Source organism: Elephas maximus, chromosome 5, assembly GCF_024166365.1.
Source record: "Elephas maximus indicus isolate mEleMax1 chromosome 5, mEleMax1 primary haplotype, whole genome shotgun sequence".
NCBI classification, from domain to species: domain Eukaryota; kingdom Metazoa; phylum Chordata; class Mammalia; order Proboscidea; family Elephantidae; genus Elephas; species Elephas maximus.
In genome coordinates, this window is record NC_064823.1 from 91936190 (window position 1) to 91993893 (window position 57704).

Here is a 57704-nt window from a genome sequence, read left to right on the forward strand (position 1 = left end):
GCAGCAGTACATCGACAGGGAACTGCCAGAAATTCAACCCAGATTCAGAAGAGGACATGAAATAAGGGATATATCATTGCTATGTCAGATGGATCTTGACTGAAAGCAGAGAATACCAGAAAGAGGTTTATATGCAAAGGCATTGCACTGTCTGGATCATAACAAATTATGGGTGACATTGGGAAGAATGAGAATTCCAGAACACGTAATTGTGCTCATGCAGAACCTGTACACAGACCAAGAGGCAGTCATTCAAATAGAACAGGGGGATACTGCATGCATTAAAATCAGGAAAGGTATTTGTCAGGGTTGTATCCTTTCACCATACTTATTTAGTCTGTATGCTCAGCAAATAATCAGAGAAACTGGACTATACGAAGAACACAAAATCAGGATTGGTGGAAGACTCATTAACAGCCTGTGATATGCAGATGACACGATCTTGCTTGCTGAAAGTGAAGAGGACTTGAAGCACTTACTGATGTAGATCAAATACTACAGCCTTCAGTATGAATTACACCTCAACATAAAGAAAAACTCTCAAAACTGGACCAGTTAGCAACATAATGATAAACAGAAAAAAGATTGAAGTTGTCAAGGATTTCATTTTACTCGGATCTACAATCAATGCCCATAGAAGTAGCAGTCAGGAAATCGAATGACCTATTGCATTGGGCAGATCTGCTGCACAAGACCTCATTAAAGTGTTGAAAAGCAAAGATGTCATTTTGAGGACTAAGGCACTCCTGACCCAAGCCATAAAATTTTCAGTCACTTCATATGCTTGCAAAAGCTGGACAATGAATAAGGAAGACGAGAGAATTATTGATGCCTTTGAATTATGGTGTTGGAAAATAATATCATGGACTGCCAGAAGAACAAACAAATTTGTCTTAGAAGAAGTACAGTCAGGGTGCTCCTTGGAAAAAAGGATGGCAAGACTTGGTCTCATATACTTTGGACATGTTATCAAGTGGGACCAGTCCCTGGAGAAGGACATCGTGATCGGCAAGTTAGAGCGTCAGCAAAAAAAGAGGAAGACCCTCAACAAGATGGATTGACACAGTGCCTGTAACAAGGGCTCAAACGTGGCAATGATTGTGAGGATGGTACAGGACCAAGCAGGGTTTTGTTCTGAGTTGGAACTGACTCAATGGCATCTAACAACAACATATGTGTATGTATATATGTGTGTGTGTGTATATATGTATTTATGAAAATTGCCCCTGAGATTTTGATTCAGATCTAGTTTGGGGCTTGACCAAAACAAACAGGAACCAAACTTGTTGCTGTCGAGTTGATTCCGACTCATAGCGACCCTATAGGACAGAGTAGAACTGCTGATAAGGTTTCCAAGGGGTGCCTGGCGGATTCAAACTGCTGACCTTTTGGTTAGCAGCTGTAGCTCCTAACCACTATGCAACCAGGGTTTCTGTTTGGGGCTGAGGAATCAGTATTTTAAAGGAGCTGTAGATTATTATAATCATGCTCAAACTGCTTTACTTGTGAAATGAGTGGTTATATTATGTAGACTTTTGTCATCCTTGTAGACTAATGTTTTTACAAAAGGCAGGTATGGATTGATTTTGAGCTAGCAAAATAACATCAGGGAAATACAAAGAAATTAAAGGTGTACAAAGTTTATTTCCAATAACAAAAATGTGGCATAGAGTATTTCTATTGGAAAAAGGCTTCTCCTTTTATATGTTTCTGACTTCTATCTAGAAAGTTAGAATGACTGTTCTTATCTAATCAATTGGTAAAGTCAGATCTGAACGAAATGTATTGAGGTTTTTTTTTTTTTTTGGAATTAGTAGAATTTTAGAGAACTAGAGTATCTTCTGTGGAATTTGTATAGAGAAAATGTATTTAATTGAAGCCCAGGAAATAAAAACTCCATTTATAAAGGACCATAGGTTTTCAACCTTATATCAGTGCACAAGAATATGTACATCTACCAGTTATCGTATTCTGTGGTTTTCCATTGAATTTTCATTCTGATAAGACCATGAAATTATATGATACAATGTTTAATTCTGGTGTCCAGGTGAGTGACTTGGAAATCAGGATCAGGAGAATACAAGTAATTTTCTTTAAAAAGTGATCTCTTCTTTTTGAAAATACAAATTACCAAGATACATAAAGGTAGTTCTTTCATTTCATGAACTATGCAGATTTTTCTTCAGCTTCTCTCTTCTTTCTTCTGTCTTGGGTTCTTGGCCTAGAAATTGTGGATGGGAAAACTTAATTAACTAAGAAACGAATATGAAGGAGCAAGGAAGTTCTTTATTTTCAACGTGAGTTGATTTTCCTGCTTGTGCCTGGAACACTGGAGATGTTTAATAAATGTAAACAGAATAATGAATATTCAGTTGCTTTTTATTTTATCTTGAACCTGTAACTCAATTCCTAATTTTCTGTAAAAAGTTTTTTTGCTGTTGTTTTCTCTTCCTGGCCTATCTTAATATCAGTTACCTTTTATCCTACCAATATCAGTTACCTATTCGATAGCAATGGATTTTTTTTATTATTATCCTACCGTATTTTGAAGTGACATAAATTCACTTCCCAAAGTTGAGAAAGATAAATTGAGGAAATAGCATTGACCATTCTGGTTCTGTCCCTTGACTTCTAGTGTTAGAGAGAAAGCTGAATGTTCACATGGGTTAACAACAATCAAAGATAATCTCATTTTTTTAAGAAAATATTTCATTGTAAATGTCTTTCTTCATTTCCTCAGATTTGAACCCTTAGGAGCTTTACTGTTCCCATTTCCCAGCACAAGGCAAATTAGAGCAAAAAGCTCCAACATTCCCAGGTATGCACAAGCCCAGCTTTAAATCCAAACTCCTGAAACAATTCTAAGGTTCCCCAAAGTTTCCTTAAAGCTTCAACAGTGTTTGTCAAGATGGGCTTTAAAATTTTCGTAACTTTTAAAGTCCTGTTTCCACTGTCATTTACTCTTCCAGTTTACTCATCCATCATCTGCCTGCTTTTGTAAGAAAAACACATAATTCTGCATAAGACAGTCTGTTTATTTGAATTCTCTCTCCACATGCCCCTTTATCTTTTCACATGTCATTCCCTAATCTTTATCTTATAACAAAGGGATCTGCAGAGAGGTTGAGTAATTTGTTCATGATCACAAAGCAAATTGAACCAGTTTGGTCACAGAGCAGTAGTAATCTGTTTCTGAAAGCATTGACATTTTGCATTAACGGCCCATTTTTGGGTTATTTCTGTAATTCTTTGTACTGTCTCTGCCCTTGAGGGTGACCCCAGGTCAAGGAGCTACACTTTGGCAGTGGCAGCATGAACACCTAAACCCCAAGAGAAAAACCCATCTTTCTGGCCAGAGGAACTAGGAAAAGGGGAGCCCTGTAGTCTGGAGAAAGTGAGAGGGAAAGGAAATCCTGGTATTTTTTGTTTTTTGTTTGTTTTCTCTTTTTCTCTCTTAACTTCTTTCCCCCAAGGGCAGCCCCAGCCTCACAGAACTGCGTGGCAGCACCAGTGGGTACAACTCTTCAGAAACTCATCTTTCTAGCTAAGAAACCAGGATCAAAGACTCTTAGGAAATTCTGGGAAAAGAGCATACCCTAATTCCAAGTGTGAAGCAACACAAGTTTTGGCTCATCACTGAGCTGTACATGCAAAGTACAGATGCAGAGCACATAGCAAAGACTTTGAAACTTGAACTAAGGTATAAACCACTGCCCAAGTCCCAGGCTAATCTCTGAGAGAGACACGCATGAGACAAACCCAAAGCGCACAACAAAGGCTTTAAAAACGACATTGGAGCCACTTCTCACAGAGAGTGGGATAGAACTTAGGATCTGAATCTAATCAGGATGATTTCTGGCTTAAAAAAAAAAATGTTCCAGAAGATTTTAGCAGGACCCAGAGGCTTATGACAAAATGTCCAGGACACAAAATTACTTAGCATACAAAGAACCAGGAAAATGTGACCAATTCTCAAGGGAAAAGACAATCAACAGATGCTAGCACTAAGATAACCAAGATCACGGGATTGTCAAAGATTTTAAAGCAGTTAAAACTACGATCCATGTGGTGATATATAGCCAATATTTTAACAGATAAAATAGAATACTAAAGAGTATTAAGATTGTCCAAAAAATAGGACAGGAAACAAAATAACAGATGACAACAGAAAACAAATACAAAATGTTAGATACAAACCCAACTGTAAAATAACAAAAACTAAACCTGTTGCCATCGAGTCAATTCTGACTCATAGCATCCCTTTAGGACAGAGTAGAACTATCGCATAGGGTTTTCAAGGCTGTAAGTCTTTACAGAAGCAGACTGCCACATCTTTCTCCTGTGGAGCGGCTGGTGAGTTTGAGCCACTGACCTTTCGATTAGCAGCTGAGTGCTTAACCACTGCACCACTAGGGCTCCTAACCCAATCAAAAAACATTAATTGTAAATAACCTAAACAATTAAATCATTTCAGGAAGTGAAATATGCTGCCTCAAATATCAGTGACCACCCCCACCCCCCTCAGAAATGTTCAAACAAGTTGAATGGACATCTCAGAGATGTTTTTTATACCGAATAGAGATGATTCACATACAAACATTGTATCAGTTAACTTTCTAAAGTTCCTCAGACTCTGAGAATCTTTTTTCCTTTTAGTTATTTGGCATCAAAAGAATCATAGCCATGTTTTAAAAAGAACTTGAACTTTTAAACTTTCAGTCCTTTTCATTGGTGAGATTTTCCAGATATGTCCCTGATACCAAAAAAATTAAACCCATTTCCGTCAAGTGGACTTTGACTCATAGCTAACCTACAGGACAGAGTAAAACTGCCCCATAGGGTTTCCAAGGAGCAGCTGGTGGGTTTGAACTGCTGACCTTTTGGTTCATCCATACTTCTTAACCATTGAGCCACCATGTCCCTATAAAGGTAGCAAATAAGGTTATTTCTCTCATAATCTGTAGGAACACAGACTTATTTGGGTAACTGTGAAGTACAAATAAATTGGAGATCTTTTATTAAATCTCCTGTTTACAGCTTGTCAAAGACCACATGCACCAGAGATTATTTTAAATGATGGAGAGAAGCTACCACATCCAGCCTGTCCTGCTGTGCCAAAGACTGGATGATAAACAACCAGATTCAAAGTTATGTGATCTGGCAGTTGCAAAGGACTCTGTGCTCAAATTAATATTTTGCTATCCCCATTTTGAAATTCCTAATAATTACGGGAAAAAAAGCCCACAAATTCTGTAGGTGCCCCTGACTAATATCTTCTATGTATCCTCACCACTCACCCCTTATTATTTTACAATCTGACTTCTGCCATTATACTGGAGTAAAACTTCTCTCTCTTAAGTAATCTGTTTAATAGCCGATTCCCATACTGTCTCCTTAATCTTCACCCATTTTAACCTGTCTGAAGCATTTGACATTGCTGACAGACCATTCCTTTAAATTCCCTATTTGGTTTCCATAACTCTATGTGAGTTTAGTTTTCTTACCTCTAAACTTGTTTGATAAAGGCAAGTAGAATGCTGGAATAAAATTTCTAATCACAATATGCCTCAGGGCTAGAATGGTTTTATACTCTATTAGTACTCCCTTATTTTTAGACAGTGACAAAATGATTTCCAAATGGATAAAGGCTAAACTACAGTTCCTATCTGGCTGGTATTACAAATAATATGCAGAGGTGTTTTTGGTTGTTGTTTTACTTAACACACCAATGAAATGAAGAACATACCAAGGTTTTCATCGGTTGAATATATAAATGGTCTTAAATTTCCTCTAGTCTCCTTCACAAAATAATCAATGACACTGAAAAGGCTTGGGAGTGTCACCTGTATAACAAAAAAAAGAAAGAAGATTCAGTGTCATCTATATAGAGAGTGAGAGAAGGCTCAACTGAAATTTAATGGTGACTACTGTGTATTTCCTGACCTCCAGATAAATGTGTCAGTACCTCACTTAAATGGATTACTGAATGGTTATGTGTTTTGAATTGTGTCCCCCCAAATGATATATTTAAGTCTTAACCCCTGTACCTATCAATATGATCCTGTTTAGAAATAGAGGCTTTCTTTTGTTATACTAATGAGGTCATACCAGAGTAAGGAGGGTCCTAAACCTAATCCCGTCTGAGTGATGTCTTATAAAGGGGACACAGACACAGGTCTTGAAGCACTTACTGATGAAGGTCAAAGACTACAGTTTTCAGTATAGATTGCACCTCAACATAAAGAGAAAAATCCTCACAACTGGACCAATAAGCAACATCAGGACAAACGGAGAAAATATTGAGGTGGTCAAGGATTTCATTTTACTTGGATCCACAATCAACATCCATGGTAGCAGCAGTAAGTAAATCAAATGACGTATTTCACTGGGAATATCTGCGGCAAAAAAACCTCTTTAAAATGTTAAAAAGCAAAGGTGTCACTTTGAGGTCTAAGGTGAGTCTGACCCAAGTCATGATATTTTCGATCACCTCATATGCATGCAAAAGCTGGACCAAAGGAGAAACAATGCATTTGAATTATGGTCCTGGTGAAGAATGTTGAACATACCACGGAATTCCAGAAGAACAAACATCTGTCTTGGGAGGACAGCCAGAATGGTCCTTAAAAGCAAGGATGGTGAGATTTAGTCTCACGTACTTTGGACATGTTATCAGGAGGGACCAGCCCCTGGAGAAGGACATTACGCTTGGTAAAATAGAGGGTCATGGAAAGAGAGGAAGACCCTCAAGGAGACAGACTGACACAGTGGCTGCAGCAACGGGCTCAAGCATAGCAACGATTATGAGGATGACTAAGGACTGGGCAGTGTTTCGTTCTGTTGTATACAGAGTCACTGTGACTTGGAACCAACTTGACGGCACCTAACAACAAAACAACACAGACACAGAAAGACACACAGAGGCAAGACAGGCACCATGTGACAATAGAAACAAAGAAGGACCTTCCCCTAGAGCCAACACCCTGAATTCAGACTTCTAGACTCCTAGAAAAATAAACTCTTGTTCTTTAAAGACACCCACTTGTAGTATTGTTTGTTATATCAGCAGTAGATAACTAAAACACCATGGTTTTACATACTTGTGATGGTTAATTTTATTTGTCAACTTGATTAGGCAATGACATCCAGTTGTCTGGTCAAACACTAGTCTAGATGTTGCTGTGAAGTTATTTTGTAGATGTGATTAACATTTACAATCAGTTGACTAAAGGAGATTACTCTCAATAATAGGGTGGGCCTCATCCAATTATTTAAAGGCCTTAGAGCAAAAATTGAAGATTTCCCAAGGGGGAAAGATTCTGCCTCAAGAGTGTAACCTAGCTATCTTGCTGGAGTTCCCAGGGCACCACTTGCCTACTGATTTTAGACACAGACTGCCAGAGTTTCCAGCCTGTCTCCTAAATTACAGATCTTGGACTTGCCATCTCTCACAATCATGTGAGCCAATCAATTCCTTTAAATAAATAAATCTTTCTGTCTACATAGAGAGAGAGAGCAAGAGCAAGAGAGAGACCTTTTGGTTAGCAGCCTAGCTCTTAATCACTGCTTCTCCAGGGCTCCATATGTATGTGTATATGTACATACACATACATATGGAGTATTTTATATATACATATACAGGAAACCTTAGTGGCATAGTGGTTAAGTGCTACAGCTGCTAACCAGAAGGCTGGCAGTTTGAGTCCACCAGGCGCTCCTTGGAAACTCTATGGTGCTGTTCTACTCTGTCCTATAGGGTCGCTATGAGTCGGAATTGACGGCACTGGGTTTGGTTTGGTTTTATATATATATATATATATATATATATATATATATATATATATATACACACACACACACAAGAACTGGTGATGCAATGGTTAAGCTCTCAGTTGCTAACAGAAAGGTCAGTGGTTCTAACCCACCACTCACTCTGTGAGAAAAAAGATCTGACGATCTGCTCCTGTAAGGATTACAGCCTAAGAAATCCTATGCGGCAGTTCTACTCTGTCACATGGGGTTGCTAAGAGTCATAATCAACTTGATGGCACACAACAATATATATATGTGTGTATTTTTTATATATATATGTATATATATTATTGTATGTTTTATTGGTTCTGTTTTTTCTGGAGAACCCCTAATACACTACACAAATGTTTAATTTCCCTTTCTACCCATATGCAATTTCCTGTTGAGGAATTACCCCCTTCCCATTGGATACAGCCTGATTAACAATAATTAGATACCTTGCTCTCTACTCAGCTAAGGAATTAGAATGTCACTCAAGCTAGGCCAGGAAATGCTCCCCTCCCGAAGTTTGAATCTTCGGTAGAGGAACAAGGAAAGACAGCAACTTCCTAATCAGATGGTTCTTAGTACAAGTAACTGCTTTCTAGACTCTGAAGGTTTTCTAGTCTTCCAATCATTTTGTGTGCTTTCTGTGTACTTATAATAAGTTCATTTTTGTTAGTTAGCCATACATAGCTGGTTTCTCCTTGACACCAAGGAACCCTTAAAGCCAGAGGATATAAGTATTTTGATATCTCATTTTACGAGAATACTTTGCTTGAATTGAGTAACTGAATGTGTCACCACCCCTAAACCAATATTTTTATACAAGTGAATTCAGGTTAAACCTGAATATGGAGAGTAACCTTGAAGAGAAAAAAGAATTCACAAAAAGACAACTTGTTTGTGACATAGGGTTGGGAGGATGAAAGGGGAAAGAATAATCCAGACTGTTAGCCTTCCTTACACTGTGGACTGTATGGGCTATAACAACAGATAAATGAGCCCCAATTTACCAGTTGCAGTGGCACCTTCTTCCCTAACAATTGCCCCTGGTTACTGATTATCTGGATTATCGTTTAGTAATAATTCCCTGCCTCCTCTATTCAAATTTTTGAAAAAGCCTAGTCAGGCATAGATATGACAAATAAGAAGCTCTGGAAGCCATTTATGACAAAAGTGTAAGTGCGGTACATGAATTAGCAGCTACCTTACTTTTGGCAGCGGTCACTACTGCACTCTGAGGGTTATGGTCGAAACATAAGTAATCTAATCACGCTGTCCTTTCTTTAATTTTATCAAAACAGTGGGTCTAGAAAGGCAGAGGAACCAGCAGCTCAATTTTACAGAAATATTATAATAACCTTCAAGCCTCATCAGTTTCATTTAAGTGGTATCAGAGACACTTTTCCTGGCCATATATCCCAACATCACAGTCTAGGATCGCAGAACTATATTACCCTTTTTTCAGCATCCTGCTCGTTGGCTGAGACCAGTGTAATACCAGTTTTCTCACCTAGATAATAGGCATAACAGTATCTACCTCAGGGTGATGATAAGGATTAAAATAGATGATACATGTAAAGTACTTAGCTCTGTGACAGACATTATCTAATGGTTATGTTATAGGCATACCTCGTTTTATTGCACTTCACATTATTGAGCTTTGCAGATATTTTGTTTTTTACAAATTGAAGGCTTATGGCCACCCTGTATCTAGCCAGTCTATTGGCACCGTTTTTCCAACAGCGTGCCCTCACTTAGTGTCTATGTGTCACATTTTGGTAATTCTTGCAATATTTCAAGCTTTTTCTTTATGATTTTATCTTTAATGGTGATCTGTAAATCAATGATCTTTGATGTCACTATTGTAATTGTTTTGGGGCACCATGAACTGCGCCCAGATAAGACAGTGAACTTAATTGATAAATTTTCTGACAGCTCCACCAACCAAGTGGTTACTCTGTCTCTCTCCCTCTCCTCAGGCCTCCTTAATACCTGAGACATGACAATATTGAAATTAGGCCAATTAATACCCCTACAATGACCTCTAAATATTTAAGGAAGAGCTGTACGTCTGTCACTTTAAATCAAAAGCTAGAAATCATTAAGCTTAGTGAGGAACACATATCAAAAACGGAGATAGGCCAAAAACTAGGCCTCTTGCGACAAACAGCCAAGTTGTGGATGCAAAGGAAAAGTTCTTGAAGGAAATTAAAAGTGCTAATCCAGTGAACACAGGAATGATAAGAAAGTGAAACAGCCTTATTGCTGATATGGAGAAAGTTTTAGTGGTCTGGATAGAAGATCAAACCAGCTATAACCTTCCCTTAAGCCAAACCTAATCCAAGGCTCTAACTCTTCAATTCTGTGACGGCTAAGAGAGGTGAAGAAGCTGCAAAGAAGAAAAGTCTGAAGCTAGCAGAGTTTGTTTCATGAGGTTTAAGGAAAGAAGCTACCTCCATATCATAAAAGTGCAAGGTGAAGCAGCAAGGTATCCAGAAGATCTAGCTAAGATTATTGATGAAAGTGGCTACACTAAACAACAGCTTCTCAGTGTAGACGAAACAGCTTTGTATTGGAAGAAGATGCCATCTAGGACTTTCATAGCTAGAAAGAAGTCAATGCCTGGCTTCAAAACTTCGAAGTTGAGGCTGACTCTTTTGTTAGGGGCTAATGCAGCTGGTGACTTTAAGTTGAAGCCAGTGCTCATTTACCATTCGGAAAATCCTAGGGCCCTTAAGAATTATGCTAAATCTGCTCTTCCTGTGTCTATAAATGGAACAACAAAGCCTGAATGACAGCACATCTATTTACAAGATGGTTTACTGAATATTTTAAGCCCACCGTTGAGACCTACTGCTCAGAAAAATATTCCTTTCAAAATATCACTGCCCATTGACAATGTACCTCGTCACCCAAGAGCTCGGATACAAACGTACAAGGAGATTAATGTTGTTTTCATGTCTGCTAAGACAACGTCCATTCTACAGTCCATGGATCAAGCAGTAATTTCAACTTTCAAGCCTTATTATTTAAGAAATACATTTCATAAGGCTATCGCTGCCGTAGTGATTCCTCTGATGAGTCTGAGCAAAGTAAATTGAAAACCTTCTGGAAAGGATTCACCATTCTAGATGCCATCAGGAACATTCGTGATTCATGGGAGGTCAAAATAAGAACTTTAAAAGGGGTTTGAAAGAAGTCGATTCTAATCATCATGGATGACTTTGAGGGGCTCAAGACTTTAGTGGAGGAAGTAACTGCAGAGGTGGTGGAAATAGCAAGAAAACTAGAGTTAGAAGTGGAGCCTGAAGTTGTGACTGAACTGCTGCAAATCTCATATTCAAACTTTAATGGTTGAGGAGTTGCTTCTTACGGATGAGCAAAGAAAGTGATTTCTTGAGATGGAAGCTACTTCTGGTGAAAATGTTGTGAATATTGAAACACAACAAAGGATTCCATAAACTTAGTTGATAAAGCAGCAGGAGAGTTTAAGAGGATTAACTCCAATTTTGGAAGAAGTCCACTGTGGGTAAAATGCTATCAAACATCATCGCATGCTACAGAGACATCCTTCATGAAAGGAAGAGTCAATCGATGCAGCAAATTTCGTTGTTGCCTTATTTTAAGAAATTGCCACAACCACCCCAACCTTCAGCAACCACTACCCTGATCAGTCAGCAGCCATCAACGTTTAGGCAAGACCCTCCACCAGCCAAAAGATTATGATTCACTGACGGCTCAGATGATGGTTAGCATTTTTTAGCAATAAAGTATCTTTAATTAAGGTATGCACATTGTTTTTTTAGACGTAATGCTATTGCACGCTGTCTTAGTTACATAGTGCTGCTATAACAGAAATACCACAAGTGGATGGCTTCAACAAACAGAAGTTTATTCTCTCACAATTTAGGAGGGTAGAAGCCCCAATTCAGGGCAGCTCCAGGGGAAGGCTTTTTCTCTCTGACAGCTCTGGGAGAAGTTCCTTGTCATCAACCTTCCCCTGGTCTTGGAGTTTCTCAGCACAGGGACCTGATTCCAAAGGATGTGCTCTGCTCCTAGCTCTTCTTGCTTGGTGGTAATGAAGACCCTCTCTTCTCTGTTTGATTCTTTCTTTTATATCTCAAAAGAGAGTGACTCAAGATACAACCTAATCCTGTAGATTGAGTTCTGCCTCATTAACATAATTGCCTCTAATCCTGGCTCATTAACACCATGGACATTAGGATTTACAACACATAGGATAATCACATCAGGTCACAAAAGGGTGGACGACCACACAATACTGGGAATCGTGGCCTAGCCAAGTTGACACACATTTTGGGGAGACACAATTCAATCCACAACACACACTTAATAGACTAAAGTATAGTGTCAACATAACTTTTATATGCACTGGGAAACCAAAAAATTTGTGTGACTTTTTTTGTTGCAATATTTGCTTCATTGCAGTGGTCTGGAACTGAACCCGAAATATCCCCAAGATACACCTATATATCATTAGCTCCATGATAAGTTAGCAAGTGTAGGAGAGAGTTTGCAGACAACCCCTCTTTCTTCACTGTTATGTTGCTATTAAGAGGAGATTTCTGAATTTTTTTATGTTGGGTGTTTGAGGGCTAGACATTCACAGAATTTTTCTCCATTAGAACTAAGCACATTTAAATACTTGTAACTGGAAGATGTAAAACATTTTTAACAAAAGTATTTTTCTCTCCCTGAAGCAATTATATTGATAAAGACTTGAAGAGAAAGAATGGTTGGCAGCAGATTATCTTTTATTCTGCTTAATCTGGCCATTCTTATATCTCACTTCTCACCCTGAATATCTCCTTAACATGGCTGTTTTTTACCAGCTCTAGGTTCCTAGGCAAGAAATCTGTTTCTCCACCTTTTCTTTGGCTTCTATGAGGCAGATTTGGCAGGAATCAGGAGAGAGTTAATCAATAACAAAGAAACATCTACTTACAGGTTTTTCCAGTTCAATAGTGTAGTTTTTTCCTATGCTCATCACTTTGTAGTGCTTAATTCTTGGAATGCTAAAAATGAAACAAATAGTTTATCTCCATTTAATTGTACTATTAGGTTAATGCCAAAGCGAATATAAAATATCACCTGTAGAGTTAACCTATGTTCCCATGACTGGTTTGGCAAAATTTTTGGTGGTTTTTGTTTTTTTCATTTACCTTGTTCACCATTCCTATGAAGGCCTATACAAATCAAATATATATTCTCTATATTAAAAGAGAGTAAAAAAATTGGTGTAAGAAAATCTTTCTACTTCATCACTAGGCCAATCAAAAAACCCTCAATGGGTGTTCCACATACTAGCTTACATACCACCATGGATTTCTGCCACTTTTCAGGGCTGACTTAGAGATATGAAAAAAATCCAGAATGTTAAGTACTATATAAACATGTAGTTGGGAATATAATAAGTATAGCAGATAAATCTTAATATCTTTCTCCTTTGTAGTCACATAGCACTCTAAATTATTACTACCCAAACACATTGTACGATCATGATGATGGCACAGGTTGAGGCAACATTTTGTTCTGCTATACTTAAAGTCTCCATGAATGAGAGCTGACTTGATGGCAGCTAACAACGTCATCAACAAAAACACACAGTATTTTTGGTCTCAGGGAACATTGAGCTCAATTGGCATAAACTATGTTATATAAAGATAACATTCTACATTCTACTTTGGTGAGTAGCATCTAGAGTCTTAAAAGCTTGTGAGTGGCCATCTGAGATACTCCGCTAGTCTCACCCCATCTGGAGCAAGGGAGAATGAAGAAAATCAAAGACACAAGGAAAAGATTATCCCAAAGGGCTAATGCATCACAGCTACCACAGCCTCCATCAGACTGAGTCCAGCACAACCAGAAGGTGCCTGTCCACCACCACCGACTGCTCTGACAGGGATCAAAATAGAGGGCCCTGGACAGAGTCGGAGAAACAAGTAGAACAAAATTCTAACTCACAAAAAAAAAAGATCAGACTTACTGGTCTGACATAGACTGGAGAAGCCCTGAGAGTATGGCCCACAGACACCCTTTTAGCTCAGTAATGAAATCACTCCTGAGGTTCACCCCTCAGCCAAAGATTGTAAAGGCCCATAAAACAGAATGAGACTAAATGGGCACATCAGCCCAGGGGCAAAGACGAGAAGACAGGAGGGGACAGGAAAGCTGGTAATAGGGAACTCAAGGTCCAGAAGGGGAGAGTGTTGACATGTTGTGGGTTTGGCAACCAATGTCACAAAACAATATGTGTACTCATTGTTTAATGAGAAGCTAGTTTGTTCTATAAACCTTCATCTAAAGTACAATAAAAAGAAAAAAAAACACATGGTATTTTATTGACTATGAACTGTTTGAGAAGAAGCACATTCTATTCATCTTTGTTTTCCAGCATTAGGCACAGAGTAAATATTTATGAAACTGAATTTTAAAAACATCTGAAACCCATTTTGAAGTGCTATCTGATAGAAACTAAGTGAATTTCTACTCATAACAGAAGTTAGTATCCTTGCTAGTTCATTTTGGACAACATTCTGTTTGCCTTGAAATCCTTTGATTTGGATAGCAACAGTGTTAGGACCAAAATTTTCTCTAATGTTGAAAAGTTAATATTTATTATGCTGTCATTTGCATGAAAGACAAACTAATTCGACAGCTGTCTAAAACAAAATTGTCTACCTGGTTGAATTTGTCTACCAGGGCTTTTCTACCTTCTTTTTCAACGCTCTTTTCTCCATTTCCAGTCTACATTCATCTAGGACTGAACTACATAGAAGTCTTCTATTTAGGGGACTCTCTCCTCATTCAATACAATCTCCAAATCTTCTCTCAGTTTGACATCACAGTGGAAAATAGGTAATAAATGAATTTGAATGGCTTATTCTAGAGTTTCGCTTTCTAAACATGGGAATAACAGTTAACTCACCTACTCGCCTGCTCAAGGAAAGTATTACTTAATGCTGAACCATGAGGAATGAGTTACAGACTGGTGAAGGAAACATTTTTGGACACATGAGTTTTCATAAGTATCATTTTTCTGGATGGTTGGCTCTGTCTTTATGCTCTACTTCTACCGTGAAAAGATTTTCATACTCACAGTTACTTTTGAAAATGCTCACAAATTCTAGTTAGAATTTCCGTATTTTTATGAAGTAAATTATTACTACTCCTTTTTTAGAAGACTAATAGAAAACTTGAAGAATTTGGCCTTTATAACTAGAAAAATCTAGGTTCAACTGCTGGCTCTGTTACGTGAGCCTCTGTTTCTTCATCTATAACATAGGGGTGGTAATACTTGCCTCACAGAGCTATGATGAGTTAATGTTTTAAAGCTCTAAATATAGTGCCTGACACATTTAAGCTCTCTGTAAATTAAAACTACTTTTTGACTACTTTTTAAATTTATTGTTTTAATTTAGTAATTTCTGTGAATCTCAGCATCTTCATTTGTGAAATATGGAAAACACTATCTCAAAGTTTTTATTGTGCCTAATGTATTTGTCAAGCACTTAACACAGTACCTACAAATGATATCGTATAAAAGAAGACAGTGATCCTTGTTGTTAGTAATAGCAATCATACCATCATTATTCATGACAAAGTTGTGGGAGGAAAAGTAGCAAAGATCAACAGCCTCTTGAAATTTTGACTAGTGAGACTAAGTTCTGAAGCAGAAAATGAGGTGGAAACTAAATTTCATTAAAGTCACTTAGGCTTTGATTCTTATTTTATAACTTATGTTTTTCTTTGATATTTTATTTTGTTTTTCCAAAGGAATAAAGGGAGAAGAAAAAAACAAGACTGGTAAAATTTGCCATATATCTTCCTGATTATGACCTCAGAAAAGTAACATGTTTAAATATATGTATATGGGTGTGTGTATATATATACATATATCCATGAATATGGTTGTAAGTTCTTGTCCTTAGCCTCTGATCCAAAGTTTTGCAAAGAAATGAATTTTGGGTAAATATTTTCTACTCCTTTTTTGGCTAATAACTTTCCAAAGTGGAAAGTTTGCCACCTTGTCATAACAAATTCCAGAAGACAAAACAAAACCAGGAAGTTCGTTGTAAGAATAGCTTTATATTTTATGAATCCACACACCACTGAGTAAAGGTGGATGATATTTTACATCAAGGGAGTCACCTGACAATTTGGCATTGAATGACGTTTTGTTTATTCCTAAGAATTACAATCTTCCCTCCCATAGCTGATTTGTTAACAGATGGAGATCATTTTACTTTCAAGTTCTGCTTTGTAAACCAACTTGTCCTTTTCAGCTGGTGTTTTACCGGACACACTCATCTAACTTGGATAGCTGAACATTTCTCCCACAACCTTAAGAGAATGAATTGGTCTTGTGGGTAACACAGGTGCTTCCTAAAAAAACCTGTTGCCATCGAGTGGACTCTGGCTCATAGCAACCCTATGAGACAGAGTAGAACTGCCCTGTAGGGTTTCCAAGGAGCAGCTGGTGGATTTGAACTGCTGATCTTTTCGTTAAGAGGCATAGTTCTTAACCATTGTGCCACCAGGACTTCCATGTGCTTGCTAGTAGTCTAGATTTCTGCCAAATTCTTTACAGTCTAAGGAGCTAATATTCTAATCCTCTCTACAAATGCTGTCCTTTAAAATTAAGCTATCTGTTAAATGGACGATATTAAAATCAGAGTCCTAAAAGATGTATTTTGAGGTGTTAGAGAACACATGTAACAACCCTTAACATCAGAAATGTCTGTCTCATAAAGTTTATGCGATCACAGTTAAAAGCTTTCTCAGCCACTTCCAGATGCAAACTATTCCCTAAAGCCTAAATAAACACATACTGATGCCAGCGTTAGAAGACTCTCGTTTGACAATTCTACCTCACTCCTTGCTTTCTAAATATGAACTTTTTGGGGCATGATCAACAATTTTCCCCAAAATATAGATTTTTATGACAATCAGATATACAAAAGCATGACTTTCTATATGAATTCAAATTGGAAGTAAAGATACTAAAATTATAATTTCACAACTTTGATACAAGCTCCTTTGCTAAATTCTTTCTCATGAGTAAGTATAACTTAAATACAATACAAATATAAATAAAAACCATAAAGTTAAATTCATATCCTAAGTATGGAAACTCATTGTGTTAGATTAAAAACCACATCCATGGCAGAAAATGTAGTATTTCTCATAGCCCAATTGTATGGAAAATACAGTGCAAAAGTTGGACTAATACAGATCACCTTAAAAGAGATCAGGTTACTATTATCAGGAAAAATAGCCTTTAATGGACTATTCAATCTTGAGATTTTTTTTTTTTTCATACAGAATAGCAATACAGGGTTAACATGCAAATAGGTCAAATACTCAATTTGACCAAGAAAGGAGAGGCGGGGCCAAGATGGCGGACTAGGTAGACGCTACCTCGGATCCCTCTTGCAACAAAGACTTGGAAAAACAAGTGAATCGATCACGTACATAACAATCTACAAACCTTGAACAACAAACACAGATTTAGAGACAGAAAACGAACAAATACGGGAAAGCATCGATTGTTTTCAGAGCCTGGAGCCAGCGTCCCAGTCAGCGGATTTTCTGGAAAAACTAGTTTCCCAGTGATGGCTCGGAGACAGCAGTCCATATCAAACCACATAAAGAAGCAGACCATGACAGCTTCTACAACCCCCCAAACAAAAGAATCAAAATCTTTCCCAAATGAAGATACAATCCTGGAATTATCAGATACAGAATATAAAAAACTAATTTACAGAATGCTTCAAGACATCAGAAACGAAATAAGGCAAACTGCAGAAAAAGCCAAGGAACACACTGATAAAACTGTTGAAGAACTCAAAAAGATTATTCAAGAACATAGTGGAAAAATTAATAAGTTGCAAGAATCCATAGAGAGACAGCATGTAGAAATCCAAAAGATTAACAATAAAATTACAGAATTAGACAACGCAATAGGAAGTCAGAGGAGCAGACTTGACCGATTAGAATGCAGACTGGGACATCTGGAGGACCAGGGAATTAACACCAACATAGCTGAAAAAAAATCAGATAAAAGAATTTAAAAAAATGAAGAAACCCTAAGAATCATATGGGACTCTATCAAGAAGGATAACTTCCGTGTGACTGGAGTCCCAGAACAGGGAGGGAGGGTAGAAAACACAGAGAAAATAGTTGAAGAACTCCTGACAGAAAACTTCCCTGACATCATGAAAGACGAAAGGATATCTATCCAAGATGCTCATCGAACCCCATTTAAGATTGATCCAAAAAGAAAAACACCAAGACATATTATCATCAAACTCGCCAAAACCAAAGATAAACAGAAAATTTTAAAAGCAGCCAGGGAGAAAAGAAAGGTTTCCTTCAAGGGAGAATCAATAAGAGTAAGTTCAGACTACTCAGCAGAAACCATGCAGGCAAGAAGGCAATGGGACGACATATACAGAGCACTGAAGGAGAAAAACTGCCAGCCAAGGATCATATATCCAGCAAAACTCTCTCTGAAATATGAAGGTGAAATTAAGATATTTACAGATAAACACAAGTTTAGAGAATCTGCAAAAACCAAACCAAAGCTACAAGAAATACTAAAGGATATTGTTTGGTCAGAAAACCAATAATATCAGATACCAGCACAACACAAGGTCACAAAACAGAACATCCTGATATCAACTCAAATAGGGAAATCACAAGAACAAATTAAGATTAATTAAAAAAAAAAATACTCATAACAGGGAATCACGGAAGTCAATATGTAAAAGATCACAATAATCAAAAAGAGGGACTAAATACAGGAGGCATAGAACTGCCATATGGAGAGTGATACAAGGCAATATAGAACAATACAAGTTAGGTTTTTACTTAGAAAAATAGGGGTAAATAATAAGGTAACCACAAAGAGATATAACAACTCCATAACTCAAGATAAAAGCCAAGAAAAACGTAACGACTCAACAAACATAAAGTCAAACACTACGAAAATGAGGATCTCACAAGTTACTAAGAAAAACATCTCAGCATAAAAAAGGAAGTGGAAAAATGAAATTGTCAACAACACACATAAAAAGGCATCAAAATGACAACACTAAACACTTATTTATCTATAATTACGCTGAATGTAAATGGACTAAATGCACCAATAAAGAGACAGAGAGTCTCAGACTGGATAAAGAAACACGATCCGTCTATATGCTGCCTACAAGAGACACACCTTAGACTTAGAGACACAAACAAACTAAAACTCAAAGGATGGAAAAAAATATATCAAGCAAACAATAAACAAAAAAGAAGAGGACTAGCAATATGAATTTCTGACAAAATAGACTTTAGACTTAAATCCACCACAAAGGATAAAGAAGGACACTACATAATGATAAAAGGGACAATTGATCAGGAAGACATAACCATATTAAATATTTATGCACCCAATGACAGGGCTGCAAGATACATAAATCAAATTTTAACAGAATTGAAAAGTGAGATAGACACCTCCACATTTATAGTAGGAGACTTCAACACACCACTTTCGGAGAAGGACAGGACATCCGGTAAGAAGCTCAATAGAGACAAGGAAGACCTAATTACAACAATCAACCAACTTGACCTCATTGGCTTATACAGAACTCTCCACCCAACTGCTGCGAAGTGTACTTTTTTTTCTAGCGCACATGGAACATTCTCTAGAATAGACCACATATTAGGTCATAAAACAAACCTTTGCAGAGTCCAAAACATCGAAATATTACAAAGCATCTTCTCAGACCATAAGGCAGTAAAACTAGAAACCAATAACAGAAAAACTAGGAAAAAGAAATCAAATACTTGGAAACTGAACAATACCCTCCTGAAAAAAGACTGGTTTAGACAAGACATCAAGGAGGGAATAAGAAAATTGATAGAATGCAACGAGAATGAAAATACTTCCTATCAAAACCTCTGGGACACAGCAAAAGCAGTGCTCAGAGGCCAATTTATATCGATAAATGCACACATACAAAAAGAAGAAAGAGCCAAAATCAGAGAACTGTCCCTACACCTTTAACAAATAGAAAGTGAGCAACAAAAGAATCCATCAGGCACCAGAAGAAAACAAATAATAAAAATTAGAGCTGAACTAAATGAATCAGAGAACAGAAAAACAATTGAAAGAATTAACAAAGCCAAAAGCTGGTTCTTTAAAAAAATTAACAAAATTGATAAACCATTGGCTAGACTGACTAAAGAAATACAGGAAAGGAAACAAATAACCCGAATAAGAAACGAGAAGGACCACATCACAACAGACCCAACTGAAATTAAAAGAATTATATCAGATTATTACGAAAAATTGTACTCTAACAAATTTGCAAACCTAGAAGAAATGGATGAATTCCTGGAAAAACACTACCTACCTAAACTAACACATTCAGAAGTAGAACAACTAAATAGACCCATAACAAAAAAAGAGATTGAAACGGTAATCAAAAAACTCCCAAGAAAAAAAGCCCTGGCCCGGACGGCTTCACTGCACAGTTCTACCAAACTTTCAGAGAAGAGTTAACACCACTACTACTAAAGGTATTTCAAAGCATAGAAAATGACAGAATACTACCCAACTCATTCTATGAAGCCACCATCTCCCTGATACCAAAACCAGGTAAAGACATTACAAAAAGAGAAAATTATAGACCTATATCCCTCATGAACATAGATGCAAAAATCCTCAACAAAATTCTAGCCAATAGAATTCAACAACATATCAAAAAAATAATTCACCCTGATCAAGTGGGATTTATACCAGGTTTGCAAGGCTGGTTTAATATCAGAAAAACCATTAATGTAATCCATCACATAAATAAAACAAAAGACAAAAACCACATGATCTTATCAATTGATGCAGAAAAGGCATTTGACAAAGTCCAACACCCATTTATGATAAAAACTCTTACCAAAATAGGAATTGAAGGGAAATTCGTCAACATAATAAAGGGCATTTATGCAAAGCCAACAGCCAATATCACTCTAAATGGAGAGAACCTGAAAGCATTTCCCTTGAGAACGGGAACCAGACAAGGATGCCCTTTATCACCGCTCTTATTCAACATGGTGCTAGAAGTCCTAGCCAGGGCAATTAGGCTAGACAAAGAAATAAAAGGCATCCGGATTGGCAAGGAGGAAGTAAAATTATCTCTATTTGCAGATGACATGATCTTATACACAGAAAACCCTAAGGAATCCTCCAGAAAACTACTGAAACTAATAGAAGAGTTTGGCAGAGTCTCAGGTTATAAAATAAACATACAAAAATCACTTGGATTCCTCTACATCAACAAAAAGAACACCGAAGAGGAAATAACCAAATCAATACCATTCACAGTAGCCCCCAAGAAGATAAAATACTTAGGAATAAATCTTACCAAGGATGTAAAAGACCTATACAAAGAAAACTACAAAGCTCTACTACAAGAAATTCAAAAGGACATACTTAAGTGGAAAAACATACCTTGCTCATGGATAGGAAGACTTAACATAGTAAAAATGTCTATTCTACCAAAAGCCATCTATACATATAACGCACTTCCGATCCAAATTCCAAAGTCATTTTTTAAGGTGATAGAGAAACAAATCACCAATTTCATACGGAAGGGAAAGGAACCTCAGATAAGCAAAGCATTACTGAAAAAGAAGAAGAAAGTGGGAGGCCTCACTCTACCTGATTTCAGAACCTATTATACAGCCACAGTAGTCAAAACAGCTTGGTACTGGTACAACAGGCACATAGACCAATGGAACAGAATTGAGAACCCAGATATAAATCCATCCACGTATGAGCAGCTGATATTTGACAAAGGATCAGTGTCAGTTAATTGGGGAAAAGATAGTCTTTTTAACAAATGGTGCTGGCATAACTGGATATCCATTTGCAAAAAAATGAAACAGGACCCATACCTCACACCATGCACAAAAACTAACTCCAAGTGGATCAAAGACCTAAACATAAAGACTAAAACGATAAAGATCATGGAAGAAAAAATAGGGACAACCTTAGGAGCCCTAATAATAAAAATAAAAATAAATAAAAAAAATACAAGGCATAAACAGAATACAAAACATTACCAAAAATGACAAAGAGAAACCAGATAACTGGGAGCTCCTAAAAATCAAACACCTATGCTCATCTAAAGACTTCACCAAAGGAGTAAAAAGACCACCTACAGACTGGGAAAGAATTTTCAGCTATGACATCTCCGACCAGCGCCTGATCTCTAAAATCTATATCATTCTGTCAAAACTGAACCACAAAAAGACGAACAACCCAATCAAGAAGTGGGCAAAGGATATGAACACACATTTCACTAAAGAAGATATTCAGGCAGCTAACAGATACATGAGAAAATGCTCTCGATCATTAGCCATTAGATAAATGCAAATTAAAACTACGATGAGATTCCATCTCACTCCAACAAGGCTGGCATTAATCCAAAAAACACAAAATAATAAATGTTGGAGAGGCTGCGGAGAGATTGGAACTCTCAGACACTGCTGGTGGGAATGTGAAATGGTACAACCGCTTTGGAAATCTATCTGGCGTTATCTTAAAAAGTTAGAAATAGAACTACCATACAACCCAGAAATCCCACTCCTGGGAATATACCCTAGAGATACAAGAGCCTTCATACAAACAGATATATGCACACCCATGTTTATTGCAGCTCTGTTTACAATAGCAAAAAGCTGGAAGCAACCAAGGTGTCCATCAACGGATGAATGGGTAAATAAATTGTGGTATATTCACACAATGGAATACTACGCATCCTTTAAGAACAGTGACGAATCTGTGAAACATTTCATAACATGGAGGAACCTGGAAGGCATTATGCTGAGCGAAATTAGTCAGAGGCAAAAGGACAAATATTGTATAAGACCACTATTATAAGATCTTGAGAAATAGTAAAAACTGAGAAGAACACATACTTTTGTGGTTACTAGGGGGGGAGGGAGGGAGAGGGTTTTTTATTGATTAATTAGTAGATAAAAAAAATTTTTTTTTTTTTTAAGAACTGCTTTAGGTGAAGGGAAGGACAACACTCAATACATGGAAGGTCAGCTCAATTGGACTGGACCAAAAGCAAAGAAGTTTCTGGGATAAAATGAATACTTCCAGGGTCAGCGGAGCAAGGGTGGGGGTTTGCGGACCATGGTTTAAGTGGACTTCTAAGTCAACTGGCAAAATAATTCTATTATGAAAACACTCTGCATCCCACTTTGAAATGTGGCGTCTGGGGCCTTAAATGCTAACAAGCGGCCATCTAAGATGCATCAATTGGTCGCAACCCACCTGGATCAAAGGAGAATGAAGAACACCAAGGTCACACGACAACTAAGAGCTCATGAGACAGAAAGGGCCACGTGAACCAGAGACCTACATCATCCTGAGACCAGAAGAACTAGTTGATGCCCGGCCACAGTCGATGACTGCCCTGACAGGGAGCACAACAGAGAACCCCTGAGGGAGCAGGAGATCAGTGGGATGCAGACCCCAAATTCTCATAAAAAGACCATACTTAATGGTCTGACTGAGACTAGAGGAATCACGGCGGCCATGGTCCCCAAACCTTCTGTTGGCACAGGAGGGGAACCATCCCCGAAGACAATTCATCAGACATGAAAGGGACTGGACAGTGGGTGGGAGAGAGATGCTGATGAAGAGTGAGCTAATAATATCAGGTGGACACTTGAGACTGTGTTGGCATCTCCTGTCTGGAGGGGGGATGGAGGATAGAGAGAGTGGGAAGCTGGCAAAATTGTCACGAAAGGAGAGATGGAAGGGCTGACTCATTAGGGGGAGAGCAAGTGGGAGTACGGAGTAAGATGTATGTAAACTTATATGTGACAGACTGACTTGAATTGTAAACGTTCACTTGAAGCTCAATAAAAGTTAATTAAAAAAAAAAAAAGGAGTGACTCGAAGGAAAAAAACCAATCAATCTTTGTGTAATTTAATTTCACTTTCAAGCAAATTGACTGTTTCTTTTAAAATATCGGCCAGATAAAATTTTATTAAGTTATATGTCCTCTTGTTTTTAAAGTGGAAGTAAAAAATTAAAGGTATTCTGTATTTTATGTGACACTCTATCTTATTTCCTAAGCCCTGAATAGGACTAATTCTTTGACAGGATGTACCGAACAGAAAATTTCACTTTTTGCCAGGAGTTCTTCTAAACTCACTGACAATAACGGCAGTCACAACTTTTATTTCTTTTGGGTTTGTCAAGATAGCCAATTAAATCATAAATCAATTAAGTTGTAACTGGGATAACCTATTATGTTCCACCATATTAGCTGAAAATCCATTAACTCCAAATGTTAGTCTATAAAAAACAGAAGAAAATAATAAAACCACAAAGTTAAGTTCAAACAGACATCCATTGTGTAAAAATTTTCCCTCTCTTTCTCTCTGTGGATCAGATTTACCATCAAACATTCTTGCTATCTGTTCAGTGCACGTGGCTAATGTATCAAGACAAGTTTCTGTTCATGCAGAGTAATTGGCAAGTGAATGAAGCTTATTGCACCATAGCTCATACTAGCAATGTAGCCACAATGTCATTATTTCAGTTGTGTCCTATGAGTTATTATTTCCTTTTTACTGCCTTATTCATTGTCAATGTCAATGTCTTCATTTAATCTAGAATTACTGATAGATTCATTGGCTTTCCAAAGTGACTATACTACTAGCTTGCCACTTGGTCATAACAATGGCAAGAAAAGAAAACCAAACCAGGAAGTTTGTTGTAAAAATAGCTTTACATCTTATGAATTCATATACTACTGGGTAAAGTGTAGAAAACAAATTTCATTGAAGTTGCTTAGATATGTTACTGCTAAAAAAAAAAATCCAAACCATACACAATAACACCTGAGAGGAACACGCTCCTTAGAACAATCAATTATACGAGATCGAAAGGGCAATATTTGCCCAAAAGCAAAGATGAGAAGGCAGGAGGAGTAGGAAATCAGGAGGAAAGGAAATGGGGAATGAACCTAGGATGAAAATGGGGAGAGTGCTGACAAAAAAAAAAAAGAATAATATCCCCCAAAGGAATAGCGAATTCAAGAATCAAAGTTTTGTTTATGCTTTTATATGAAAGATAATCATTTATTGGACCTGTTGGCACAGTGGTTAAGAGCTCAGCTGCTAACCAAAAGATCGGCAATTCAAATCTACCTACTGCTTCTTGGAAACACTTTGGGGCAGTTCTACTCTGTCCTATAGGGTCAGCATGAATGAGAATAAACTCGATGGCAGCAGGTTTTGTTTTTGTTTTTAATATAACATTTCCTCCTTATCCTTGTGTTCCTATTTTTAGCCCCAAGAAAACACATAGCAGGTACTGATCTGTATTTGCATGATTTTGTCTTCCAAGCCATATTGTGCTTTTTCACTATTCCATAAATTTTTTAATTAAACATACTCTGTCTCTTGCCGGATAGTGATGGAGTAGTTTCTACTGTCACTACCAGGCCTTAGGATCATATTTCCCAACGAAGGCTTCTTCTCAAGCATCTCAGTTGCTTCTTTCCGGGACACAGTATAAAAACACCTACAGAGGTAAGAGAAAAAAAAAAAACAGAATTTTTGTTTTAACTGATGAAAAACCATTACACAAAAAAGTGCTACTAAAATATAACTTTGAGATTTGCAGTTATTGACTTTTCTCAAATCTTCCAGTTTTGTTATAGTTGTTGTTGTTAGTTCCCATTGAATCAATTCCCACTCATGGCAAACCCATGTGTGTCAGAGTAGAACTATGCTCTATAGAGTTTTCATGGTTGTGATCTTTCGGAAGCAGATCACCAGGTCTGTCTTCCAAGACCCTCCGGGTTGGTTCAAACAGCTAACCTTTTTGCTAGTAGTCAAGCCCTCGAATGTTTGTGCCAACCTTAATACAACTACAGTCATGTAATTACAACTATTCCAAGTCTGCATCTCTATGAGTATGCTACCGATTAAGGCCCTCCATCACTCATCCCTCCAAAGCCTCTTCATTAACCAAAGGGGACTTGAAAAGTTTTCTATTGATCAGTATATAATCACCATTACCACTGAAAATTTAAGATAAGAATTAGCGATATATCTCCAGTCTCAGAGTTTTCAGTATTTGTTGGTAGGTTCTTTTCAGGTGTACAAAACATCTCTATAATTGTTTATCTTGGGTGTCTATTTTAAATAACTGATATATAAGGGTATGTCTGAATCCACCACTTTTGTATAATATGGCTTTCTTATGGCATTGGTGGTGTTTTAATGTGCAAAATAAAAAATAAAGCACTTCCCATTTTTGTGCTATATGTTATAGTCATAGAAATGTATAGCCATAGGGAAAAATATCTGGCAGGGTATTCAATACTCCGAGATGTTAACAGCAATGACCTCTGAATAGTAGGACAAGGAATGATTTTAATCTTCTTTTTATTTATCTGTAATTAATATATATTCCTTTTTTACTGAGAAAAAAAGAAAAAGGAGCTGTTTATGTGACCTACCACTCCATCAGCTGTCACTGGTTTTAGCTAAAAGTAATGGCTGGCACATCCTGTGGTTTTAATGCAAATAAAATGGGTATCAGTATCTGATGTCAAAGATTGTGCCAGGACAAGTTTCACTGACAAAGAAACCAAGACTCCAGGAGAAAAGGGCTTACTATCTTAATCACAGTTTTCAACCATATATAGGATGTTGCTGAATTCAGCATATTCTATGCCTTTTTTTTTTTTTTTTTTCCAGTACAACCTTACACATACACAGGGTCTTCCTCAAAGTACAAGCTCAATGAATAATACTGGTTGATCGGTCAATTGAATAGAACATTTCAGATATTTTAAGTTATTCAGTATAATTTTCCGATAGAACAAAAGGTCAATAATAAGTTCTTTAGTAAAAAATATCTTTTCCTTCTTTCTTGGTAACAGTTTTTATTTAGGTTTGAGCTCTGGAAAGAATATCTATTTGGTCAAAGGTGTGGGTAGAAGGGGATTTCCTGTGTGGTAAGAGAGTTGGTGCAAATATATATTTTGTTGATCATGATATAGAAGAGGAAATGTGGCATGTACTCAGAGATATGCAGTTTATCCCCAAGACAGCTTATTGTCCCTGTTTTAATGAGTTCAGGTGGCTAACTCTCTTGATAACTAACAATTAGAATATAACAATCTAATGAATAAACTGTATTCGTTGTGGACTTACGCTGGCATAGGGTTCAGTACATCCACATAATCTTCAATTGTTTCATTCTCTTTTTCCACAGATGTACTAGGTAGCCGTTCTGTCTCAGTTCTCCTTTTCTTTTCTCTCTCTAGGACTTCATGCAGTCTAATTACTTGCCCAGGTAGGAGTGACACATGTTGGGGAACTGACAGCTGAAATCAATTAAAAGAATAGCCAGCCAAGAAATATAGCAAAAAATTAGCTGATTTTAGCAAAGGTGGGCCTGGTCAGGCCATAAGCAGTTACAGAGATGCATGGGTAGAATCACCAGTAGAAGTTCCTTATCTGGGGTAGGCGTCTTAGAACTTCCTCTAAACCAACTAAAACCTGAACAAGAAATTTTTCTTTTGGTTTGTTCCAAAAGTAGAGCACCCCAACCTTGCCGTTATTGTCCTTAGTTGTCATTAAGTCAATTCCAACTCATGGTGACCTCATACGTGCAGAGTAGAACTGCTCCATAGGGTTTTCAAGGCTGTAACAGATTGCTAGGCCTGTATTCTAATGCATTTCTGGGTGGATTCAAACTGCCAACTTTTCAGCTAGTATTCAAGTACTCAACTATTTATACCACCAAGAGACTCCTCATGAAATAACTACCCCTTGTTAATTGCCTATTACGTCCCTAGCATTTTGTATGTGTTATTTCAAATCCTCACAGCAATGCTACAAGATAAGTATTCACTTTACAAATGAAAAAAAAAAAAAAAAAAAAACAATTTCAGAAAGGTTAAATGAAAAGTTTGGGGCCATAGAGCTAGTAAATCGTGAAACCAAGACTCAGACATAAATTTATATGATTCAAAAGCAAAGTCTCACTTCTTTCAACTACAGTCTGTGCTTCTCGAAATTTTCCACTAAAGTTCTCCTGACAACAACACAATATGAACATACACACTGAGTGATCTGGGATCATAGCCAAAAACAATATTTATAAGCACAAAATTCAAAGCAACTTGTCTTCTTTTAAAAATTCACATGAATTTTATTTTATATTCTGTAATACATTAATGTGGAGCCCTGATGGCATATTGGTTAAAGTGCTTGGCTGCTAACCAAAAGGTTGATTGATTTGAAGCCACCAGCTGCTCCTTGGGAGAAAGATGTGGCAGTTTGCTTGCATAAAGATTTGCAGCTTTGGAAACCCTATAGGTCAACTCTACTCTGTCCTACAGGATCACTACAAGTTGGAACCAACTCGACAGCAGTGGAAATATATCAATGTATATTTTAATGGAAAATAATGCTCTTTATCCTTACCTCAAGGAAAATAAAATTGAAAAAGAAATTTTGGGCCAAAACGGCAAGTATAATTAGTATACCAGGAAGATATACCAAGATTTATCCAGTAGTTTTAGTTTGTCTTTGGAAGCTAAAAACAAAGATGGAGTTACTTATGCTCAGTCCAGAAGATCACGGCTGCTACCTGGTTTCACAAGGAAAGAGTTGAAGAAAATAAGTAACCTGACTTTTAAAAACAGTAATTGGCTTGTATTTGTAGATTTATGTAAACAACAGCTCCTGCTCTCTAACTCCTGCATTCCAGACAAGCAGACATCTGATTATCTGAGAGCCACTCAGCAGGGATTGACCCCTCAGGCCTGTGACATTTATCTTCTTAAGCAAACTAACATTTTAGAGAAGAAAAGATTTCAAAGGACATTTTAATGAACCCCTGAAAATCTGCCTAAAACTGCCCAGACTTCTTGGACTCTCTTTTCTCCTTTCTAGTCACTATATAAACCCTGATGCTGCCACATTTCTTTGGAACACGCAGTTTAAGCTGTGTTTTCCTCGATCCATGAATCATTAATCGGATAATAAATTCCTAGTATTGTTTTTAACTTTGTTTTCATTCTCAGAAATTGTTTTACATTTCATACTCCATGACACCTAGTCACATACCCTTGAGATTTTTGTACCCCAAGCTGTGAAGCACTATGATAACTCTCCACAACAGAGAGGTGGAGAAACAGAAAGATAGATAACTGTTCTCCAGAGTTTCTCCCTGTCCCCAAGTCAAGGCGTCCTTCACATCTTTAACTGTTCTCACCTATGACTTCCTTAGGAGCTGTGGTAGCACAATGGTTGAATACTCGGTTGCCACCTGAAGGTCAGTAGTTCAAACCCACCAGCAGCTCCATGGGGAGAAAATAACTTAGGAAACCCTATGGGAGATTCATACTGTCTTATGGGCTTGCTATGAGTCAGAATGAACTCAATGGCACACAACAGCAACAGGAAAATGACTTCCCTATAGGGTACTTGTACCTCCAACTTTGACCTAGTAACCTAGCTGAGATCAAGAACCAGCATCTATCCACCTATCCATGTTTGGAAAGTACAGTGATTTTTTTTTCATGTGACTGCAAAGCCCTTACTTGGAAACTAACTTTGGATAGAGTCCGTGTTTAACTAATGCTAATAAACATGGAAGGTCTTTGTAGCCTCTAAAAGTATTAGAGATCATTGTGCTCCTTTGGGGGCTGGTTATCAAAGTAACCCACATTTCCAAGACAGTTTCTACAGTGGCTTTATTTCAAATAATGATATTATCTTGCTGCAACTGTTAACTATAAGCAGTAAAAAGTAGATCTTACTATTTGCCACTGATAACATGCTGCAGACTTGAACAGCTATCACCCCTTTGTCTTAACACTCACTAAACAAACATTTAAAGGTGACTTTCCTTTTTATGGTCCTCCTATTATATTCTCTATGGAATTTCCAAAATCCTTCTCAGTTAGCATTTTATAAATGTATATGAAGTGAGGGAGGAGGATTCAAAATAGCTGCCTAGCTCAGATGAACCACACCATCCCTCCACAGCAAAGACTTGAGAAACAAAGTGAAACAGATACAGAAGACAACCCTGGAACCCTAAGCATCAAATGAAAGGATATAGAATTAGATCTAATACTGATTGGGAAAAGAAACTGAATGACAACAGTGAATGGGAAGAGATACAGAGTAGAGGTGCCCTGCCAGACAGCCTGGCACAGTGAGGCCGTTTTGAGACAAAGCCAGCAGCAACCCTGAGGAGCACAGGAAGACAACATCACGGAACTCCCAATAGGAGACAGAGAAGCTGTGTCAATATACCTGGAGAGAAGCAAGGTAGGCAGGATATGAACTGGAGCTAAGGAGGGAAAGTACAGGATGGAGAACAAGAGTTTCACGGATCCCAGAGTACCCAGAGTAGGGAGGGAGCCAGGACCCAGAGAGAGGGTGACTCTCCAGTGGCGATACCTGACTAGTAGTGTGGGTGGCAAGCAAGGAGCAATGGACGAACAGCTCCCCCATTTTTTTTCTTTCCTTTCCTCCCCTCCTGGGCCACCAGCCCCACCCCATTGAACAGAGTGCCTGTGCACCTCCAGCCACCTGCCCCACACCTTCCCCACCAAGGAGAGCACTTGAACACAAACCAGCTGACCACTCCATCCCACCCCCAATGGAGGAGGCACCTCAGCACCACCCAGACACCTACCTTGCTCCTTGCCCATTGCCTGCCCATCTGGCGAACAACTGTGAGCATTCCCATACCACTGGATAGTGCCCACCCAATATGCCCTCAGCAGTTTCACATGTACAGTGAACAGCAATGAGGGCTCCCCCTGCCAACCATTACTCCACCCAACTTGGGGCAGGAAGTGAATGTCCCTGTGTTGCCAGACAAGTGATCACTGAAGCATGCCTGACCCACCCACAGTGATAAAACCAAAACAAAACAAAATCATTAAAAAAAAAAAAAAATCTGAATGGGTCAGAGACAGCAGACAATATCAAATCATATAAAGAAACAAGACAAGATGGCTCAACCAAATGACCAACATAAAGGAGCAGAAAATCTTCCTGAGGAAGAGATGGTAATGGAACTGCCTGATAAGGAATTCAAAAGGCTTATGTATAGGATCCTCAAAGAGGTCAAGAAAAACACAGACAAATCCCTAGAAGAATTCAGGAAAACAATACAAGAACAAAATGACAACTTAAATAGATAATTAGAAATCATACAAAAAGAACAACTAGAAAGCTAGAAGATTAACAATAAGATATCAGAAATAGATAACTCAATGGAAGGACACAGAAGTAGAATTGAGACAATAGAAGAAAGAAATAGTGAAATAGAGGACACATCCCTTGATACCAATTTGTACAAGGAACAGTCAGAAGAAAGAATGAAAAAAAAAAAAATGAAGAAAGCCTAAGTGCTATGTGGGACACTATGAAGAGGAATGACTTATGACTTATGCATGATGAGAATCACAGAACAGGAGGTGACAAAAAAAAAGCACGGAGAAAATTTTTGAAGATTTGCTGGCAGAAAACTTCTCCAGTATCATGAAAGACAAGAAGATTTCCATTCAGGAAGCTCAACAAACCCCATACAGGATAAATCCCAAAAGAAAGTTACCAAGATATATCGTAATCAAATTTTTCAAGTCCAAAGATAAAGAAAGAATTCTGAACAGCACAGGAAAAGGGAAACAACACCTACAAAGGGATTCCAATAAGGCTAAACTCTGATTTCTCAGCAGAGACCACGCAAGCAAGAATGCAATGGGATGACATGTATAAAACCCTGAGAGAAAAGAATTGTCAACCAAGAATCGTATACACAGCAAAATTGTCTCTCAAATATGTTGGTAAAATTAGGACATTTCCAGATAAACAGAAATTAAGGGAATTTGTAAAAACCAGACCATCCTTACAAGGAGTATCAAACAGAGTCCTTCAAATAGAGAATCAGTGAAAAGAGACAATAAACTGAGAGTATGCCACACAATGGCTTCACCGACATGGCAACCCAGATAGAAAAATCTCAAAAGTAAAATAAAATTACAGAACCAAAAACAGAGAACCGGAGATAGCAATCTGAAATTGATGATGACTTCAAAACAAAAAGGGGGAATGAATGGTGTAGTTACAGAACTTCCAGATGGAAAGGAAGTCAAGACAATATCTAAAAATAACAGACTGTTTTAAATATAGAGTGATAAAAGTAAACCTCATAATAACCACAAAGAAAGTTAACAAACCTACTCACCAAAATAAAAAAGAAAACCAAAAAGACTCGGTAAACACAAAATTGACAAAAACCAGGAAATGAAAAGACAATCCATTAACAAAAAGAATTCAGCACAGAAAATTAAATGGAACAAAGAAACTGTCAATTCTGTACAAAAAAAAAATCATAACAAAATGACAGCAGTAAATTCATATCTATCGATAATCACACTGAATATAAATGGGTTAAATGCACCACTCAAGAGACAGAGAGTGGCAGAATGGATAAAAAAAAAGTGACCTATTAATATGTTGCTACAAGAGATACACCTTAGACACAAAGACATAAAGAGGATGGAAAAAGATACATCAAGCAAACCATACTTAAAAAAGAGAAGGAATGATAATATTAATCACTGATAAAATGGACTTTAAATCCATTATAAGAGACAAGGAAGGACATTATGTAATGATTAGGGGGTCAATCCATCAAGAGGACATAACCATAAGTATCTACTCATCCAATGACAGAACTCCAATATACATAAAACATACCCTAACAGAAATGAAAAGAGAAACAGATGGTCTTACAATAATAGTAGGAGACTTTAACACACCACTTTCCACAATGAACAGAACAAGAAGAAAGAAATTCAAACAAAGGTACAGAAGATCTAAATAACACAATCAACCAACTTGACCTCATGGACATATACAGAGCACTGTACCCAGCAACAGTGCAGTATACATTCTTCTATACAATCATCCCATGGATGATTCTGTAGAATAGACCATATCCTAGGCCAAAAGCAAGCCTCAATAAATTAAAAAATACTGAAATAATACAAAGCATCTTCTCAGGTCAAAAAAAAAAGAAAAGTCACAATGCCATAAATTAGAAATCAATAAAGGGAAGAACAAAGGAAAAAAACAAAATACTTGGAAATTGAACAATGCCATGCTTAAAAACCACTGAGTAATAGAAGAAATTAAAAATGAAATAAAAAAACTTCTAGAATCAAACGAGAATGAAAAGACAACATACCAAAACTTGAGGTCTCAGGAAAAGTAGTGCTCAGAGGCCAATTTATAACAATAAATGCATACATCAAAAAATAAGACAGGGCCAAAATATATACCTTAAACTCTACAACTCAAACAAATAGAAAAAGAGCGGCAAAAGAAGCCCACAGCTACTAGAAGAAAGGAAGTAATAAAGATTAGAGCAGAAATAAATGAAACAGAAAATAGAAAAACAATTGAAATTATCAAGACTAGAAGCTGGTTCTTCGAAAGGATCAATAAAATCAACAAACCACTGACCAAATTGCCAAGAGAAAAAAAGGATAAGATGTAAATAATCCAAATAAGAAATGAGATGGGTGACATTGCAAAAGAACCAAGTGAAATAAAAAGGATCATAACAGAATACTACAAAAAATTATACTCCAACAAATTTGAAAACCTAGAGGAAATGGACAAATTCCTAAAAACACACTACCTACCTAAACTAACATGAACTGAAGTAGAAAATCTGAACAGACCCATAACAAAAGAAGAAATTGAAGAGGCCATTAAAAAAAACAACAAAAAAAAACTACCAACAACAAAAAAAGCCCTAGGCCAGACAGTTTCATTGGAGAATTTTACCATGCATTCAGGGAAAAGTTGACACCAATACTACTTAAATTATTCCAGAACATAGAAAAGGAAGGAATACTCCCAAATTCATTCTATGAAACCAGCATAACCCTGATATCGAAGCCAGCCAAAGACACTGCTAAAAAAGAAAATGGTAGACGAGTATCCCTCATAAACATTGATGCAAAAATTCTCAACAAAATTTCTAGCCAATAGAATCCAACAGCATATCAAAAAATAATATATCATGACCAAGTGCGATTCATACCAGCTCTGCAAGGATAGTTCAACAATAGAAAATCAGTCAACGTAATCCACAACATAAATAAAACAAAGGAAAAGAATCACATATCATCTCAATTGATGCAGAAAAGGCATTTGATAAAGTCCAACACCCATTCCTGATAAAAAACTCTCACCAAAATCGGAACAAAAGGGAAATTCCTCAACATAATTAAGCACATATACACAAAACCAACAGCCAATATTATTCTGAATGGAGAGAGCCTGGAAGCAGTTCTGCCTAAGAATGGGAACCAGGCAAGGATGCCCTTTATCACCACACTTATTCAACTTTTTACTGAAAGTCCTAGCTAGAGCAATAAGGCAAGAAAAGAAATAAAGGGCATCCAAATTGAAAAGGAAGGCGTAAAACTACCCCTATTCACAGATGATATGATCCTATACTTAGAAGATCCCAGAGAAGCCACAAGAAAGCTACTGTCACTAATAGAAGGATTCAACAAAGTGTCAGCGTACAAAATCAACATACAAAAATCAATTGGATTCTGCTACACTAACAAAGAGAACTCTGAAAAGGAAATCAGGAAAATGATACCATTTACAACAGCTCCCCAAAAGATAAAATACTTAGGAATAAACCTAACTGGGGACTTATACAAAGAAAACTACAAAACACTACTGCAAGAAATCAAAAGAGATCTTCATAAATGGAAAGACATACCACGCTCATGGATAGGAAGAGTTAACATTGTGAAAATGTCAATACTACCCAAAGCAATGTATAGATACAATGCAATCCCAATTCAAATTCCAACATTCTTTTAATTCTGGAACAGAATTTAGAGCTCAGAAATAAATCTATCCACCAATGGACACCTGATCTTTGATAAAGGGCTGAAGTTCATGTAACTGGTCAAGTTACTGGGTCTTAGGACTGGGGATCATGGTCTAAGGAGACATCAAGGTCAATTGTAACAACATAGTTCATAAAGAAAATGTTCTACATCCCCTATTTTGGTGAGTAGCATCTGGAGTCTTAAAAGTTTGCGAGTGGCTATCTGAGATACATCTATTGGTCTCATTCCACACAAAGCAAAGGAAAATGAAGAAAACCAAAGACACGAGGAAAATATTAGTCCAAAGGACTAATGGATAACATGAACCACAGCCTGCACCAGCCCAAGCACAGAAGAACTAGATGGTGCGTGTCTACCACCATTGACCACGCTGACAGGGATCACAATAAAGAGTACCAGACAGAACAGGAGAAAAATGTAGAACAAAATTCAGATTCGAAAAAGACCGGACTTACTGGTATGACAGAGAGTGGAGGAACCCCTGAGACTATAGCCCCTGGACACCCTGCTGACTCAGCACTGAAGCCACTACTGAAGTTAATCTTTCAGCCAAAGATTAACAGGCCTATAAAACAAACAATAACACATGTGAGGAACGTGCTTCTTAGATCAATCAAATATATGAGACCAAATGGGCAACACCTGCCCAAAAACAAAGATGAGAAGGCAGGAAGGGACAAGAAAACTGGGCAAATGGACATGGGAAACCCGAGGTGGAAAGGGGAAAAGTGCTGACACATTGCAGGATTGCAACAAATGTCACAAAACAATTGGTGTATAAATTTTTGAATGAGATACTAATTTGCCCTGTAAATTTTCACCTAAAGTACGGTTAAAAAAAATAATAATGCACATCACCCATAAGTACTGTGCTCTTTTAAAAAAAAATCACCTGTATGAGACCAAAGGGCCAACAATTACTTTAAAACAAAGGTAAGAATGTAAGGGGGCAGGGAAACCAGATTAATGGAAATGAAATAATGAGAATGTTCACACATTGTGAAAAATGTAAACAATGTCGCTGAACAATTTGTGTAGAAATTGTTGAATGGAGCCTAAACTGCTGTGTAAACGTTCACCAAAAACACAATAAAATGTTGTTAAAAATATATATAATATGAAGTGAGTAAGAAAGAGATTGGAAAAGTCTTAGAGATGCTACCTAAACTACAAATATCAGAGTTTACAAAGGACTACTGTTCTCAAAGGATAAGACCAAAAAGTAGCTCTCCCTGACCACCTATTATTCTCCAGCACATTGCCCTGTTTATTTTCTTCCTAACGGTATAAAATTATCTTGTTTGTTTGCTTTTTAACTTTCTCTCTCCCTCTCCCCTCACACCACAAGGATATGAATTTTGCGTGTAAGTGCAATGGGTTATGTCTGTTATTTTCTGTATCTTCACCTTCTTTTGCTATGCATGACTCATAGCAGGTATCCAGCAAATATTGGCTGAATGAATGAATGAAGCAAAAATAATGACCTTCCTACCTCTGTTACCGTAAGAATGAAGCCTCTCCATTCTTCTCCACTTTCTGTGTTCTCTGTCTAAAGATGAAGACAAAAACAGAAGATGAAAACATATGAGTGACTATGAACATTAATACTTTTATTAACTTCAAATAACTTTAGAATTTCATGATTATTTTATGATTCAAAATATGTAATCCATCAAAATTTAAAAGATTAACAATATTCTCATATTCTTCTACTGAAGCACCTTGCTTTACAAAGTCAACTCTAATTTTTTAAATCACTTAAAATTAGTTGAAAGAAAGAAAAAAATTTTTTCATTTTTCCTAGAAGAATTAATGTATATTTGTTATGAAATATATTAATACTATTTCTTTTGTCAAAAAACAGAAGTATCCCCCAAAACAATGGCCCCCAGACACTCTGCTAACCCAGAACTGAAACCATTCCCAAAGTCTACTTTTTAAACAAAGATTAGACAAAAAATAACACATGTAAGAAGCATGCTTCTTAGTTCAATCAAATATACAAGACCAAATGGGCAGTTCCTGTCCAAAAGCAGGACAAGAAGCCAGGAAGAGACAGGAGCTGGACAAATGGACACAGGGAGCCCCACGGTAGAAAGACGGAGTGTGCTTGTCACAAATGTCACAAAATAATATGCGTATAAATTTTTGAATGAGAAATTAACTTGAATTTTTCACCTAAAGGACAATAAATAAATTAAAAAAAAAAAAACTGAGGCTTGGAAAAAAAAAAAAAAGACAGAAGTATGCTGTGTCAGAAGAACTGGATGGTTCCTGGCTACCATTATTGAACATTTTGATCAAAGATTCTCTAGAAGAATCCTGATCAAAAGAGGGCAAATGTAAAAACAGAATTTCAAATCTTCACAGAATCCAGAGTTTCTGGAGCCATTGAGCAGGATGTACCCCTGAAACTATTGCCCTGAGGTCATCTTTAAACCTTATACCCAAAATATCCCCTGAAGTATTCTTAAAACTAAAAATATTTTAGCTTAACTAGTAAAGAATGTCTTCCTTAAGGATTGTGCTCTTTTAAAATCTATCTATGTAGGATCATACTGACAACTGCAACTCGAAAGATTAGGTAGAAAGATTAGGGGGTAGTGAGTTTATGTTAATGTGGGATGAACAACTCAAAAAAAGAGGGTGAGAATGGTTACACAACTCAAAGAAAGTAATCAATATAACTGAATTATATATGTTGAAATTGTTGAATTAGTATGTATTCTGCAATGTGCATTCTCAATGACAAAAATAAAATGAATTATTTTAAAAAAGACAGAAGTATATAACTTTAATCTGTTCGTTTGCTGAATAAGTTAAATTGTATGAATTTACCTAACTCAAAAAAAATTTAGATGTTAGCAAACATATCTTTGCAGTATGTCAATTCATTAGTACTATACTAGTGGTACTCAACATTGACTGGCTTGAAGTTTGGGGCAACCAGGAAGGAGCAATGCAGGTTTCCAGTTAGTCCTGAGATACTTCCAATTCTTAGCAATCAACTGTTTTTGTTGTTAGGAGCTGTTGAGTCAGTTCTGACTCATAGCGACCCTATGGAAGCAGTTAACTACCACTACTACTCGTAGTAGTAATATCAGCCAACTCATATGGAGTGCTTATAAGTGTTCCAAGCACTTCACAAGTATTAATTGATATAATCTTCATGGTGACTCTCTGATAAAGGTACTATTTTCTATTTTACAGATTTGTTTATTCAGTAAATATTTATTGAGTGCCTTTTATGTACCAAGGACTATTCTAGGTACTAGTTTACATCAAGAAACAAAGCAAAACTCTTGTTCTCATGGAGTTTAGTCTAGCAAGGGATAATAGATAATAACCGTAATGAGTAAATTATGTAGTGTCAGAAGGAAATAAGTACTATGGAAAAATGAAAAAGTAGAGCAGGGTAAGAAAGATTGGGAGTGCCAGTGAGCATGAGAAGGGGAAAAGTTGCAATTTTAGTAAAATGGTCCAGATAGACCTCAGTAAGAAGGTTACATGTGAGCAAAGACTTGCTTCTGGGTGAGGAAACTAAGGCACAAAGATCACAAGTGACTTGTCAAAGATCACGCAATTAGTAGGTAAAACCGCCAGCATTCAAACCTAGGGAATCTGACTCCAATCCTGTGCTCCTACCCACCACGACAGAACGTGTAGGGAGCCTGCTTAAAGCTGTAGATTCCTGGGCTCAGATTCCAGATGGGGACCTGGATTTCCTATGTACAAGTGATTCCTATTATACTAAAGTTTAAGACCAATGCTTTGGAGATCAGTCAGTCATCTCCTGGGAAAGCCTCTACTACATCTTATTCAGTTACAAGTTCTCTTTATGTTATTACTGTAACTGTTGACTGACTTTAATTGGCTCACTTTGAATGAGGATTCAAGAACTATGTTTGAAAACACCAGGTGTAATCCCTGACTTTGACAGAGGACAGAAGTATATTGTTTCAACATGCTCATATACTAAACAAGTGAACATAGCCTTTTAAATCCCAATTCAGAACACTGTAGTTGTTGGCAAAAAACAAGAAATATTAACAAATACAAGACTTAGTGCTCCTCCTACAAAACCCCTTTACTTCAACCACTCAAAAAGAGGTGAATGCTATTTATAGCTACAACTCATTATATACTGTTTGCTTCTCCTCACTCACCTTCAGTTGCACTTCCTCTTTTGGTAAAACAAGGGTGAATTTTGCACAATTCTTTTCAGTTGAATTCTGATCAGTAAGGCATGTAAGATCTATTATGTCTAATTTGTCAATATACTGCAAAGATAAAGGGAAATCTCATTAAATTATTTTGTGGATAATATACGTTCATCCTGCAGGAAGGAAATTAATATCTTCCTTTCACCTCATTTGTACTTTGCATGATATTCTGGTTCTCAACTTGGCATTGGCATCGCACCACTTTCCAATCCCAAAAAACCTTTGGCCGTGCAGTTGTATGGGGGCTCATACAGACTTGCAAAAGCCAATTACTAAATTTTCACTAATTTTGCAAACCAGTTTTTAAACACAGCCACTATCAAAAATTAAATTAAATTAATTTGTATACATAAATTTATATATTGGTAAAGTAGAGGGTCAGCAAAAGAAACGAAGACTCTCAACAAGATGTATTCACACAGTGGCTGCAACGATGGTCTCAAGCATAGCAACAATTGTGAGGATGGTGCAGGACCAGGCAATGTTTCGTTCTGTTGCACGTAGGGTTGCTAGGAGTTAGAACTGTGTATGCTCCACATTCTTTATATCAGTAATATTTATAATACATCTAAGTACATATATACATACATACTTTTTTTTCCCCCCCAGAGAACAAGTTGTTAAATATTTACCACACACCACTGGTTATGAGGAGTCTATCAAGAAATTCCTATCTTCTCAAGTACCATAGAAAGATTTCTTCTGAGCAGTTGGTATATATGAACTGGTATGTATGCAACTGGCCATACTTGACTTCTTAAAAAAAGAAATCGGTTGGTTCAGACTCAAAGTGACTCTAAACGACAGACTAGAACTGCCCCATAGGGTTTCCAAGGAGCAGCTGGTGAATTTGACCTGCCAACCTTTTGGTTAGCAGCCTTCTAGAAGGATTAAAACAGCCTGTGATAAGCTTAGCAGGGTTTTTATGGTATAATATTTTGCTAAATTAGCCTCACTCCTGACTTCCTTTTATCTCCTTCTTTTATTTTTCTTTCTGTTATGGCCAATTTGAGTCCCTGGGTGGTGCAAACGGTTAAGGCACTCAGCTGCTAACAGAAAGCTGGGGGTTCAAGTCCACCCAGAGGTGATTCAGAAGAGAGGCCTGGTGACCTACTTTAGAAGAATCAGCCATTGAAAACATATGGACCACAGTTCTAACAATTTAACTTATCTTGCTGTATTCTTGAAAGCCTCCTATTTTATTTTTCTGAATAATGTAGGATATCAAAAATAAATAAACATTTTCCAGAGCTTTTTCTATATTGATGAGGTGGAAGTTGAGTTTGGGTTGACCTATTTTGTTTCAGTGAACAAAAAACAATCAAAAACGGAGGGAGAGGAGCAAGGAAGGAGGGCAATATTTAAAACTAAGCCTTTAGAACAAAATCTTTTTCTGATGAATTGTCTAGATCAAGCTCAGTGAGTTTTGCTGACACAAAGAAGGAAGCAACGGAGGAAGAGGTGGTAGATTTAGATAGAGTGCCTTAAGCTGATCTATTGATTAGATGAAGGGAAGTCATAGCTTTTTGTTTTCCACTTTAATTGTAGTGTTGACAAGAGCCTTAAAGGTCATCTAGTGTAGCTGCCATCTGATGCTTGAATCTCCTCCAGGGTATCTCTCCATGAATTCATCCAGCCTATGAACATCTCTAACGACTTGAAACTCATGCCTCCTAAGCATCTCCGCCTGTTAGTAAGTTTTTCATGTATTGAGCCACAATTTTTCTCCAGATAATTTCCATACATTGATCCTAGCCCCTTTTCTTTGGAATAGCATTAAACAAACTCAGAGTCTCTTTTACCAGACCCCCTGACAGTCCTTCTAAAATTCAAAGGCAGCTTTAAATCTTTCCTGCTATAGGCTAAGAATCCACAGTTGTCACTTACTCTGTCCCTGTGCTTTCTCCTAAGATTATTGCCAAAAAAAAATTTCCCAAAAGATCTGAATTCTCATTTAACAAAATTGGTAGATGGGCGATTCCGTGGTATTTCATCATACCAATCTCTTCATGGCATATTGGTTAAGAATGTAAGCTCAGCAGCAAGAAATACCTGAACTGTTCTAACTCAAAAAGAAAGACCAGACTTGTTGGCCTGACAGGACTGGAGAAATCCTGAGCGTATGGCCCCTGGACACCTTTTCAGCTCAGTAATGAGTCACTCCTGAGGTTCACCCTTTAGCCAAAGATTGGACAGGCTCATAAAACAAAACAAGACCAAAGGGGCATTCCAGCGCAGGGGCAAGGACTTGAAGGCAGAAGGGGACAGGACAGCTGGTAATAGGAAAGCCAAGTTTGAGAAGGGAGAGTGTTGACATGTTGTGGGGTTGTTAACCAATGTCATAAAACAATATGTGCACTAACTGTTTGATGAGAAACTAGTTTGTTCTGTAAACCTTCATACACCTTCATCTAAAGTACAATAAAAAGATAAAATAATAATAATAAGAAAACTGAATTGAATTTTCATTAGTTGTATGATCTTGTGCAATTTCTTAATCCTTCAACTTGACTATTCTCGTCTATAAAATGGGGATTAAAATAGTACCCACTCTGCAAAACTGTTGTGAGAATTAAATGAGATTAAAATGCACATAAAATATGTGAACGCTTACTATGTGCTAGCGTTAAATCCTAACATGTACTATCTCATTTAATCCTTTTGATAAGCTTATGAGATGGTTTTCATCTTAATTTTAAAGACTTGAAAACTGAGCATGCTAAAGATTTTCATTTGCTTCTTCAGATTCATTTTCATCCCTTTACCTCCAACACTCTGCTCCAGGAGGGGGAACTATATGGACATCAATGGGCTCCCTTTCCCTTTGGCTTCCTGTTGAGTTGGACTACTGGGAACACCAGCAGGAGATCAGAAAAGTGAAGAGTGTGGGGTTGTATTTATTACCCTATAGGGTCGCTATGAGTCGGAATCAACTCGATGGCAGTGAGTTTAGTTTTTGGCTTGGCAATTGCTTTGGGCTGGCTGTGTCCCTCAATCAAAGATCATACTTGTCTCAACGTAGTCATCTATCTCCACACAACTCTTCCCACTGCTCTCCCACTCTTTCAATGTGCTCCTAGATGTGGTAATAAGGCAGTGTCACCAGCCCCAGTGTTCTGTACTATCCTTTGTTTTTCTCCTACGACCTGTCCACTGCTTTTAATATACTATCTTCATGAAACTCTCTTCAAATCACCCATTTTGAGATGTCACCTGTTTCCTATGAGTTCTCTGACAGATACACTGAAACACAGAGAGGTTAGGTGACTAACCCAAGACCCCACAATTAACAGTGGCAGGACCAGGACAAAGACCCAGGCAGTCTGACTAGAGAGACCAGGTTCTCAGTCACTAAGCTGTACTGCCTCTTTCCATGTCGTGAGCCAAACTGTTAAATCTCTCAACTTGCTGTGTATTATGCACTGTTTAGACCAGGCTGTTGTATACTTACTGCAGTGGAAGGCTGGAAAGCATTAAAGAAAATTTAGTTCTTTATATCTATTATGGTATTTGAAAACACCCATATATAAATCTTGTCTAACCAGAACTCTAGTGAAAAACGACCATTTGAAGCTTTTATTTTTAAATGACTTCTGGCTCTGGTTAAGGAGCCCTCGTGGTGCAGTGGTTAAGCAGCTGCTAATCAAAAGTTCGGTGGTTCAAACTCACCAGCCACTCCGCAGGAGAAAGATGTGGCAGCCTGTTTCTGTAAAGGTTTACAGTATTGAAAACCCTGTGGGGCAGTTCTACTCGGGGGTAGTTCTATTCTGTCCTACAGGGTCACAGCAAGACAGAAATGACTTGATGGCAGTGGGCTTGGGGTTCTGGTTAGTTTACCCCAAACTGTACTAAACTATCTGCAGGTGGACTATATTATACAGGTGCTCACTCTGTTTCACTAGATCTTGTCATCAAATGACAGTGTTCTAAGAAGTGTGTACATAGTCCAAAATATTTATATTTAAACAGCAAGCTACCGGCCCATAAAATCTCTTAGCACATAGCATTCCAAGGTAGACTAGCATCTGCTGACAAAATATTGCACCTCGTTTGTAGAAAGAATGAAACAAAATCAGAATTTGGAATTAATACAAATAAATAAATCTCGGTATCCCTTTATTGTTATTCTCATGCTTGAGCTCTTAGAATCCCTGCTGAGTGAGGAATGTCTTTGTCCTTCTAGAAAAATTAATATGTAGCATATAGTGTGATGCTTTTCAAATTGTTCATTTCAGCTTATAACTGCATGCTATACCAAGATAAAAAGTGGGCAAGATTTAGGTTCTCACCTGGTATTAGACAAATTATATTCAAGATATCTAGTTAAAAATTTCACTCTTCAACCAAGTTTTTACTATCAGGGTCAGAGAGAAAAGAATGCGAAGAGAAAAGCATGAGTTAATACCTTCCCTCTGAGTTGCCTAGGAACTTTTACCATGTATTTTGTCATAATTGTCAGCCTTCACAGGTTTAAATTTTCCTATTTGAATTAGTTTTACTAGAACATCTTCACTATTGAAAGGCAGAAAATCTAGAATAAATAACGGATTATATGACAAGTGAATATTGGGAAAAATATTGAATCAGCTGAACATGTTTAACTACTTACTATTGTACTTTTTTTGTCAGTATAAAAGAAAAGTGTAGTTCCTCTCAACTCTGTCCAATAATGTTTAAAGTCCTGTGGGAAAGAAATTATAAGCATTATTTCATCAGTGTATATCCAGCTATTTCCCTGTTGATTTTTTCCTTCGTGACTTTCTTAATTACTTGTATAAGGTGCTTCTTCTTCCTGAGATAATTTAAATATTTACCCAATTTTTTATGGCTTCATTAACATTTAATTCTTTAATCCTTCTGAAATTTATTTTAGTATATAATTTGTGGTAAGGATGCAATTTGATTTGCGTTCATTTCCCAAAACTTTCTTCATTGATTTAAGATACTTTTTACGCACTTACAGTGGAAGCTTACACAGACAAGATAGCCAACTGAAGAGGTCAGAATAGAACAAGCGTATAATATCTACCCTGAAGGACAGTTGAAAGGATTGAGTGAATTAATAAAGTACTTAGCATAATATTTGACTCATAGTTTGGGTTCAATAAATGGTAAGTATTATTGTTAGTATAAGGAAATGTGAGAAATTGATGATGATGAAAATAATTTAACATCCGTAAAGTGGAACCTTGAAATTCAAAATTTCCCTCAGGTAGTGAATATTTGATTATTATATTCACATTATTATGGGTTTTATAGGAATACAGCATTTAAAAATTTTAAATAACCTAATTAGACTCCCCCTTTTTTTTTTCACTGAAGTGAAAATTTATTCAAGTAAATAGAATTTATATTGTATGAAGATTGGTTATGTTATAAAAGAATGGCAAGGTGTTTAAATAATAAAATCCTTCAACTTCTAAAGACTTACCTTTATATCCAGTCCTTTCCAAAAGTATGGTTTAAAAAAAAATTTCAGTCACTTTAAGAGACATGGTCACCATTCCTTACTTTAGGATTTGATAAACTGAATTCTTATAATATGTTTGATCATTACGATTTTTACCAGCAAAAGTTTGTGACTTCTATTTACACATTTATTTTCTCAACCCATCTTGCTTTTATTTGCCTTGGCTCCCAGGAAACTCAAGATTTTCATTCTAAATTATAGCAACCATCTTTTCATATGTTCTTCCTTCATCTTCATAGTTTCTGCTATCTAGTAAGGTGCTATATCAGTTAGCTTTTACTGTGTAACGAGCTATCCTAAAACTTAGTGGACTAAAACAGGAAATGTTTTCTATTTCTTACCATTCTGTAGCTGGCTAACTGGTTCTCCTGGTCTGGATGTATTTGGCTGCAGCTAAATGATCTAGATTGCCCTCAGTTACTTGTCTGGGACTTATCTGGGACTGCCAGAATGGCTAGGAAGGCTGGAACACCTGAGGCCTCATTCCATATAGTCTCTTATCCTCCAATCGGCTAGCCTAGACCTGTTCACATACTGGCAGAAAGGTTCCCAGGAGCAAGAGAGGGCAAACCCCAATGTACAAGCATTTTCCAAGCTTCTACTTATGTCACATGTACCAAAGCATGACACATGACCAAAGGGTAGAAAAATAGACTCAACCTCTTTAAGGGAAGAGTAGAAAAGTCACATTTCAAAGGGGGAAGACAGTGAAGCCTGAACAAATTGGTAGTATTACTGCAGCAACCTATCACAGGGTCAAGGTTTCTTTGTCCAAGCCCAGTGGACTTTCTACTCCATCCTACTTCCCAGTTGAGAAATCTGCTACCAAATCTGCTACTGCCTCCTGAACAAAGAACAATTACCATAGAAAAGAACAATTTGAAACAGCATATGATCAAAGAATCAGCCAATAGATGGCCCCATGAAGAGCAATTGTAAAACTAATCAAAGAGGCTCTTACACTTCTCTGAAATCCAGAAGTCCAGTATATAACTGACCTACCTCAGAGTTAAGCAATTTAATAAAGCAAGAGAACACAACTTAATCACAGTACCATCACGTCTTTTCTTTATTTCTTTTCATGTAAGATGCAAAGTGCTATTGCCACTGCAGTAGCCCCTTATCTGGTCTCTCTAGTGCCTTCTTAAACTTTCCAATTCTGTACATTCTGCACAGTGCTGCCAGAGTAAATTATCTCCTCTGCATAGAGTAGGGCTGAATATAGCTGAACTTGGGAAAGGCAGTCGCTCAGCATAGCCGCTTCCTGTGCTCTCTCAGCTCAGTCTACTAGGAAACAGTGAATATTCTGCTCTGTTTACTGCCACATGGCAAGAGGCCTCAAAGATGAGCAGGCTTGTGTCACTTAAGCTGAGGTAGTGAAAGGGGGTTCAGTGCTACTTAAACCTGGGTTAAAATATTGACATAGTTTTGACCTTAAATTTAAACCACTTATTTACTGTTGTTCTTAGTTGCCTTCGAGTCAATTCCAACTCATGGCAACTCCAAGTGTGCAGAGTAGAACTGCATTGGACAGTGTGTTCAAGGATGTGATCTTTCAGTATCAGATCACAAGGCCTTACTTCTGAGGCATCTTTGGGCGAGTTTGAACCGCCAAACTTTTGGTTGGTAGACCTGCAGTTAGCCATTTGTGCCACCTGGAGAGACTCCTCACTTTTAGACTTTATTAACAGTAAAAGTAATAAATTGATCTTCATTTTTGCAATTCCTTCATTTTCAAATGGTTCAAACTTAGGAGAGAAAAAATTCCAACAAATGGTTATAAAAACGTAAAGGAACAGGGAAAACTGAGAGTGAGTGCTAATGGGGCTTCTTTTTGGGGTGATGAAAATGTTCTGGAATTAGTGGTGGTGATCGTACAACACTGTGAATATATGAAAACCACTGACTTGTAAATAAAAATAATAGTAATAATAATATATATATTTTTTATGTTGCATGAACATTCTATTAAGGGAGCAAGAATAGAAATAGGGAGAACAGCCTTTGGCTATTGCTTCATAGAGTTGTTAAAAGATTGAATGTGATAATAATGTATGGAAAGCTCTTAGGGCCTACAACATAGTAAGTGTTCGATAAATGTTGGCCACTAAAAAAGAAAAATTGCCTCATCACTCACATTATTGACAGCTACTTTGCATTTTCATTATTCACGTAATTCTTTTTCCATGTGGTAATTTATATGCGTACATGGTGGGGTCTAAAACATATCTTTTTCAATAGGATTATGTATGAGAAAATGAACCCAGGTGGCAAAATGGTTAAAATGCTTGGCTGCTAACTGAAAGGTTGGTGGTTCAAACCCACCAGTTGCTCTGTGGGAGAAAAGACTAGATGATCTGGTCCCATAAAGATTGTAGCCTAGGAAACCCTACGGTGCAGTTCTACCCTGTCATGTATGGGTCGCTATGAGTGAGAATTGACTTGATAGCACACAACAACAACTTGTGAGAAAAAGAGGATATTTTGGAGACCAGAATAATTAACCTATATAAATCACCCCTCTGTAGTTCTTTGAATAAAGAGATAAGAAAACTGGATTGAGAAATTTGGCCTGAGAAGTTGCTAATGTATACTGTCACTATGATCAGACAGATGTTCTGTAAAACTGTGGTAATGACTGGTCTCTTACTCTGTTCCTTGAACTTTTTCAGATTTGAACTGTGATTAAATAATAAAACAATTCAAATCTACCTTGCAGCTTTCTCACACTTCTCTTTTTAAGGCTTTTCAGTGGTAAGAGCAGCAACAAAACTAGTTGCTGTTGAGTCAATTCCAACTCATGGAATTGACCCCACATGTGTCAGAGTAGAACTGTGCTCCTTAGGGTTTTCAATGGCTAATCTTTCAGAACTAGATCACCAGGCCTTTCTTCTTGAAGTACGTCTGGGTGGATTCAAACCACCAATTTTTCAGTTAGTATCCAAGTGCTTAACTTTTTGTGCCACCCAGGCTCCAGGCTCCAATGATAAGTCTCTGCAATGAAAGGAGGAGATCAAGGCTATACTGTATTTTGGAACTAGGATGGTGGTGAGGGAGATTGTGGGAAGAATCAGGAATGTAGGCATACTGTTCAGGAAACTTAAACATTGTGTAGTTTTACTAAAGTATGGTATCTAAGATCTAGTCCAACCCCAAGGTTCTGATTCTAGGTGGAAAGGAAAGTAGGGAAAACCCTAAAGTCAGTCTACCACTCAGTTCATCTTCTCAATTAGCCTTACTAGTATTAACCCACCACGAGAGGGAAAAACTAAAATTACCAACAGCCAATCAAGGTTTATTGAGCTCACTCTTCATGTGCATGCAGACATCCATTTGTGCTCTTGAGGAAAATTAGAGTATTTTTGAAGCTAGAACAAACCTTGATAAAAATATTAAACTCTCACAGGCCAACATATAAAAATTATACTTTTAACACAAAGTGAAAAAGCTGAAAGAGGGGTTTGATCATGAGAAAATAATATGAATTGGGCAGAGTTAATCCAGGAAAATGGGAGTTTTACAAATAGCAAACATGTAGAAAGTATTAAGGAGTTATTAGGTGGGGAGAAAAGCAGATATAAAGACACGAGGTTGAGAACCAAGCAGCCTGGAGGAAAAGCAGGGTCATCTATAACAATAGGCCCTTTGAACCACAAGCACAGCCACAAACCTAAGGACAATGTAAGCTTATATTTAATGTGCAGAGACCTGCAGGTCATAGTCTTGATTTAGTTTCTGATAAGCCCTTACATAGCAGTATCATCTGAGTCATCCATAAATATCATTCTCAATAACCAACATCTAGGTATGTATTTATATCTACAGAGATATGTAAACCCCTCCCCCCCCAAAAAAAAATTACCATCAAGTCGATTCCAATTCATAGTGACCCTACAGGACAGAGTAGAACTTCCCTTAATGTTTCAAAGAAGTGGCTGGTGAATTCGAACTGCCAACCTTTTGGTTAACAGTTGAGCTCTTAACCACTGCACCACCATGGCTCCACAGAGATACTTAAACATGTAAAAAAATAATTTTGAAGAACACATCTTTTGATAAAATGCATTTAACACAATGTTTTGTTTGTTTTGTTATAGTCATTTGTATTGAATCACTGAAGTAAGAAAAGGGACTGAGGCAGAGCTTCTGAATTTATCACTAGCTTTATAATCAGTAGATGATCCTGTGGTCAGAGTTGAAGGTCACTGTCTCATTTTCACTCAAATAAACAAACGATGTTGAAAATCTACTGAGCTTACATTTGAGCTACATGTGATGAAATATCTAGAGATTGAAAAGATCATCCCTAACCTTTAGAAGCTCACAGTCAAGTGGAACGAGAACTTGAGTTAGAGAAGCCGCTAAGATCTTAAAAATTTCAAGGAATTTCCCAAGCTCCTCAGTTGTACCGATATTTATATCTCCTGATTCCCCAGTGACTTTTCTCGTCAATAATAAAGGTGGGTCACAATGCAAAATTCAGTTAAATTCCTTTTTATCCTCCCTCCCCCAATGAAAAGCCCCCATTCTTTTCCTTATGACCAATTGAAGGGCTTTTGTCAAGGAAGCATGTTGCATGGTTGTCTCAAAGTAGGCTGCATAAACCTCACAGGGTGTGCAAGATGAGTCATTGGGGAAGAAAATTTTAGAACAATATTGCTTTTATTTTATTTCATCTTTCTTTGTTAAAATTATTTATTTGTTGTTGTTGAGAATATACATAGCAAAATATATACCAATTCAATGAGATAGTTCTACTTGGTCCTATAGGGTTGCTATGAGTCGGGATCAACTCAATGGCAATGGGTTTATGATAACTGCATTCTTATGCTCAGGTTAATAAGAAAACATATCATACACATTGTTTATATTGTAGCACCCCACAGATTGAAGGAACTATGAGAAGCCTCCCAAACTTTCTCTTGTTTTAAAAGTTTTAGAAATATGAGAATATTCCTCGTTTTAAGAACTATAGCGGGTTTGGTAACCCATTGTAGCATTTAAGAGCTTCTCTGTGAGTCGGAATTGACTTGACGGCAATGGGTTTGGGTTTTAGTTTATCAAATAAATTTTCCTGGTCAATCCAAAATTCTACTGCTGTGGTTTAAGTCACTCTTCTCACATTATCTCTTCAATGAAGATGATATACTTTGCGTGGGTTCTTGACCTAGGATCCAGAGATGTTCTGGAATTGCATGCTAAATGGTCTATGTAGGTACATTTTCCTGAAGCACAGCTCTTTAGATTCTTAGCCGTACTCTTGTCACAAAAACACCTCTCAATGTGTAATTGTCCTTTTGTAGACCAGGTTACTCATCAGTTATATTTTCTCTAATTAAATGTCTACCAGACACCCCACTTAACATTCTGCAGAGCTTCTCATCTTCTTGCAGCCCATTAGCTTCAAAGACGACGTTACCATATACCCTGGGTTCACTTTTCTTTCAAAGGTTCCCTGGCACTTGGCACTGCTTCCTTGGAAATCCCACTTATTTTTCTAAACTTTTCCTCATATCTTCTATTTTCTAATTGGCTAATTATCACTGTGGCTCTCCTCTGAGCCATTATACTTGTGGACCCAAAACTGATTATGTTAATAAGTATATGATAAACAATGAAATGGGAAGAGGACGAACCTAACCTTTAGTGTGAGCCAGGTGTTTTACATGTTATCACTTTTAACCCTTGAAACCACCTATAAGTAGACATTATTTTTGTCTTCTTGATTTCTTCTCCCTACCCATTCAAGAAAAGATCCTTTGCTATGAATTCAAATGTTAATTTCATCAGAAATATTTACATCTATTTTTTTTTTATAGTTTATTCTTTGCATTTCAAAGCATGGTTTCTACGGAAAGCTAAAGCATATCAATTGTTCCATCACCCCTACTAAACTGTAAGACTCCTAAAGGTAAGGTCTTTAGGTCTTATTCATGTTTGTATCTCTAGAACGAGTGTCATGCTTGAGTGCAGAGGAGACACTCAATAAACATTGTTTGAATAAATAAATTGGTTGCACACCCACTGCATCCCAGGCATTGTACTTTGGGAGACGAGTAGTATTCGCCCCCATTTTATAACTGAGGAAATTCAGTCTCAGGGAGATTGTAACTTGCACAAGATCACAAACTAAAGTGGCAAACCAGTAGGAAGGGAATGTTTTATTGACATTCTAAAATTCTTGTTCTTCCTGCTACCCATGCCAATGACATGCATTCTTTAAACATTAGAAGGAAACTGGTGTCTGAAACAGTTATTTTAAATACTTTGGAAAACATCCAAAGAATAATCAAATGAAAATTTTTCTCTTTCCTGGCATGGTGTGCCAGTGTGGCTAATTTGTGATGACGAGATTGAATTTACTTTAAAAGCATATAAGAATAAGTTGAGTGGTCAACCAAAAATATTTCAATTTTATTATTAATTGTTGTTCAGTTGGCTCTGACTCATGGTGAACTTAAGCGGAATAAAACATTGCCTAGTCCTGCACCATCTTCACAATCATTGATATGTTTAGCCCATTGTTCCAGCCACTGTGCCAACCCATTTCATGGAGAGTTTCGCTTGTTTTCTACTTTACCAAACATAGTATCCTTTTCTAGGGAATGTTCTTCCCTAATTATGTGTCCAAAGTAGTAACTGACAAAAATTACTAGTACATGTTTAACACCCAAAACTGAATAAAAATTACCATGCCTTTACTCTCAAATAGTAAATTATCTAATGTAGATATAAGAAGTATGAATGTGCTATTACAGATATTTCTACACACACAATTTTTCTATATACTTAATAAATCCTCAGAAAATATATTTTATTAGTGTTGTTGTTAAGCACTTTATGTAGCATTTCTGAAAACACTTAAAATTTCTAGTTCCATTAATATTAAAATGTCATAAAATTTAACCTAAAAAAAATCATTTATTTTTTCTTTAATAACAATAACGTGTATTTCTTTCACTAATTGCAAAATTAGCCACAATTGCTATTTTTAAAGAACTGATTTTATTTAACTATAGGTTTTCATTGTTGACAGTTTTAAAATATGGCACGCTTAGTGAATTTTCTTAGAGCGAATAGATTAATATGGCTTACTGTGTACATACTAACCAAGACAAACCAAAAAACCCATTGCCATGAGTCGATTCCAACTCACCGCTAACCAAGATAGCACCCTAAATATTATCTTGCAAATTAACTATCCTGAACAGCGTTTCATAACAATAGCTGCCATTGAGTTGCTCCCCAACTTTTGGTAATCCTGTGCACAACAGAACAAAACACTGCCAGTCCACTGCCATCCCTATCATAGTGTTAAGAAGTATCAATTTTATCATTTTTATAATTTTTTATAAAATTTGACACTTTGTATTTAATTATTATTGATAAACTTTTATAAATACATATTATTATTTATAAACAACTGAGAATATGAGCAGAAAGCTTAATTTCAATCATAATATTATCTTAATAGTACACATGGTCATGGAAACACAGTAGTAAATTGCAGAGACAATTTAAGAAACATATTATCTCTTAAGCCAAAATCTTCTGTGATTTCTAAATGAATTCTTTGGAAATTTAGATTATTGAATTATTTTATATTAGTAACTTAATGGTATATGTTACTAATATAAAAATTTATGTTATACATATACATATTACTAATATTATATTAGTAACTTAATGATATGTTACTAATATAAAAAATCTTGTTATATATATACATATATATATATATGCCATATACTATATATTTGAAGTATGCAAAATTGGAAAAATATTTCCTGACCTCAAGGAAGAGAAGAAAGTTTTAACCCGACAGAAACACAGGGACCCTTATCCCATTGCATCACCATGAAATACATTTTGTATTAAGACAGAAGCTTCTGGTTTAACATTATTATCTATATCCTTACCTGGTATTCTAGCCTCTTGACTAATAAAAAACCTTCAAAGTACAGGGGAAGAGCAGTAATCTTCAACCTTTCCTGGAAGATCCTGCGAGGGGCTGGTTTAGGGGGCTTCTTAGCCATCATACCCTCTCTTCGGTACGTGGCTTGGTTTCAACAGTATTCAGTCTCAAACTAAATAAGTTCTCCCTCGTCTAAGGGGAAAAGACAACTGTTCAAAGAGGAAGTCCCAGCTTGCTTTTTAACCACTAACACCACCAACTGGACACAAACACACACACTTTCTTTCCCTTATTTTTGAGATGAGAAAGAACAGGCATAGACCAGCTTTTAGAGGGCTATGTCTGAGTGAAATACCTGTACTTGGATTTATGGTAGCAAAATAAACAGAAGATTAACATCACCCCAAGATGAAAGGAACAGACAGCTGTAAAGCATGTAGATGTTAGGGGAGACAAGAAGGTTGTGTTGTATTTTTTTCCACCTGTTTTTTGTTTGTTTCTTGCTATCCACTTTTATTCCCACTTCATTAAAAATTACTTCACCGGATAATCTTATTAGCACTATTTCTGTTGGTTAAATATATCAGGACCAAGCTTTGCTTAAATAAACCAGTCAATTAGTAAAAGGTTCAGCTTATCCCATGCCATTTTGATGGTCCACTAAATGTAAAACACAGTTATGAGAGCTTTAGGATTTTTCAATTTTTGTCAGTAGGCATTTAGAGTATACGGGTTAACAGTGGATATTTGGCAATGGTCCAAAAGAGAAAGCAATGTTGTCGTTAAAAAAAAAAAAACAAAACCCATGGTAACTCTAATGTTGTTAGGTGCCTTCAAGTCCGTTACAACTCATAGCAACCCTATGCGCAATAGAACAAAACACTGCTCCGTCCTGTGGCATGCTAACAATCATTGCTATGCTTGAGCCCATTGTTGCAGCCACTGTGTCAGTCCATCTCATTGAGGACCTTCCTCTTTTTTGATGACCTTCTACTTTACTAAGCATGATGTCCCTCTCCAGGGACTGGCCCTTCCCAATAGCATGTCCAAAGTACGTGAGATGAAGTCTTGCTATCCTTGCTATAAGGAGCATTCTGGCTGTACTTCTTCCAAGACAGATTTGTTCATTCTTCTGGCAGTCCATGGCATATTCAATATTCTTCACCAGCAACATAATTCAAAGGCGTCACTTCTTCTTCCATCTTCCTTACTCATTGTCTAGCTTTCACATGCATATGAAGCGATTGAAAACGCCATGGCTTGGGTCCGGTGCAACTTAAAGTGACATCTTGAGTTTTTAGCCCCTTAAAGAAGTTTTTTTGCGGCAGATTTGCCCAATGCAATGCATCATTTGATTTCCTGACTGCTGCTTCATAGGCATTAAATGTTCTTTAACCCTTTCTGAGCTGCAGAGCTCTGATATTATGTTGCACGGGTGGGGTCCTCACAGTGATATAGTGAGATGTATGGATCCAAAATGCACTCAATAATTGCATATAAGAAATAGTCCTTCAGAGGCTGGATTTGGTCCTAGCACAGAGCAGGGACTGATGGGAGAAGAGAACAAAGGAAAGAATTCTATTTTGTCTCACAGGGGTGAGAAGTTCCACCACTACTTTATGGTTAACCACTCAGCTGCTAACTGAAAGGTTGGCGATTTGAACCCACCAGTCGCTCTGCAGAAGAAATGTGACAGTCTGCTTCTGTAAAGATATACAGCCCTAGAAACCCTATGGGCCAGTTCTACTCTGTTCTAGAGGGTCACAAGGAATCGGAATCAACTTGAAGACAATGGGTTGTGTTTTAGGTTTTAGTTCAGAACTACTCTGACCTTAGAGTAGTAGTAGGCCTGCACGTTCTCCCCAGTTAAACCAGCCTATTCTCAGAAATCAAAGCAAGCCAGAAATCTCCAGTCTGATCTTCCTTTCCTAATGGAAAGAGACCACATAGTTTGCCCAACCAGTATGGATCCCACTGAGATTGCCGCTGTAGATGTGGGAACCAAATTGTCGACAAAGTGAAGGTAGATCAATACACACTGAATATCAGTAAAACTAGAGAAGAATGTTCAGGTGCATTATCAATGTAAAAATCCGTCCATTGCCGTCAAGTCAATTCCGATTCATAGAGACCCTATAGGACGGAGGATCTGTCCCATAGGGTTTCTAAGGGGGCTGCTGGTAGATTCAAACTGCCCACCTTTTGGTTAGCAGCCAAGTTCTTTACTACTGTGCCCCAGTGCTCCATTAATGTAAAGACAGTTTGAAATAGGAATAGGGGGTTGAAGTTGAGGCTCGGTAGTTCAGGAAACTAGACAGGAGAACAACAAAGAAATAAACTAGAAGAGGCCAAGAACAATTGCCATTGCCTTCACCTAAATATGTTGGAAGAGTCTAGGGCTGAGATTAGCATGCATTTTCAAATTAAGCAAACTGTCTAGGGAGAAATACAGTTTCTAGTGTATACTGGTTTACAGATCAATTTAGAAGAAAAATCTACACTAGAAATCAAGTAAGACTTAGATTTAAAGTTACTACCTTGCCTTTACATTAAGCTTAGACATGCTTCCTGCTACCCAAACCTTCAAATGATAAAGTGTTAGTCCAACCAAAGTATTTGAGACAAAATCATACCTATTTTTAGTCTTAGTGTACAAAGGAAGTGAGCTGAATGAAAAAAAAAGAACTCCTGATTTGGTAAATAACCTAATCCACTTTCTTAGCAGCTGGTAGCTGATATAATACAGGGAGGAAGTGAAAGAGGGGATGCAAAGTGAGAAAGGACAAGAGAAAGGGAGGTGGGAAATAGGATGCTATGAATAATCAATGGTTGTAATATGAGACAAGTAGTCACTGGCTTTATAGCCAGATAGCTTCATGAGAGACAAGACTGCCTCTAGAAAAATGTAAAGAAATAAATATTTCTGTGAAATAACAATCTGGTTTATTATGTCTTTCTTGATTTTTTTTTTAAATAAGCAAATTAAAGGAAAATCAGTTTATCAGCCCCTGTAATTTGCTTTGGCTTGCTCATTTACAAGTCATAATAATCCTTAATGTACCAAAGATTAAATTACGTTTCCCTAAAAAAAAACCTGCAAAATGCAAAATTCCTGCGGAAACGTTATTAGCTAATTATATCTGTCTGCAATTACCAATGCCATTGTAGTATTGTACCATCATAATAGAAATACTTTTATAGATACCTGAAGTCTTAAAAAACAAAAACAAAAATCAAAAACTAAAACCCCATTGCTGTTTGAGTCGATAAAACTACCCCACAGGGTTTCCAAGTTACACCTGGTGGATTCAAACTGCCAACCTTTTGGTTAGTAGCCAAATGCTTAACCACTGTGCCACGAAGTCTTAGGTGGTCCTAATGAATTTGTAAGTAAAGAAATATAGTAGAAAAGATGTATGGGCATGAAGAGAGAGGCCAGTTTTGCTATTAACCAGCTCTGAGACCCAAAAAGAAAAACTAAAAAAACAAAACAACCACCACTTTAGGATCACAGCTTCCTTATCTAAGAAATGAGGGGATGGACTAAATGACTTTTTGCCTGAAGAGCTGCCATAACCTTCTAAGTTTCTCCTAGTTTCTACTCTTTTCCTTCTCTAATTCATTTAATGCAATCTGGCTAAGCCACTTTCCTGCTTTTCAGTACTCCTTTGCGTCATCTATGTTATAATGTTATTCATGTCAATGGATGCACCTTTTTACAATAGTTAAGACCCTATTAAATTACTTTACTATCCGCTTATTGGAGTTGATTCAATCAACAGGCCTGAATGAGATTCTCCAAATATCCTCCCTTCCTAAATTTCCAACCTCTGTTTAACTTAATGTTTATTGAAAATTTATTGTCACATGCATTTTAATTCATGGCAGCAAATTTCAAAGATGCTTGTAATGAATATATTTATGTTTACAGTCCATAACTGAAGGATGCACCTTTAATTTTAACCATTATGTTGAATACTTATAGCTCACCAATAAATCAGATACAGTCTTTATTATGAGTCCATCTCTTTATTGCTGTTAGTGACAGAATAAAGCAACGTTTTCCATGGGGTAATACCACAAGCCCAGAGATTCTTTGACACCCAATATGGGGTTTCCTATCCCCTTCAGCTCACAATCATTATCATTTTCGTGATCAATTATTACCCAGAAAATGTTGCCCTTAGGTCTTTTGGGACAGAAAAAAATGATGGAGAATCACTGTTACAGAAGTGATAGTAGTAGTCTTGTCAGAGTGCCTTAATTTGCTAATTTCCTTCTAATTTTCAGCGCAAAGAGTTGGTTCTAGAATAGTAAGAGTTTTTCCTATTTATATGTTCACAATATTTTTGTAGTGTAGGGTATCATTTATGTTAATGAGAGATGTTTCTTAAATGCCTATTAGATGCAGGACACTGGTTTTAAACCTTGATACATCACAAAATAATGGTAGCATTAATAGAAACTATAAACTCAGAATAAGGGTATAGTGGGGGGGGTGTAGAGAGGTAATAGATTCAATATTAATCACTTCAAACTCAATGTATATGGGGTTAAGTCTACATTCTTCCCGTACTTTTCATTTAAGGTCCTTCAGTGCTACTTTAGGGGATAAGGTGGATTGTTGCTTAACATGCATTCCAACCCCTTCTAATGTGCCATCCTTCACTGCAAAGACTGAAAAGCTAAAAACTACATTTTTCAGACTTCTTTGCAGGTAGAGTCGAGACACATTCAACATGATGGGAAAGGCAGAAAAGAGGCAGAATTCGCTCTTTTTATGTTTGCTTTTCTACAGGTAAGCAGGTCTATAGGCATTAAATTTTTCTGTAACAGTGTTATCAGAAGTACTGGTAACTGGTCACTAGTTTCATGGGTGTTGATAGGACACGGGGCATCAATTTTTAGTTGGTACAGGGTGGCTCTGGTGTTGGAAGCTATAAGGAGGCTTCCTCCTCATGGAGGTTTTCTGTTTGGGGTGGCTTCCTTGATGTGGCAGTTTTATAACTTTGGTGGCTTCCTGATTGTGCAGTGTCAGCATGGTACTGGAGAAAACAGTATCGGCAGCAGCTCCCCAATGTTCTAAGTAGCTTCCTGACTGTAGAGAAAGCAATTGCCTCTTGGTGGCCTGGTTCTGCAGTGAGTGTTTGAAATCATTCCTGAAAGCCCAAAATACATACTGTTTATTCAACCCTCCCAATGATTTGGTAAGCTGTTATGTGACCAGTTGATCCCTTTTTGGGTAAATGAGTTATAATGAATCTTGTCCTCTGTA

General features: G+C 37.1%; 1 protein-coding gene across 3 annotated transcripts; it reads right to left on the bottom strand.

Annotated features, from left to right (window-relative positions):
- Positions 1–1797: 1797 nt before the first annotated feature.
- STAP1 (signal transducing adaptor family member 1) lies at positions 1798–52601 on the bottom strand. Of its 3 annotated transcripts, XM_049886169.1 has the most exons (9): positions 52434–52601; positions 43654–43725; positions 38988–39101; positions 36314–36370; positions 27056–27228; positions 25284–25412; positions 12764–12833; positions 5747–5843; positions 1798–2221 (listed from the first exon to the last, which is right to left on the bottom strand). In XM_049886169.1, the coding sequence occupies exons 1-9, from the start codon at positions 52551–52553 to the stop codon at positions 2160–2162; spliced, it is 894 nt and encodes a 297-aa protein (XP_049742126.1). In that variant the 5' UTR covers positions 52554–52601; the 3' UTR covers positions 1798–2159. The 3 variants fall into 3 exon arrangements, with proteins under 3 accessions (XP_049742126.1, XP_049742127.1, XP_049742128.1); XM_049886170.1 differs by lacking the exon at positions 43654–43725; XM_049886171.1 differs by lacking the exon at positions 5747–5843.
- Positions 52602–57704: the final 5103 nt, after the last annotated feature.

What these genes read in the sequence shown, in the direction of transcription:
- STAP1 (XM_049886169.1), bottom strand. Translation starts at nt 52,553, where the DNA reads ATGATGGCTAAGAAGCCCCCTAAACCAGCCCCTCGCAGGATCTTCCAG. An exon ending in TCAAGAGGCTAGAATACCAG is followed by an intron (nt 43,726 to 52,433) that starts GTAAGGATATAG and finishes TCTTTCCCACAG; the next exon opens with GACTTTAAACATTATTGGAC. An exon ending in CTGACAAAAAAAGTACAATA is followed by an intron (nt 39,102 to 43,653) that starts GTAAGTAGTTAA and finishes TTATCTTTGCAG; the next exon opens with TATATTGACAAATTAGACAT.